General features: G+C 38.0%; 1 long non-coding RNA gene across 1 annotated transcript; it reads right to left on the bottom strand.

Moving 5' to 3' along the window:
• Positions 1–35,875: 35,875 nt before the first annotated feature.
• LOC111774951 (uncharacterized) lies at positions 35,876–46,503 on the bottom strand. Its single transcript, XR_002810309.2, has 3 exons — positions 46,341–46,503; positions 38,155–38,344; positions 35,876–36,072 (listed from the first exon to the last, which is right to left on the bottom strand). It is a non-coding gene; the product is annotated as an uncharacterized lncRNA (long non-coding RNA).
• Positions 46,504–72,089: the final 25,586 nt, after the last annotated feature.

Genomic DNA, 72,089 nt, shown 5'->3' with positions numbered 1-72,089 from the left:
CAGAGCAAGCTAATGGAAAACCCGGACCATGATCAGCGCGTTCAGAGTGCAGCCAGGGTTCCAGAAGGCCCGGGGTGGAAGGGGATGTTAACCACAGTATCAAAAGGAGGGAGAGCATATTTGCTGGACTCCTATTTTTCTTCTAGGTTTTTAGCCATGTCATAGAGATTAAGAATTATTCATTTAAGAAAACAGTAATTGTCCTTTTTTTTCCTGATACAAGACTGAAAAAGCTATATATTTTTCTCCTTCTACACTTGTCATTCTTACTCTGCTTATTTGTGTCTGCAGAGTATGCATAATTTTTGTATGTGCAAAGATGCTGTGAGTATAATAGGCTATTGACTCGGTCATAAATTTGATTTAAACTGAAAGAATAATAAGCAATGTTGATATATGCTCAGAATTATAATAAACATGTAACCACGGTGCTCACTAGGTGAAAAGAGCATTTTGCTCCTGCTTTGGGGGAATCTGCCTAATGTGTTTGACATTTGAAATAGGAATAACTCAAGAGATTTTAGAGATAATACAGCAAAATAAGTTATTGAATTTTATCAATTTTTTTAAATGTCAGCATTGCTTTGTAGTAAATTATTTGACATTGCAGCATTTTAAAAAATATTGAATATGCTTTCACTTGTGCAATTTTTTTTCTTGATCTTCTTTATTTTTCCATACTTTATTGGGAAAGAAGTATAAGAAAAAATATTAGAGACATTTAGTTCTAAAGATGACCTAACAGATAAATATAAATATTGGGAAGTGGGTGCTGTGTTGAATATCTCCACTACCTGTAACACTGTATATAAAATATACACAACTGAGTGTGTGTGTATGTGTGCATGTCACTCATAAACTGCCTCTCTCTCCCGCTGCCCCCACCTCTTTCTTTCTTTCGTTTAAAGCCTACCACCACATTTGCTTTAGCCTGATTAATGTATCATTCATTTCCCAGGAAAGGGGACCATTTTTTCGCATTCTTCTAGTTTCCAGAGGAGGGATTTTCCTAAACTCTGCGTGTTTCTTGCCTCACCACCCATTATTCTTTCTCCACATAGGGGCAGGGGAGGACCCGGGCATGCGCAGCTCAGCCCCTTCACCTTCCCTTCTCTTGTTGGGCCAGCCTGTCTGTTGAGGGCGCGATCCTTGTTCTGCTTTAGATTTGCCAGGGCTGTTTTCGCCTGGGTGGGGAGGTCAGCCTAATTCAGAGGTATCGTATTTGAAAGCTGACTCTGCTAACACACTGAAGCCGCCTTCTCCAGCTACAGCTCTATTCGGAACGAGGCTGGCATTTTGCTGTTGTCTCCCTGAGTCCAATACAATATCTCAGTTGGTTTAGAAATCTGCAGGAAGTAAAAGGAATAATATTTGCTGGGCCCCTTATTATGCAGACACAGAAGAGTTGCCCTGGGCTGTCCAATGAGTCAGTTATAATGTTTGAGGACTCTTGGATAGCACCAGTATAGGAGTCCTGCCTCCTCTCTGACTCTCTCTCTCTTTCTCTCTCTCTCTCTCTCCCTCCCTCTCTCACACACACACAGAGGAAAGCAAGAGGTCCAGTCTTCTCATGAGCAGAGTTCTTGGTTCTTTCTAAAGGTAGAAGTTACCTATTTTCCTTCCCAAGTGACGTGAGAAGTAGAATTGAACCCATTCTGTTGTTGCCCAGGCTGGACTTGTCAGCATCCTTGCGAAGTGCTGTGCACACCATTGAGCTTCCCGGGCCGTGGAGGGCAGTGGATAATGCATGCTCATTCACGTTTTGCTGTGGAGCATAGTTGCAGATTCGCTTAGACCCTGACATGTGCTAAGGCTGTTCAGGTGGCTCTGGGCGAAACCCACTGGTCAGTCCTTCAAATAGCATGACTACTTTTAATGAATCAAGTACTTAATGCTTGCCTCATACTCATTGAAAGTATAATAACAGTGAGGTTGTATTTCAGAAGTAAGTGAAAACAAAGGAGTAAATTAATTTACAAGATTTACCCAGTGAAGACACATTAAGTTCTTAACATGAGGCCGTGGTCTTCCATGGTTGATCTGTCAAGCCAAGGGTAAGCCTCTACCTAAATATTAAGTAATGTTTAGGAAAAGCAGAGGTAATCGATCAGCTAAGACTGCTTAAGTAGTCACTATTAGCAGAACATCTGGATTCAATTAGATCTTCTATATTCAGTCTTAAATTGAGGCCCAGAATATTGTTTTGAGAAAGAAGAAAATTACTGGGTATTCTGGCTTCTAGACTAATTCTTCTTGCTATTACAGCTCAGTTTTAAAGTCATTCAGGCCTGACAACTCAGAGTAACCTTTGACTCCTGCTAGGTAAGTCTGCCCCAGTCCATTTATATTATGGACATGCCTGCTTTTACTTCCTCTGGATAGATTTGATTTTTTTTTTCTTAAGTCACTCATTTATTAGTTCTTGTTTGCTCTCTCTTTTCTTGAACAGACCCACATGGGGCACCTCGTACATTCCCAGTAATGGACATGGTACTAAGGGAAATAACATGAGGAGCTTCTATTCTAGAAGTTTATATTCATAACAGAGAACACTAGATTTGCTGAATACTGCCGCTGTCATTCTTTTGTAGAACCATGAGGCAATTTCAGTGAAGTATGAGGAAGTAAATTGAATTTGCATAGTTAAGAGCCAGTGCGGGGGTCTGGCCCGTGGCGTAGCGGTTAAGTTCATATGTTCTGCTTTGATGGCCTGGGGTTTGCAGGTTCAGATGCCAGGTGTGGACCTTTGCACCCGCTTGTTAAGCCATGCTGTGGCAAGCACCCCCCACATATGAAGTATGGGAAGATGGACACAGATGTTAGCTCAGGGCCAGTCTCCTTCAGCAAAAAGAGGAGGATTGGTGGCAGATGTTAGCTCAGGGCTAATCTTCCTCAAAAAAAATTTAATAAATAAAAAATAAGAGCCAGTGCATTTCTTTATTTTACTGTGATAAAAATTACATAACATAAAATTTACTATCTTAACTATTTTTAAGCGTATGGCTGAGTAGTGTTACTTATATTCACAATGTTGTGCAACCAATCTCTAGAACTTTTTCATCGTACAGAACTGAAGCTTATTACCCATTGGACAACAGCTCCCTAGTTCCCACTTGCCCTAGCTTCTGAAGACCATCATTCTACTTCCTGTTTTTATGCGTTTGACTACCTTAGACACCCCATATAAGTGGAATAACATCGCATTTGTCTTTCTGTGACTGGATTATTTCAGCAAAATGTCCTCAGGGTTCATCCATATTGTAGCATGTGTCAGAATTTCCCCCCGTGTTAAGGCTGAATAATACTCCATTGCATGTATATATTACATTTTCTTTATCCATTCATCTGTTGATGAACATTGGATTGCTCCCACCTCTTGGCTATTGTGAATAGTGCTGCAATGAATGTTGGTGTGCAAATATCTCTTTGAGATCCTGCTTTTACTTTTCTTGGATAAATACCCAGGGGTGGGATTGCTAGGTCATATGGAAATTCTATTTTTAATTTTTTGAGGAACTTCCATACTGTTATCTAATGCACTATTTTACATTCCGATCAGCAGTGCACAAGGCTTCCAAGAGCTACTGCATTTCTTAAGATCTGTGACTTATGACTAGGAATACACATATATGACCACTTCCATGCTAAACTCCAACATGGCAGGTATGGAGCATGCTCTTGGAAGAGAAGAGAAATGGAATTGTGTACTGTTATCTAAAGGTCCTCTTGTAGCTGAGTTATGTTTTCTCTGGTCAGAGGACAGCCTGTTTATTCATTTTCAGGCCTTGACAGATTCAGTAGTGTCAGCTCAGGCAAAGAGAGTGGGTTCTGGCTGTGTGTTCTGTCCCAGAGGGGTGGCACAGGAATCACATTTTCCGCAGCTAACACTATGATCTTATGAGTTGCCTCCAGATGTCTTTGCAGGACATTTGGTCCCGTCTAAAATGTGCATCAGACATTTGTTTCATGCTGAAAGGTCCTTAGCATTTACTCCTGTCCAAAACATCCATGAGCGTATTTGGTACATGCCCAATGGTTTGGACAAGACCAAATAGCAAGAACCTTTTGGTGTGGACCCAATGTCTCCATGGACATTTTGGACAGGACCAAACATGGCCAGGTATCAAGAACGTTTTGGCATGGGCCAAATGTCTGATGGATGTTTTGGACAGAACCAAATGTCAAGGACCAAATGTCTTGTGAACCAAATGTCTTATGGCCATTTTAGACAGGACCAACTATCTCCAAATCCCAGATGTTCCCAGCTGGGTCACCCTCCAATCTGTGATAATCAGACAAATGTACTAACACTGAGACCAAGGCTTACATGGTTACAATAAGGTTCTTTACAATTTTAGGTCAGTAAGATTTCATTAATTTTGTCCTCTAACTAGAGTTGCATTTTATGGTTCATTGATTTAGGGAAATCCAAGTCCAAGGATATTCCTAGATTTTCTTCCAGCTATTACTCTTGCTGCCTCACTTCTCTCTTTTGTGCCTTGGAGACATTAATACCTACTTGTCTTAGACAGGATTTTTGTCTGCCATGATCTTCACTCCCTGGTATTAGGTCTGTGAATATATTATACTACACAGCAAAAGGGAATGGAGGTTGCAGATGGAATTAAGCATTGCCAATCAGCTGATCTTAAAATAGGAAGATTATCTGGATGATTCCAGTGCAATCACATGGACCTTTAAAGTTGGAAGAGGAAGGCAGAAGAGTCAGTCAGAGAGACGCAAGGATGGAAGAATAGACAGGAGAGATTTGAATGATGAGAGGGACTTGACCCGCTGTTGCGAGCTTTGAAGATAGAGGAACAGGACCACTAGCCAAGGATCGCTGGCTGCCTAGAGAAGTTGGGGATGGCCCTCAGCTGACAACCAGTATGGATATGGGAACTTGGTCCAACCACAGGAAAGAACTGAATTCTGTCAGCAACTTGAATGAGCAAGAAAACAGATTCTCCCAAGAGCTTCCAGAAAGGAATGCAGCCCTGCATACACCTTGATTTTATCCTAGTGAGAACCACCCAGGACTTCTGACCTACAGAAATATAAGACAATAATATGGTGTAGTAGTAAGCTGATAAAATTGTGGCAGTTTGTTATAGCAGCAATTGAAAACTAATACACTACTTCCTAATGTTGTTTTAGGAGCTAAATGAGGCAACGTTGGCAAGACTCAGATTTTGGTCCATAGTAAGTGCTCACTCATTTCTGTTATGACCAAACAGACCCAATACTACCCAATGCACTCTAGAGAAGCCATACCCAGAGCTCAAGAGTGATGGGCCGTCTGTCTGCACCCTGTACCCTGCTGTGTGGGGACAGTTCTGGTATCGCATTGTTGGTAGGACTCTGGCCAACTGGAGTGCAGCCTGAGGACAACACTTGGGTCACACATAGCTCTGGAAATGATGCTTAATCTTGAATGTGGGGAGGAAGTTTAGGTGCGTAGCTTAAAAATAAGAACACAGGACAGTTCAGGGGCATGAATTCCTTTTAAAATAAAGGAATAACTGCCTTATAGAAGGAGTGTTAAACTTGTATCACTTCAGAGAGTAACCTTGCATGAATCAGCAAAAACTACCAAAAGATGAATTCGCACTCAATATAAAGGGTAATTTCCTTACATTTTGATCATTTCACAAACCAAGTGGGCTATCTGGTGAGTCAGTGAGCCCCTAGTCCCTGGGAAGGTTCAAGCAGGGGCAGGTTGCAAGCACATGAGCAGGGCACTCTTCCCAGAGAGGCTGTGATTGAGTCCTCATGGCCCCTGCTCCTGCTGCCATAGTCCTGCACATCACAGGCAGGCTTGGGCAAAAACTGCACACAATTCACAGATCACATGGTGTAGCCAAGTGAGTGCTTGCAAGTTTCATTAACATCTTAATACAAATTTTTAAGAGCTTTACTCTGAGCTTGATTAGACTGACCACATACATTACCGTTCAGGTTATATTACTTTTTATAGAGAAACGTTTGACACAGACATCTTCATATGTGAAGGTGTGAGGATGTTGGTCAGGGGAAAGTGGGAGGATAGGTGAGCATAAGTGCACTGATTTTGCCGTTTAATACGAGCAAGAGAAATAAGCCCATTTGGAAATAGAAATGAAGTATACTCTTTTCTTCTCAACATTATATTTTAACTCTGAGTCAAAGTTCTCAAAACCTGATGTTTTATATTTTCTAATGAATTTTTTCTTTGTTCCTAGTTTTATTGAGATATAATTGACAAATAACATTGTATTCGTCCCAGGTGTACAACATAATGATTTTGTTATATGTATATATTGTGAAATGATTACCATAATAAGTTTAGTTAACATTGATCACCTCACATAGTTACAAATGTTTTTCTCTTGTGATGAGACATTTTAAGATCTACTCTCTTAGCAATTTTCAAGTATACAATACAGTATTGTTAACTGTAGTCATCATGCTGAATATTACACCCCCAGAACTTATTTATCCCATAACTGGAAGTTTTTATCTTTTGATCACATTTGTCTATTTCCCCCACCCCCATCCTCTGTCTCTGGCAACCACCAAGTTGTTCATTGTATCTGTGAGTTCAGTTTTTTTTAGATTTCACATATAAATAAGATCATATAGTATTTCTCTTTCTTATATGTGTCTCTCTTATTTCACTTAGTAATGCCCTCAAGATCTATCCACATTGTCTCAAATAGCAGGATTTTCTTCGTTTTTATGGCTGAGTGATATTCCATTTTGTGTGTGTGTGTGTGTGTGTGTATATATGTATACACCACATCTTCTTTATCCATTCATCTATCAGTGGACACTTAGGTTGTTTTCATGTCTTGGTTGTTGTAAATAATGCTGCAATGAACATGGTGTGCAGATATCTCTTTGAGATAGACTTCATTTCCTTTAGATATATACCCAGAAGTGGAATTTCTGGATCATATGGTAATTCTATTTTTAATTTTTCAAGGAACGTCCATACTGTTTTCCATAGTGGTTACACCAATTTACATTCCTATCAACAGTGCACAAGGGTTCCCTTTTCTCTACATTCTCTCCAGTTTTTGTTATCCTTTGTCTTTTTGATAACAGCCACTCTAACAGGTGCGAGGTTGGATTTTATTATTATATTTACTGTGCAACAGACCTCACATTTGTGTCACTAAAACTAATATGTACAATCCTTTTTCTAAGTACCTTGACATTTCAGTTGCTTTGAATAAATAAACTCTAATACTCTTCTACATTTGGTCAGGGTTTGTCCATCTCATTTGGATAGCTGTATTTCTTAGAATCTGAAATGTTTTGATGCTGACACTTTCTTCTTACTACCAGAAATTGTCAACAGAACATTTTCACAAAAGTGCATTACCTTTGCTACTTAGCTGATAGCAACTGTAATCAATTAAAAGATGTGTTCTAACTTTAGCAAAGCAAAAATATAAAGTAGTTCATACCTAGGTGATAAAGAAAAGCTCTTCTTAATAGAAGATTGTGACCCAATAAATGCAGAAAATTTTTATTCAGAAAGAATGAAATACTTAGACAATCACCATTTTGCAACCCCAGTAAAATAACTGATTCAGGAAAGGATCAAAAAAGGATGTTAAGACCATTAGTGATGGTTGTTGAAGGACAGGGTATTGGCAAGGTGCCCAGCAACGTCACACCATAGCTTATATGATAATTACAAAGGAGAAACATGCCTTTACAATAGATCCCTCTGGTGGTCACCACTTCAGGATAGTGATCCAATTTAACTTTAAGAATAATGGATCTATGTGAAGTTATATATCTAATGATGATTTAATATGGAGCATCCAACATCATTTATGACACATTCTTACTAGGATTGCTTTACCAATTTCAGATTACAGGAAATAAAGAGGATAGAGCAACAATTAGGATGGAGTTCAATCTTCCTGGTCCAGAAAAGAGAGGGGGCACCATGCAGTCAACCTTGGCCCAAGAGGAAGAAAAATTTCTGCATCTACCCTTGGCCACGTAAATCAGGAGGGGAAACCAACCTAGACCTGCAGGAGTCCTTCTCCCAAGAGATTATGGGAGATGTTCACCAGTTAAATCTTTTCATTTTTGACCCTACACCAAATACATGACTTTTAAAAAACTAGCTAATATTAAAAAGGCATTTCTTTCCATTAGAACAGGTATAAGTGTTAGGAATAAGATTGAAAGTGCTATGAATTACTGAAGTTGGTACACAGGAACCATTTTGCAGAAGAAACACCACCTAAATCTTCTTAGATGGATGGATGAGTATCAGCTTTCTAGGTGTTTTGTGGAGGTGGGAAAGAACATTGTAGGTAGGGGAACAGGATGTCTATGAAAGCAGAGTTGGATATTTCAGGGGTGTGGAGTGTATGAGGAGAGGCAATGTGGACAAACAAATCTGGCTTGGGCCAGATCGTTCAGGGATCTGCATGCATACTAAAGCAATAGTTTTTATATCTGGCTCTTTGAGTTCTCAATGCAACTTTCTATAACTGGTGTGTTCATGTTTATGATACTCTAAACAAACTAATATAAATATATTTGGGGGGATGACTATCTGTATTAGTTACTGAGGACTATTTGCTATACCAAATAAGCCCTGAAATCTATAATTTTTTGGACATCATTTGTCCATTTATGGAGCATAGATTGTAAATTCTACTAACTTGTGTTGAATACATTTAACATTTTCCTTTTCATCTCTTTCTCTTTCCCTGATCAAAGTTCATTTCAGCATTATTAGTGATATCTCACATTTCCCCAATGTATTTCTATCCTTATCAATACATTTTTTGGCCTGAAATATCTTATATGGCCATCAAAATCACTGAAGTCACAGAATAATTGCCAAATCAAAGTGATCTATCTCTGAATATTAAACCACTTTTGAACTTGTGTGGAACTATCAGGCTTGTCTCAGTCAAAAGATCTATTAACTGCATTTTCTCTGCTTAGTATGGACATGACTTGCATCCCATTCAGTGGTATCATGCATGAATTTCACTCTGCTGCATTTGTATCAACACATATCTGATGTGCAATTTATCCTATTTCTTGTATCTTGGTTTCCATTTGTTCTCTATTTGTGTGTCCTGAATACATGCATCCACCTCACTGTGCCTCCACTTAGATGCGCATGCCTGTGGAGCCAGGACTGGCAGTGTCTGTAATATCTCAGTCCAACATTTGACCGACTGAGCCTCGACAAGTCCCAAATTTCTCCTCCAACCCACATCTCTCATTATTTTTGTTGTCTCTTCTATTTTTTTCCTCGCAAAAGTGATCATAAGAAAATAATTGAAATTCATCCAGATGAAGGTGAAACTTCTGATAACCATTAGTAATACCCCTTCCAATTTGTTTGCATGGGAGCTAACACTTTCTAATAAAGGAATAAAGTGCTAAGGCAGAGCTTGCAGATGCCGGAGGATCAGGAAGGTTGGAGGGTGTCTGAGCGAGTAAAAGGACTCACACTGTTGGATTCTCCCCACTTCACGCTGACTGCGTTGTGGTCTTGGGCATGTTTCCCAACTGTCCTCAGCCTCAGCCTACTCCTGTGTCTATAGCAGACAATAATCTCTTTTCCATCTCCTCCAGGTTGATCTGAGAGCAAGTGAAAATGAGTGTCTAAGCGGTAGAACCTTAGAATTTTCTAAGAGCAATCACATGCCTGTCTTTGCCAACTCTTAGTAACAGAGGATAACAAGAGAGGAGGCCACTTGAAGTAGCTTTGCCAGGAATAATCACTTTCTGCTTGAGGTAGCGGCTGTAAATGGATCTTCAGTTTGTTCAGCTTGCCTTTAAATGTAAATATTCAGGACACTACTTTGAAGTTTTGATCAATCACTTCCTACTTAGTATAACATGAATCATAAAAGTTTTGGTAATCTAGCATCTTAACAATTGCATTACCCTCCGTTTGTTGTGGCGTGTTATAATTTATAAAATATCTTAAAAGCATTTATTGTCCAATCTGAATTTCAAAACAATCTTATAGGATTGGAATTTTTACTCAATTTGATAATGAGGAAAGTGAGTTTTTGACATTTTGTCAATCATTCATTCAGTAAATATCGAAGTAACTTTTTTATGACATTGCAGAAACAATAGCTGCTACAGTGTTTTCATGAGTATCATTTTGAAGAGACAAACGTCTTCCTATTGCCTCTGTGATCAGACCTTTGCCCAGCTCCCACATCTATCGTGTTCTAGCGGCTGTACGTTTTCTGGCTTGATTCTTTCTGCAGCATTGTACATAATTAAGCGGTTTGGAAATGCTTCAATGACAATTTGAAGGTGGTGTTTAAAAAGTCTGGAATTGCCTCTTTGGTCCTCTGCATTTGTTAGATATACACCGATCTTCCCCCAGTGTCCATCCTCGCTCAACACTTACAAATAATTCGTTTAGTGCTTTTGCTTTTAAAGATGACTGGGAATTTATTTTTATAGCTTTAACTCTGCTTGCAGATTTTTTGGTGCACTATTTGTTGCAGTAATATTTGTTGCAAAGGAACTTTGTGAAAGGAGCTTGTCTTTTCTACTTGTAAATAAATCAGATGAATTTATGTCTCTGTCAATGAGAGGTGATTGTGGACACTAAAGATATGTGACTGAAAATTGTGTTAGATGAAAAAAAGTGCAGCTACAGAAGAGTATGAAAAGACATTTACAAGCTTTTAGAAACAGCTGCATTTTGATCATTTATTCACGTCTTAGCAAAGGCAATTATATTTCAAAATGAAAATGTGATTTTTCATTTTGAAATATAATTACAGTTCATGGAGAAATCTGGAAGAATGTTTATTTTAAAGCTCATCCCTATAGGTATTAAGTGATAATGGTGGTTATTAGCTGTGAAAGAGAAATGGAAGGCTCAGCCACTCCCCAGTAGCTCTGAACCAGGTGGTGCTCATTTTGCATGATGGACGATTGCTTCTTGTGCGAAAGAGGCAAAAATATTCAGTAACAGCCACTGAGAAGAAAGGACTGTGCAAGGGGAACTGAAAACTGACGTCAAGAGCAGAACTTATTTAAGATTAATTTAAAGCATTTACTTTCCCAAATAACATGAGCATATTGTTTCCTGTCAATTGACTTACTTGTTTTAGCCTCATATTGGAAAGTAATTGAATCACATATCAGCGAAAGTCAAAGATGGCACAATTTCTTGCAATTTTACATTTCTCTGAACATGAAAACTGTAAACCATTTTGAGTTCAGCTTAAATAAATGATTTTCATCCTGCGAAAGAAAATTTCCAAGAATATTCTCAGAGATGCTTGCTCCATAGCTATTACTCATCATACTTTATTCATAGCAGAGATTCGCAGAACACAGAACAACCAAAGATACAACCTAGTACACTTCTATTGTTTTAGAGAAAAAGAGGGCGAAGGAGTAGAGGGAGGAGGAGGAGGAGGTAGGGAAAGAAGAGGAAGCAGAAGGAGGAAAGGAAAAGAGAGAGAGAGAGAGAGGAGGAGGAGAGAAAAGAGAGGAGGAAGGGGGACACAAAGAGATAAATCAAGTGATTTTTGCCCAAAGCAAATAGCAGATAGCAACACCTAGACTGGAATTTAGGGTTGGTCCCCGACTTCTCAGTCATGTCTTTTCTCCTGCCAGGTAGAACATCACAATAGTAACGATCCTTTCTTCTAAGCTTGTGCCACAATTTACTATTTACCAGGTGTATGACACGGGTAAATTCCTAAACCTATCTCTGCCTCAATTTCCCCATCTGTAAAATGGGACTACTCTAGTACCTACCTCATGGGATTGTTGAGAGGATTAAATGAAATAGCAGGTGTAAAGCATTTAACAGAAAGCATGTGTGTGTGTGTGTGTGTGTGTTTGCATAAGCGCCAATGCATGTGCTAGCATAAGCTTTGTGGTGAATTTAATCATTACCGATTTAGCTAGTGCACTGACTTGCTCAACGTCATAGCTCACGTTACAATTTGATGCTGAGGGTTCCTTCTTCTCTTTTGCACTCTCATCTTTGGTGGAAGGAGATGCCTGGAGTGAGCTTTCAGGTCAGAATCCTCAGAGTAACTATTGAGAATTTAAACTTCAAATTAGGCATCCCTGGGTGGGTTGACCTGAATGTTTGCAATCTGTTCGAACTCTTAAAAAAAAGGGAAATCGGAGTGATTATTTTTGAATGTGAGATTGCTTTGGAATAACAGACACAGTTAAAATACTTGTAAAATTCATCATCAGTGCCATCTCAGGAGGCTGAGCCCACTTCTCTCGTGAGATGAAATTCATTTTTCTCATACTTGTCACGCAGGGAGGCCCATTTCAGCTGATTACAAAAATGAACTTTCTAATAGAACTATTCAAAAAAATGAATGGACTGCCTCAGGAGGCGAGTCTCTGCTGGAGTCCATGAGCAGAGGCTGATGGCCCCAGCGCACGGCTGCAGCAGCTGGGATGGGAGTGTGGGGAGAGGGGGCTGGTAGGCAGATGTTGAAGTTCTTTCTAGAACTGAGAGTTTAGGTCTGGAATTCTTGAAATAAAACCACTGAAGTTAAGGAAACTTTTCTTCCGCATTTCCTTAATCCGTATGGGATTATGTTACTTTGCTACAATGAGCAGGAAGAAGCATAATTCTTCCTCTTTTTTAATGAGTGAAATGCACATAACATAAAATTAACCATTTTAAATGTTGTGCAAACACTGCTTCTATCTAGATCCAAACATTTTCATCACCCCAAAAGGGAACCCCATGCCCGTTAAGCAGTTACAACCCCTTTTCCCCCTCTCCCCAGTCCCTAAAAAACACTAATTTCCTTTACTGCCTCTATGAATTTGCTGATTTTGGATGTTTCATATAAATGGAGTCATACCATATGTGATCTTTTGTCTGGATTCTTCCACTTGGCATAATGTTTTTGAGGTTCATCCATGTTGTTGTCTACATCAGTAATCCATTCCTCTTTATAGCTGAATAATATTCCACTGCATGTATGTACCACAATTTGTCTATCTGCTCATCCACTGGTGGACATTTGGCTGTGGTAAACAGTGCTTCTATGAACGTGCATGTACATGGATTTGTTTGAGTACCTGTTTTCATTTCTTTGATATATACCTAAGAGTGAAATAGCCTTTTGAGGAATGGCCAAATTATGTTTCACAGCAGCTGAACAATTCTATATTCCCACCAGTGATGTACAAGTCTTCCAATTTCTTCACATCTAGGCTAACACCTGTTATTTTCTAACAGGAAAAAAATAGCCATCCTAGTAGGTACGAAGTGGGATCTCATTGCGGTTTTGATTTGCATTTACCTAATAACTGTGCTAGTTGTCCACTTGTATATGTTCCTTGGAGAAATGCCTATTCAAGTCCTTTGCCCGTTTTTAAATTGGGTTTGGTCTTTTTGTTCTTGAGTCATAAGAGTTCCTTATATGTTCTGGATGTTAGACCTTGTTGGATATACGATTTACAGACATTTTCTCCCATTCTGTAGGTTGTCTTTTCACTTTCTTATGTATTTTGATGCACAAAAGTTTTAATTTTGATGAAGTCCAACTTATCTACTTATTCTCTTCTTGCTCTTCTTTTTGGTGGTGTGTCTAACAATCCATTGCCAAATCTAAGATCATGAAGATTTACTCCTATGTTTTCTTCTAAAGGTTTTATGGTTTTAGCTGTTATATTTAAGTCATTGACCTCTTTTCAGTTAATTTTTGTATATGGTCCTAGGTAGATGTCCGGCTTCATTCTTTTGCATGTGAATATCCACTTGTGTTAACATCATTCATTTAAGAGACTATCCTTTCCCCCATTGAATGGTCTTGGCATCCTTACCAATATCAATTGACTATAGATATATGGACTTATTTCTGGACTCTCAATTTCATCCCATTGATCTATATGTCTGTCCTTACGTCAGTACCACACTTTTGTGACCACTGTCCCTTTGTAGCAAGTATTGAAATTTGGAAGTGTGAGTCCTCCAACTTTCTTGTTCTTTTTCAATATTCTTTCGAGTATTCAGAGGCTATTGCAATTCTCTATCAATCTGAGGATCAGCTTTTCCATATCTGCAGAAAAGGTCATTAGATTTTGGTAATGAATGCATTGAATCTTTAAATGACCTTGGGTATTACTGCCATGTTAACAATATTAAGTTTTCAAGTCCATGAACATGGGTTGTCTTTCCATTTGTTTGTCTTCTTTAATTTTTTTCAGCAATGTTTTATAGTTTTGAGTGTACAAGTCTTTCACTTTCTTGGTTAAACTCATACCTAGGTATTTTATTCTTTTGGATACTATTGTAAATGGAATTATTTTCTTAATATATTTTTGAGATTGTTTACTGCTGATATATAGAAGCACAGCAGATCTTTGTGTGTTGATCTTGTAGCCCACAACTTTGCTGAATTATTAGCTTGAGTAGTTTTTCTGTGACTTCTTTGGAATATATAGGATCATGTCATCAGTTAATAGAGATGGTTTTACTTCTTCCTTTCCAGTTTAAATGCCTTTTATTTATTTTTCTTACATAATTGCTCTGGATAGAACTTTCAATACAATGTGGAACAGCCATAGTAAAATTGGGCATCCTTGTTCTGTTCTTGATTTTATTTGTAATTTTATTTTTTTGTGAGGAAGATTGTTGCTGAGCTAACATCTGTGTCAATCTTCCTCTATTTTATGTGAAATAGTACCATGGCATGCCTTGATGAATGGTTCTAGGTCCGTGCCAGGGATCCAAACCTATGGACCCCAGGCCACTGAAACATAGTGAGTGAACTTGACCACTATGCCACTAGGCCAGCCCTATTCTTGATTTTAGAGGAAAAGCTTCCAGGCTTTCACTGTTGAGTAAAATTTTAGCTATGGATTTTTCATCAATATCTTTTATCATGTGTGGTAAGTTCCCTTCTATTCCCAGTTTTCTGAATGTTTTTATCATGAAACAGTGTTAGATTTTGTCAAATGCTTTTTCAATGTCAATTGATATGAGCATGTGGTTTATTTCTTTAGCCTACTAATGTGGTATATTACAGTGATTGATATTCTTGTCTTTGCATTCCTAGGATAAATCCCACTTGGTCATGGCATATAATTTTTTAAAATATGCTGTTGGGTTAGGTTTACTAGTAATCTGTTGAAGATTTTCACATCAATATTCATAAGGGAGATTGGTCTATAGTGTTCTTTTCCTGTGGTGTCTTTGTCTGGCTTTGGTATCAGGGTAATAGGGCCCTGTAGCATGAGTTTAGTTGTATTCTGTCTTATTCTATTTTTTGGAAGAGTTTGAGAAGGAATGGCGTGTTTTTTTAATGTTTGGTGGAATTTACCAATGAGACCATCTGGCCTGGACTTTAATTCATTGGGATAATTTCTTCCTTTTATCCTGGAAAATTGTTTGAAAATACTCCTGAAGTAATCTTGATATCTAGGAAAAAATAGTCTTTCATATTTTTCCAGGTTAAACTTTGATGGTTAGCCAGTTCTTTTGAACTACCAACTCAAATTTTGTGGATTGTTTTGTGCATTTCATCTTTGCTTTTGTGGGAGAGAGGGGTCACAGTTCAGATTCTTTTATTCACATTTGCAATTTCTTTATCTTCAGGATTAGCAATCATCGTTTTTATTTTATATTTGATTTAATTGAATTTAAGACTGTAATGCTTTGGAGTTTTGTTAATCATTGTTATTACCTTCACCACGTAGGTGCATCATATAGAACTATTGACCATAGAAGCAATGCACAAGTCCCCAGATATTGTTGACTCTTTTTTTTAAGTTAATTTTTATTGTTTATGATAGTTTACAACTTTGTGATATTTCACTTGTACATTATTCTTTGTCAGTCATATTGTAGGTGCACCCCTTCACCCTTTGTGCCCACCCCCCATCTCCCCTTTCCCTTGGTAGCCACTAATCTGTTCTCTTTGTCTACATGTTTAACTTCCACATATGAATGGAGTCATCCAGAGATTCTTTCTCTATCTGGCTTATTTCACTTAACATAATTCCCTCAAGGTCCATCCATGTTGTTGTGAATGGGACGGTTTTATCCTTTTTCACGGCTGAGTAGTATTCCATTGTATATATATACCATATCGTTATCCAATCATCAGTTGACGGGCACTTAGGTTGCTTCCAAATCTTGGCTATTGTAAACAAAGCTGCGATGAACATAGGGGTGCATGGGACTTTTGGAATTGCTAACTTCAAGTTCTTTGGATAGAAACTCAGTAGTGGGATGGCTGGGTCATATGCTATTTCTATTTTTATTTTTTTGAGAAATCTCCATACTGTTTTCCATAGTGGCTGCACCAGTTTGCATTCCCACCAGCAGTGTATGAGGGTTCCTTTTTCTGCACAACCTCTCCAACATTTGTTACTTTTTGTTTTGGTTATTTTTGCCATTCTGATGGATATAAGGTGACATCTTAGTGTAGTTCTGATTAGCATTTCCCTGATGATCAGTGATGATGAACATCTTTTCATGTGCCTATTTGCCATCCATATATCTTCTTTGGAGAAATGTCTGTTCATGTCTCCTGCCCATTTTTTGATCAGGTTGTTTGATTTTTTGTTGTTGAGTTGTGTGAGTTCTTTATATATTATGGAGATTAACCCTTTTTTGGATATATGACTTGCAAGTATTTTTTCCCAATTCGTGGGTTGTTTTTTTTTGTTTCAATCCTGTTTTCTCTTGCCTTGAAGAAGCTCTTTAATCTGATGAAGTCCCATTTGTTTATTCTTTCTATTGTTTCCCTTGCCTGAGAAGACATGGTGTCCAAAAAGATTCTTTTAAGACTGATGTCAAAGAGTGTCCTGCCTATATTTTCTTCTAGAAGCCTGATGGTTTCAGGTATTACCTTTAGGTCTTTGATCCATTTTGAGTTTATTTTTGTGAATGGTGAAAAACAATGGTCAATTTTCATTCTTTTACATGTGGCTTTCCAGTTTTCCCCACAACATTTTTTGAAAAGACTTTCTTTTCTCCATTGTATGCCCTCAGCTCCTTTGTCGAAGATTAGCTGTCCATAGATGTGTGGTTTTATTTCTTGGCTTTAAATTCTGTTCCATTGATCTGTGCACCTGTTTTTGTACCAGTACCATGCTGTTTTGATTACTGTAGCTTTGTAGTATGTTTTGAAGTCAGGGATTGTGATTCCTCCCATTTTGTTCCTTTTTCTCAGGATTGCTTTAGCAATTCATGGTCTTTTGCTGCCCCATACGAATTTTAGGATTCTTTGTTCTATTTCTGTAAAGAATGTCATTGGGATTCTGATTGGGATGGTGTTGAATCTGTAGATTGCTTTAGGTAGTGTGGACATTTTAGCTTTGTTTATTCTCCCAATCCACCTGCATGGAATGTCTTTCCATCTCTTTATGTTGTCATCAATTTCTTTCAGGAAAGCCTTGTAGTTTTCATTGTATAGGTCTTTCACTTCCTTAGTTAAATTCACCCCAAGGTATTTTATTCTTTTTGTTGCAATTGTGAATGGTATTGTGTTCTTGAGTTCTTTTTCTGTTAGTTAATTATTAGAGTATAGAAATGCTACTGATTTATGTAAATTGATTTTATACCCTGCAACTTTGCTGTAGTTGTTGATTATTTCTAAAAGTTTTTCAATGGATTCTTTGGGGTTTTCTGTATATAAGATCATGTCGTCTGCAAACAGCGAGAGTTTCACTTCTTCCCTCCCTATTTGGATTCCTTTTATTCCTTTCTCTTGACTAATTGCTCTGGCCAAAACCTCCAGTACTATGTTGAATAAGAGTGGTGATAGAGGGCATCCTTGTCTTGTTCCTGTTTTCAGCGGGATGGCACACAGTTTTTGCCCATTGAGTATGATGTTGGCTGTGGGTTTGTCATATATGGCCTTTATTATTTTGAGGTAATTTCCTTCTGTCCCCATTTTGTTCAGAGTTTTTGTCATAAATGGCTGTTGGATCTGTCAAATGCTTTCTCTGCATCTATTGAGATGATCATGTGGTTTTTATTCCTCAATTTGTTGATGTGGTGTATCACGTTGATTGATATGTGGATGTTGAACCATCCCGGTGTCCCTGGTATGAATCCTACTTGACCATGATGTATGATCCTTTTGATGTATTGCTGAATTTGGGTTGCCAAAATTTTGTTGAGAATTTTTACATCTATGTTCATCAGCGATATTGGCCTGTAGCTCTCCTTTTTTGTGCTGTCCTTGTCAGGCTTTGGTATCAGCATGATGTTGGCCTCGTAGAATGTGTTAGCAAGTGCTCCCTCCTCCCTAGTTTTTTGGAATAGCTTGAAAAGTATAGGTCTTAAATCCTCTCTGAAAGTTTGGTAGAATTCCCCAGGAAAGCCATCTGGTCCTGGGGTTTTATTCTTTGGGATGTTTTTGGTTGCTGTTTCAATCTCTTTCCTTGTGATTGGTTTGTTCAGATTGTCTACTTCTTCTTGACTTAGCTTTGGAAGGTTGTAAGAGTTTAAGAATTTATCCATTTTCTCTAGCTTATCCATTTTGTTGGCATATAGTTTTTCATAGTATTCTCTTATAATCCGTTGTATTTCTGTGGAGTCTGTTGTTATTTCTCCTCTTTCATTTCTGATTTTGTTTATTTGAGCTTTCTCTCTTTTTTTCTTTGTAAGTCTGGCTAGGGGTTTGTCAGTTTTATTTATCTTCTCAAAGAACCAGGTTTTTGTTTCATTGATCCTTTCTACTGCCTTTTTTGTTTCAATATCATTTATTTCTGCTCTGATTTTTATTATTTCTCTCCTTCTGCTGACTTTGGACTTTGTTTGTTCTTCTTTCTCTAATTAAGGTAGGTGTAATTTGAGATTGCTTATTTGGGATTTTTCTTGTTTGTTAAGGTGTTCCAGTATTGCAATGAATTTCCCTCCTAATACAGCTTTTGCTGTATCCCATATGAGTTGGTATGGCATGTTATCATTTTCATTTGTCTCCACATATTTTTTGATTTCTTCTTTAATTTATTCAATGATCCATTGCTTGTTCAATAGCATGTTGTTTAGTCTCCACATCTTTGTCCCTTTCTCAGCTTTTTTCTTTTAATTAATTTCTAGCTTTATAGCATTGTGATCAGAGAAGATGCTTGCTATTGTTTCAATTTTTTAAAAATTTATAGAGGCTTGCCTTGTTTCCCAACATAGGGTCTATCCTTCAGAATGTTCCCTGTGCACTTGAGAATAATGTGTATTTTGCTGTTTTTGGATGGAGTGTTCTATATATCTCTATTAAGTCCAACTGTTTTAGCTTTTCATTTAATTCCACTGTTTCCCTGTTGATTTTCTGTCTGGATGATCTGTCCAATGATGTGAGTGGGGTGTTGAGGTCCCTACTATTATTGTGTTATTTTTGATATCTTATTTTGGGTTTGTTAATAGTTGCTTTATGAACTTTGGTGCTCCTGTGTTGGGTATATAGATATTTATAAGCGTTGTTTCTTCTTGATGGAGTGTCCCTTTGATCATTGTATATTGCCCCTCTTTGTCTCTCTTTACCTGCCTTATCTTGAAGTCTACTTTCTCTGATATAAGTATTGCGACACCTGCTTTCTTTTGTTTGTCATTAGCTTGGAGTATTGTCTTCCACCCCTTCACTCTGAGCCTATATTTGTCAATGGAGCTGAGATGTGTTTCCTGGAGGCAACAAATTGTTGGCTCTTGTTCTTTAATCCGTCTTGCCACTCTGTGTCTTTTTATTGGAGAGTTCAATCTGTTTACACTGAGGGTGATTATTGATGTATGAAGGCTTAATGATGTCATTCTGTCACTCATTTTCCTGTTTTACTGCATTTTCTTTGTTTCTTGTTCTGTGTTTTGGTCTACCCATTGACTTCTGCAGTTCCTTATGCTGTGTTTCTTAGCTTTTTCCTTATTTATTTTTTGTGTCTGTGTTCTGTTTTTAAGGTTAGTGGCTACCCTGAAGTTTGTATTCAGAATCTCGTGCATAACATAGTCCATTTTCTGGTGGCCTCTTATTTCCTTAGCCTAAACTGATTCAGTCCCTTTTCTCCTCCCCTCCTAAGTTATTATTTTCATCTCTTATTCCAACTTGTATTGTGAGTTTGTGGTTAAAGTGACAAGATTGTGTTTGTTTTTGGTATTTTCCTTCCCTTTATCCTAATGGTATAGTTGAATATTTGCTATCCTATTCTGATTCTATCTATTTGTCTCCTTACGCTGTGTTTTCTGACCCCTTTCTCCCTTTTTTTCTTTTTTCAGTATGAAGGCCTTCTTGAGGATTTCTGTGTGTGTGTGGGGGGGGGGGGGGTTGTCTCATGGCTATGAAGTCCCTTAGCTTTTGTTTGTCTGGGAAAGATTTAATTTCTCCCTCATATCTGAAGGATATTTTTACTGGATAGAGTATTCTGAGCTGAAGAATTTTATCTTTTAATGTTTTGAATATGTCATTCCAATCTCCCCTAGCTTCTAAGGTTTCTGCAGAGAAGTCTGCTGAAAGTCGGATAGGGGATCCTTTGTAGGTTATTTTCTTCTGTCTTGCTGCCCTGAGTATTCTTTCTTTGTCATTCATTTTTGCCAGTTTTACTACTATATACCTTGCAGTAGGTCTTTTTACCTTGCCATGTCTAGGAGATCTGAAAGCTTCCTCTACACACATATCTCTCTCATTCACTAGAATTGGAAAATTCTCTGCTATTATTTCTTTGAGCACGTATTCTGCTCCATTCTCCTTTTCTTCACCTTGGATACCTATAATTCTTATGTTGCATTTCCTCATTGAGTTGGCTATTTCTTGGAGATTTTCTTCATTTGTTTTTAGTCTTAGTTCTATCTCTTCCTCTGTCTGGAGCCATTCAACCTGTCTATCTTTGATTATGCTGATTTGCTCCTCTATGGTGTCCACATGGGCATTCAGGGAATCTGTATTTTCTTTCATCTGATCCATTGTATTTTTCATCTCTAGTATTTCTGATTGATTCTTCTTTATAGTTTCAATCTCTTTTGTGAAGTAACTCCAGAACTCATTGAATTGTTTCTCTATATTTTCTTTTACCTCATTGAGTTTTTTGACAATAGCTATTCTGAATTCATTGTCATTTAGTTTACTTATTTCCAAGTCCTCAGGACATAATTCCATGTTCTTATTGTTTTCCTCCTGGTCTGGAGCTTTTATGAATTGTTTGACGCTAGAAAAATGATTTTCCCACAGTGATATTATTCGGTCGCAATTATAGACTACCACCGCTAGATGGGGGTGGAGAGCTGTGTTTTATGGGCCCTCCTTTTTCAGCCAAGATGGTGCGGCACAGTGCGGGTTGGTGAGGGGGCACTTTCTCTTGTGTGCAGACCTGGGTTTCCAGATCAGCTTTCGCTGTCTGGTCTCCTGGGGTCTTGGGTTGACATGGTCACACCATGCAAAAGCTTTCGCCCTGTTAAAGGGCTTCCCTCTAGGCTGCAAAGGCCATGGGAGTCCTGGTCATCCCCGGGATGTGTGATGCCCCCCTCTTCTCTCACGGAGCCTCCTGGAGCAGTGATCACAGTCTTTAGGGAAGGGAGCAAAGATCTCTTTTACCTTGCTCCAGCTCCTCTGAGGGGAGCTCCAGCCTCTCCACCCTCCGTCATTTAGCTGCTGTGGGTCTCTGAGGATTCCTGTGCTAATAGGATATTTTTTGTTGGAATATGGTTCCTCCTTTTTGTTGTAAGTTGGAGGGGAGAGTGTCCAGGGTAAGCTCACTCCACCATGACACTGACACCACTCCTGTTGGCTCTTTTTCATTTAATGATAAATAAATTATATATAAAATACTTCTTTGACCTATTCCTATTGAGAGATGTCTTAATTCACATAGATGAATCTCCAGATTAATTGATGCTTAGCACTTTAAATAATGAAAATCATTAAAAAAACCCATATTGATACATTAAATTTTTTCCCACACAGTTGTTTGCCTTTGTTAAACATTGTATATGTGTTATAATTTGACATTCTTCTTGACTACTCAGGCACACCATTATAAGCCTCATTTATTGGACAGTGCTACACTCTAGGCACTCAAGTATGTAGTTTTCTTTCTGTTTTATAACTCTTCTTTTATTCTCCAAATCGTAGCTATCACTTCCCTTTTCGCTATACTATCTATGCATCTGATCTAAAAGCTTTCTCCTTTTCTCAGTAATATATGACTGTTAGTTTTCCAGAAGAAAGGAAAGACATAAGTAGACTAAATATGTTTTTGTGTTCAAGAAGATACTAAGTCTATTCAATGGGCCTGTTCTCCTACCCTTAGAGAAGTGGACAAGATCAGAAGCTTACGGAAAAATGACTCAAGGCTGATTCTGCCAAAAAGAGGAGAAAAGCATATACCTTTTCAAATGCCTATCTTAAGTCTTACTTATATACAACATATCATTAATCTTCAGCCTGATTCTGTTAGCTATGTATTGCTATCCCTGTTATACTGGATGAAATAGAGATTGAGAGAAGATAAGAGACTTGGTCCAAGTCACCCACTATAGTTAGTGACAAAATCAAGATACTATTTGGGTCCCTGACTCCAATACCTGTGCTCTTTATGTTGTATCTTATCTATACTCATTACTTTCATCACATGCTGGCTGGTCTGCCACCTTGGAAGGCTCTGTTTATGCGGGATTATAGCATGGAGATCTCAAGAGATATGCTGGTGATGAAAAACTATATGCCAACAAATTGAACAACCTAGAAGAAATGGAAAAATTCCTGGACTCTTACAACCTCCCCAAACTGAACCAGGAAGAAATGGAGAATCTGAATAAGCCAATCACAAGTAAAGAAATAGAAACAGTAATCAAAAACCTCCCCAAAAATAAGAGTCCAGGACCAGACGGCTTCTCTGGGGAATTCTACTAAACATTCAAAGAAGATTTAATACCTATCCTTCTCAAACTATTCCAGAAAATTGAGGAAGATGGAGTACTCCCTAACACATTCTATGAAGCCAACATCACTCTGATCCCCAAACCTGACAAGGACAACACAAAGAAGGAGAACTACAGGCCAATATCACTGATGAACATAGATGCAAAAATCATCAACAAAATTCTGGCAAACCGAATACAGCAATACATCAAAAAGAGTATACACCATGATCAAGTGGGATTTATACCAGGGACACAGGGATGGTTCAACATCCGCAAGTCAATCAACGTGATACACTACATTAACAAAATGAGAAAGAGAAACCACATGTTCATCTCAATAGATGCAGAGAAAGCATTCGACAAGATCCAACATCCATTTATGATAAAAACCCTCAATTAAATGGGTATAGAAGGAAAGTACCTCAACATAATAAAGGCCATATGTGACAAACCCACAGCCAACATCATACTCAACGGACAAAACTGAAAGCCATCCCTCTGAGGACAGGAACAAGACAAGGGTGCCCACTTTCACCACTCCTATTCAACATAGTACTGGAGGTGTTGGCCAGAGCAATTCGGCAGGAAAAAGAAATAAAAGGAATCCAAATAGGCAATGAAGAAGTAAAACTCTCTCTGTTTGCAGATGGCATGATCTTATATATAGAAAACCCCAAAGAATCCATAGGAAAACTACTAGAAACAGTCAACAGCTACAGCAAAGTTGCAGGGTATAAAATCAACATACATAAATCAGTAGCATTTCTATATACTAACAACGAACCAACAGAAAAAGAACTCAAGAACTCAATCCCATTCACAATCACAAGGAAAAGAATAAAATACCTTGGGATAAATTAACCAAGGAAGTGAAAGATTTATACAATGGAAACTACAAGACTTTCTTGAAAGAAATTGACGATGACATAAAGAGATGGAAAGAGATTCCATGCATGTGGACTGGAAGAATAAACATAGTTAAAATGTCCATACTACCTAAAGCAATCTACAGATTCAACGCTATCCCAATCAGAATCCCAATGACATTCTTTACAGAAATTTAACAAAGGATCCTAAAATTCATATGGGGCAGCAAAAGACCGCGAATTGCTAAAGCAATCCTGAGTAAGAAAAGCAAAGACAGAGGCATCACAATCCCCGATTTCAAAACATACTACAAAGCTACAGTGATCAAAACAGCATGGTACTGGTACAAAAACAGGCCCACAGATCAATGGAACAGGATTGAAAGCCCAGAGATAAAACCACACATCTATGGACAGGTAATCTTTGACAAAGGAGCTGAGGGCCTACAATGGAGAAAAGAAAGTCTTTTCAACAAATGGTGCGGGGAAAACTGGACAGCCACATGTGAAAGAAGGAAAATTGACCACTGTTTTTCACCATTCACAAAAATAAACTCAAAATGGATCAAAGGCCTGAAGATTAGGCCTGAAACAATAAGTCTTCTAGAAGAGAATATCGGCAGTACACTCTTTGACATCAGTTTCAAAAGAATCTTTTCAGACACTATAACTCCTCAGATGAGGAAAACAATAGAAAGAATAAACAAATGGGACTTCATCAGACTAAAGAGTTTCTTCAAGGCAAGGGAAAACAGGATTGAAACAAAAAAACAGCCCACTAATTGGGAAAAAATATTTATATGCTACTTATCTGACAAAGGATTAATCTCCATAATATACAAAGAACTCACACAGCTTAACAACAAAAAAACAAACAACCTGATGAAAAAATGGGAAGAGGACATGAACAGACATTTCTCCAAAGAAGATATAAGTATGGCCAATAGACACATGAAAAGATGTTCATCATCACTAATCATCAGGGAAATGCAAATCAAAACTACACTAAGATATCACCTTACACCTGTTAGATTGGCAAAAATATCCAAAACCAAGAGTGACAAATGTTGGAGAGGTTGTGGAGAAAAAGGAACCCTGATACACTGTTGGTGGGAATGCAAACTAGTGCAGCCACTATGGAAAACAGTATGGAGATTTCTCAAAAAGTGAAAAATAGAAATACCCTATGACCCAGCCATCCCACTACTCGGTATCTATACTAAGAACCTGAAATCAGCTATCCCAAGAGTCTCATGCACCCCTATGTTCATTGCAGCATTATTTACAATAGCCAAGAGGTGGAACCAACCTAAATGCCCAGAAACTGATGACAGGATAAAGAAGATATGGTATATATACACAATGGAATACTACTCAGCCATAAAAAAGGACCAAATTGTTCCATTTGCATCAACATGGATGGACCTTGAGGGTATTATGTTAAGTGAAATAAGCCAGACAGAGAAAGACGAACTCTATATGACTCCACTTATAGGCAGAAGTTAACATATAGACAAGGAGAACCGATCAGTGGTTACCAGGGAAAATGGGGGGGGCACAAAGGGTGAAGTGGTGTACCCACAACATTGCTAACAATAATGTACAACTGAAATCTCACAAGGTTGTAATCTATCATAATCTTAATAAAAAAAAAAAAAGAGAGATGCTGGTGGTATTTTGGGGAAGGAACTTTTCTTCATTTTCCAAAAGTACCCACACCAACTAAATGCCAATAACATTCCCTGGTAATCAGGACAATCAGGAAATTCTCCCCCTCCCCAACAAACACGCATGCATATTTTTGCATGCCTCCCATTAAGAACCATTGGAAGATGTTAGTCTAATGCTTAACCACATAAAAGAGAATTTTCAGCTTTGGAGCATACCCAGAGATTGCTGCCCTTCCTAGGCCCACAATGTATCTGAGAAGAGATCAAGCATTAATCACATTTCTTCAAGCACTTGTACAGACTAGAAAAAGTCCTATGTTTTCAATGGAGGAGGTGCAAATATCATCTTATAGTATTGAGTTTCTAAAGGACACCTTAAGGTAACAAAACATAAATATTTGGAAGTTCTTAATTAAATCAATATGAGGAAGCCCCTCCCCCCTTGCCAATAGCTCAGTGCCAAGCAAGCAGGTGAAAAAAATCCCAGCTCCAAGCTTTTCCCTCTAGATGGAAGGACTTTAAGTAAAAACTGTCACAAGAAAGAAAAAAAGGCACGATATAATGATAAAGTGTCAATTCATGAGGAAGATATAACAATTATAAATATACATGCACCCGACATCAAAGCACCTAAACAGAGAAAGTAAACATTGACAGAAATGGCACCTGTTCTTTGTATCTAAATATTGATGACATGATAGAAGCAGAAGCAGAGATTGTGTGAAGATGGAGAATGGAACATGTAAGATTCGAGATGTTTCCTACATTCTGAATTCACCTTTGGAATGGAGAGACAGACAGCAATACAATAATAGTAGGAGATGCCAATACTCCACTTTCAATAATGGATAGAACATTCAGACTGGAAATCAGTAAGGAAACAGCAGACTTCAACAACATTAGAGATCAAGTGGACCTAATATATATATGCAGAACCATCCACCCAACAGCAGCAAAATATACATTCTTCTCAAGTGCACAGGAACTTCTCCAGGATAGATCACATAGTAGGTTGCAAAACAAGTCTTAACAAATTTAAGAATATTGAACTCATACCAAGTATCTTTTCCAACAAGAATGGAATAAAATTAGAAATCAATAGCTGAAGGAAAACTGGGAAATTCACAAATATGAAAAATCAAACCACATATGAACAACCAGTGGGTTGAAGAAGAAATCAAAATGGAAATTAGAGAATATCTTGGGCAAATGAAAATGAAAACATGACATACCAAAACATACTCGGTGCAGCAAAAGTAGTGCTAAGAGGGAAGTTGATAGCAATAAATGCCTACATTAAAAAAGAAGAAATCTTTCAAATAAACGACATAGCTTTCTATTTCAAAGAACTAGAAAAAGAAGAACAGACTAAGCCCAAAGTTAGCACAAGGAAATAAATAATAAAGATTAGAGTAGGAATGAAAAAAATAGAGAATAGAAAAAAATCAATGAAACTAAGAGTTGGATTTTTGAAAAGATAAATAAAATTGACAAACTATTTGCTAGACTAAGAAACAAAAGAAAACTCAAATAAATAAAATCAGAAATGAAAGCGGAGACATTACAACTGATGTCACAGAAATAAAAAAGAACATAAGAGACCATTATGAACAATTATATACCACAACAAATTAGACAAACTAAAAGAAATGGATAAATTCCTAGAAACATACACAACCTACCAAGTCTGAATCATAAAGAAATAGAAAATCTCAACAGATGTGTAATTAGTAAGTAGGTTGAATCAGTAATCAAAAATCTCTCAACAAAGAAAAGCCAAGGACCGGATGGGTTCACTGGTGAATTCTACCAAAGATTTTAAAAAGAATTAATGCCAATCCTTCTCAAAACCTTTCAAGAAGTTGAAGAGGATGGAATATCCAAACTCATTTTATGAGGTCAACATTACTCTGATACCAAAGTAATGCAAACACGCTACAAGAAAAGCAAACTGCAGAGTGATATTTCTGAAGAACATAGATGCAAAATTCTTTAACAAAATAGTAACAAATCAAATTCAACAACACACGAAAGGATCATGCATCATGACCAAGAGGGATTTATTCCTGGAATACAAGGATGTTTCAACATAGGCAAATCAACTAATGTGATACACCACATTAACATAATAAAGGATTAAGACCACATGATCATCTCAATAGATGCAGAAAAAGCATTTGACAAAATGCAACACTCTTTCATGATTAAAAAAACTCTCAGAAAACTAGAAACAGAAGAAAATTATGTTTTCTTCTAAAACATAGAAAGTATCACAATCAATAGGGGAAAACAGAAATGTTTTCCTTTAAAATCAGGAACAAGACAAGGACACCTAATCTTGCTACTGCTATTCAACATAATATTGGAAATCCTAGCAGACAAATTAGACAAGAAAAAGAAATAAAAGGCATCAAAATCAGAAAGGAAGAAATAGAATTACCTCTATTTGTAGATGACATAATTTTATATGTAGAAAACCATAAAGACTCCCCCCCCCCCCAAAAAAACCCGTTAGAACTAAAAATAAATTCAATAACGTTGTAGGGTACAAAGTCAACATACAAAAATCAGTTGCATTTCTATATACTGACAACAAACTATCCAAAAAGGAAGGTAAGAAAACAATCCCAATTCAGTAGCATCAAAAAGAATAAAATATTTAGGAATAAACTTAACTAAGGAGGTGAAACATTTGTGCACTGAAAACTACAAAACGTTGATGAAAGAAATTCAAAAAGATACAAATAAATGAAAAGTCATCTCATATTCATGGATTGGAAGCTTAATATTGTCAAAAATGTCCATATTGCCCAGAGCAATCTACAGACCCAATGCAATCTCTGTCAAAAATCTCAATGGCATTTTTTTGACAGAAATGCAAAAAACAATCTTAACATTCTTATGGAACCACAAGGGACCCCAAATAGCTAAAACAGTCTTGAAAAGCAGATTAAAAGTGGAGGCATCATGTTTCCTGGTTTCAAAATATATTACAAAGCTACAGAATTTAAAAAGTATGGTACTCGTGTAAAACAGACATATAGACCAATGGAATGGAATAGAGAGCCCAGAAATAAACCCATGCATATACGATCAACCGATCTTTGACAAGTGCCGAGAATATACAATGGGGAAAAGATAATCCCTTAAACATACAGTGCTTGGAAAACTGGACATCCACATGCAAATGAATGAAATTTGGCCCTTGTCTTACACCATATACAAATATCAACTCAAATGGATTAAAGTCATAAACATAAGACTTGAAACTATACAAATTCTAGGAGAAAACCTACCGTAAAATCTTCATTACATTGGTCTTGGTAATAAGTTCTCGGATATGGTATCAAAAGCAAAAATACACAAGTGGGACTACATCAAACTAAGAAACTTCTACCCAGCAAATAAAACAATTAACAGAGTGAAAAGGCAATCTACAGAATGGGAGAAAATACTTATAAATTATATATCTAATAAGAGACTAATATCCAAAATGTATAAGGAAACCCTTCAATCCAATAGCAAAAAAAGCCCAGATAACTCAATTAAGACATGGGCAAAAGATTGAATAGACATGTCTGCAAATAAATAAAAAAAATATCCAACACCTACTTGATGGGTAGTATCAAAACATCAAATGATAGCAAATGTTGGTGAGGATGTGGAGAAATTGGAACTCTTGTACACTGTCGGTTGGAATGTAAATTGGTGCAGCCACTACAGTAAACAGCATGGAGATCCTCAAAAAATTAAAAATAGAAATACCATATGACCCAGCTATCCCACTTCTGAATATTTATCCAAAACAATGGAAATCAGGATCTTGAAAGGATATTTGCACATCCAATGTTCGTTGCAGCATTATTTATGATAGCCAAGATGTGCAAACAGCCTAAATGTCCATCAGTGGATGAGTGGATAAAGAAAATGAGGTATAGACACACAGTGGAATATTATTCAGCCTCAAAAAAAAAAGAAGTCCTGCCATATGCAACAAAGCAAATGAACCTTGAGAACATCATGCTAAGTGAGACAGAGAAAGACAAATTCTGTATGATACGGCTTACGTGAGGTAAATAGAATAGTCATATACATACCAGCAGAGAGTAGAATGGTGGTTGCTAGGGGCTGTGGGGAGGGGGAAATGAGAAGCTGCTATTCAACAGGTATAAAGTTATAGCTTTGCAAGATAAGTGATAGAGATCTGCTGAACAACGTCGTGCCTGTCGTTACCAATACTGTACTGTACAGCTAATATTCATTATGAGGGTAGATCTCATGTTAAGTGATCTTACTACAATAAAAGAAAAGCAGTATGGGGAAAACAAGAAAAAGAGAGAGTTCAATCACATTTTTTTTAAGTAGCATAAGGTTTTCTCGCTTGCTTACAATGGAGAAATCACAATTTGATTTGATTGATTAAGTTCATTTGCTAGGTCTACTTTTCAAATGTGCATTGAGCATCTTTTACAAGCCAGACTCTGTGAATGATACTGAGTTTATGAAGATGAATAAGTTGCTAGCCTTACCCTTCATGAACTCAGTAACACCAACCAAAAAAGATTATATTTAAGATGATGTGTAATAAGAGCCATAACATTGGTGTACATCAAAGAGGAAAAAACAATAAGGAGAACAGCTATGTGGGATGGTGCTGGAAAAGGCTTTCAAGAAAAGGTGAGCTCTGTGCTGAATGTGCATGAACAGGAGCTGCTTAAGTGGACAACAGGGGATGGCAGGACAAAGCATTTTAGTGGAGTGGCTGTGTGGAAATTTGAGCAAACAGAGAGCACCTGTGGAACTTAGATGGGCAAAGGAGGCCCTGTCAGTGGTATGTCCAGATCCCCAGGCCTCTCTGACCATCTCACTCCTCACCTCTGTGTGCTTTCCCTGCTGACACAGCACCCACAGCTCTTCAGGACAAACAACGCAGGGAGATGCCTGAAAGTTTCATGCTGTCGGCAGCTGTTAGCTAAGGCCTAAATGGTGCCAGAACACGAAAGCCTTTGACTCAGGCAGCACAGACTTTGAAGCATCATTTACACCCAGAGCTCCTCTCTGGGATCAGGCTGAGTTTAGGACTTTGCCTAGAACCACATTCTTGTTCTGCTTCTTCACTTCTCTTGTCTTAATTGTCCATTCCCTAACCAGTTAGTCTTGGGAGCACTTCCTTAATAAATCACTTGAATATTAATCTTTGGCTCAGGGTACATCTCTGGCCTGCCCATCCTGAGACAACTGGGGACTAACATTTGCCTTCAGAAACTACTAAAGTCATTTTCAGAATCAACAGAAATAACGTACATGGGACTTTGCATTATAAAGCACCAAACAAATGTCAAATATGGTTTATTATTAACAACTGATGTTCTGGCATTTTTAACAATAGGAAAGTGAGGCAATAGTTGTACTCTACTCTTTAAATTATCAACATGAGTTGGTTTCTTAGTAAGAACAATTCTGAGCCCAGCTCTCAGGACTCTGACTGCTCAGAGTATGGCAATTCTGGTTATTTTAGTAGATTGGTTATGCCAAGGTTGAACTTCTAAAGGATATTGTGGAATATTTGGAAAAAAAAAAATTTAAATGCTAAAAATTATGCTTTTGAGGAATAATATAATTATTTTCTTTGAGATGTACCTGATGATTCATTATGGTTCCTTCCAATTCTTTGGTCATGAGGGGGCCTGGATGAGAATTGCTGTGTAGGCCAGAAGCAAAGCTAACCCACCAGTTATAGTTTTGGTAGTTTTTTGGTTTAGTTTTTTATGGCTAAAGAGTATATACAGGAGTAAAAAGACGGGTACCAAATTTGTATTACATATAGAAAGTTCATAAAATATCACTTAATTTGCTGCCTCTCAACGAAAAGCATAGATTGACATAATATTCCTTCCTTAGCTTTTAGTAAGTGATAATGCTGATTTTATTAAGCTTTTTTTTTTTTTTTCAAATACCTGTAAAGGGAGAGGACTTCACTCTAAGTGATTTGTGCAGCTTCTAACATCTTTATTCTGAATATATTGTCTCTTGGTGGGGTAAGTACTTTGTTTGGCTCGTCAATAGGTGTTTTGTGACTTGAGTATAATGCTCAAGTCCATTAAAGGATCAAGCTTCGAGGACTACATAACCATTAAAGCTTAATTGCTTTTGGCATGAAGCTCTTTACATTAGATAACAAGATTCTTACTATGGTCCAAATTCTTTTCCATAGTTAAACTAGTGTGTATGTAAGCGTGTGTGTGTGTGTGTGTGCATGCGCAAGTAACAGCTTGCACAGGGCTGTTTCTCCCCATAGGACCTTTGGGGAATAGGGTCCTATGCAAAGAAAAAAGTAAGGCATCAACACTCATTCTACAAATCTCAACCCTGCAAACATCCAACTGTGAAAAGATGACAGAGATGTCCAGCTGAGCCCAGGTGCCATTCGCTTTCTGTGTTTATTCCTGTCCATGTGCAGCCAGGATTTCTGGTGAACTGGTGAACTGGACCTGAGGGAGAAGCACTCCTCTGATTCTCAAGAGAGGAAATCACTGAGCCGTTGATCGTATTCAGTGTGCTGAGATTTATGCTGCTCATCATTTCAGTGTCAGTATAAGAGGAGTTGCCTTCAATGACTGCCTTTGCTATTTCGTCTCTGAAGAGCAGGTCCAAGATTACACTTGCCAAGGTACCTATCCACTCAAGAATACATTTGTGGAAAAGCCCTTCCTTTTCCCTACGACTTAATCCTACCAAAAACAAGCAAACCAACCATCATCAGAAGATAGATAAAGAAAGATGGGGAGTTGACAGGTGAAAGGTCATGAAACTGAAGAATGCTGGGAGATTGGAACCCACTCCTTGTTATTTTTTCCTCTATAAAGACTTGTAACATTAGCTCTAGCAGGTTATATGAGTGTTAGTGGGAAAAGGATACAGAAGAAAGGGTGTATTCGTTTGTTTGGGCTGCCATAGCCAAGTAACACAGATTGGGTGGCTTAAACAACAGAAATTTATTTTCTCACAGTTCTAGAGTCTAGAAATCTGAGGTGTTGGCAGGGTTGCTTTCTTCTGAGTCCTCTCCTCGGCTTGCAGATGGGCATCTTCTCCCTGTGTCTTCACATGATCTTCCCTCAATGCATGTCTGTGTCCTAATCTTATAGGGACACCAGTCATATTGAATTAGGGCCAACTTCACTGACCTAATTTTAACTCAATTACCCTCTAAAGACTGTCTCTCCAAATGCAGTCACATTCTGGGTACCAGGCCTTAGGACTTCAACATATGAGTTTTGAGTGGATACAATTCAGCCCATAACAGAAGGCAAGTATTCAGAGCAGATAATTATAGATTATCAACAATCACAAAGAAGTCCAGAAACAAAAGATCCGGGCAACTTGGGATCATTTTCATAAGACACTCATACTAGTTTTGTTTCAGCTGCATTCACCAGCAATTTCCCCAGGGATGACGTCACAGGATTTACAAGATAGTAAAGAAGATGGATGACATATCGAGGACTTTGTCCTAGAGCTTTGTTTCTGGAGATTCCCCTAATGCCTAACACTACTATTTTTAATAATGAAAACAATGGTGTTTTTCCAAAGAATTTTTAGTCATTGCTTCTTGTGCGAGCTTTTTTGGCTTCCCAATTCTCTTTACGTTTAGTAGTATTTTCTTTCCTGATCGTTACGTGTGGCCTCCATACAATAGTAGTACAAGCCTACTCCATCCTTGGTATTCATTCATGTTAAAAACAAAAACTGTAATTTCGAAACAATTGGTACTGAGAATTAGAGTCTAAGCAAAAAACTAGTGAAACGTGGAAAGTCTTTGCTGTAAACTAGCAGGAATTATGAAAATGAACCCTGGGATCAGACATTTGGGATAAAACTGGGTCAAGAAAGAGAGAACACAGGAAACTGTACTTACCAGAAGTTTTGGATGATAGAAGCATTTGTCTCAAATTTGGTTTTTGGGGTTTTTTTTTTTTTTGGCATTTGGTTTTCTTGGCTCAGCTATTCCAAGAAAGAGTGTGAAGGGATTTCCCTCCTGAGTGTGCCCTCCTGCCTGTGTCTCCACTTCCCCACAATCCCGACAGCCTCTAGGCAGTGGGAAACGGGGAGCTGCAGGGACTGGGGTGTCCTCCCTGTGATGGTCCTGAGCAGGGGTGGGAGGCAGCTTGGAGAAGGGGTGTTACTGCATCATCCAGCGCTCTGGAAAGAAGATGGGCAGCATTATGCTTTCTTTGTTGGCAGGATGTGTCCATTTCATCTTTGTTTCTACTCTTTTGACATAGACTTGATTTAATTTCCAGTTTTCAGAGATTGTATTTTTTCCCCCCGTCTAGTTACTTACCACATTAGTGTTATTTACTTGCCTCTGAACTGGAGAAAATCATACCAATCTCAAGGGCTACCGAATTAAATAAGAAAATCTGTGTAGAGTACTTGACAGTGGCTGGCACAAATTGGGTGCTCAAAAAAAGGTCTCTGCCCTCCTCTCCTGCACTGTGTCTTGCTTCTCAAAAGTGCTGGAAGGGAACACGGAACAAAGTACTGATTGTCGTGTGGGTCCATCCAGATCTGTTGTCTACCCTGTTTCCTTGGACTCAAGGACACAAATGTCATCTTAAGGCACTTTCAGTTCTTTTCTCATCTACTCTCAGTAATGGTATTCTCCTTGGATTTTAAAAGGGAAATGATTATTATTATTTTTTTTATGTGAAGATGAAACTGTGCTGGATTATAAGAGGCTCAACTTTTAAGACTCTTTTGTATTCAATTCCTGATGTTGGTTTCAGTGAAGTTCTACACCAAGCATGCCCATCCCACAAAAACTCATTCCTTATGCTTCCCCAGGGTCTCTCTCCTTCTTTTTAGATTGCACAAAAAGAGTTAAATTCCCTGGCCTGGCCATGAGTTCAAAGGCACTGCATCACTTGCATACAGAATCATGGTGAACTAAAACTGTCACCCTGCTCTACCCATCCTCTTTTACTACAGTTTTTCTCCACGGCACTTAGCCTACTTGACAGATCATGTGGTTTACTTGCTTCTCTATTTATGGTCAGACTTCCCACTGATAAGAAAGCAATCTCCATAGCGGCAGGGATTTTTTCCTGTTGTGTCTTCAGTACAGAGAACAGCACGTAGCCCAAAGTAAGCACAGTAAATCCTTGTTGTGAGAATGAGTGAATGAATTTTCCTCTCTTATCTTCATGGACTTTCAGCCCTAGTGAACATAGTCCCCACTTCATATGCCTTCCTTCAACATTCACCTCTGACTTTTCCCCAAAGCTGCCTAACAATCCAAGCAGCATGACCTGCTCCCTGCTACTCCAGTATATTTCCTTCTGTTTTATAAACTTTTTTCTTTTTTAATTTTAAAATACATGCTCATATTCAAATTTTGTTGGGCAAAATGTCATATGTGAAAAACAGTGGTTCTTGATTCACCCCTGCTGGATGCTTTTCACTTTTAGTCCTCTTCCCAGCAGCAACTTATTATAAATTTATTTCCTGGTATTTACTTTCATATTTCAATAATATCTTTGTACTGATGCCAGTGAGAGGACTGGGTGCTTCCTACCTGTAACAAAATGAGTACAGAAATTGAAAGTGAGTTTTAGAAACTTTTATAGTAATTTGACGTTGTCACAGTGTCCCAGGTCATGATCATTTTCTTGAAATTCATTTTTATTGTATTTCACAAAAGTATCAGTCTATGATAGGTTTGAAAAAAAAAAACAACTATTCCTTCTCCAAAGGCAGTTTGAGAAGCACCATTCTTGGCCATTGTGCAGCTGTTCTGGGATCTGCCTTAACTACCATATTGTCTTTTCTTTTTTTTCCCCAAGGTTGGGGGGGGGCATAATTCCCTGAAGCATCCTGAGAAGGAGAGTGGGAGGATGAGAAGTAAGTTCTTTTTACACATTGCTGGTCTGATATCTCAATTTAACTCACAGTTCAATGATAATTTAGCTGGTAAAGGATTCTAGTCAAACGTTATTTTCACTAAAATTTTAATGGTGTAACTCCATCATTTTCCAGCATTCAGTAACCTCCTAAGAAGTTCAATGCCTTTTTTTTTTTTTCTAAAACCTAGTTTGTGACATCTATTTCTTTTGTCCTTGTAAATCTTCGGAGAGTTTTTATCCTCAATACTCTGAAATTTAGTGATTTGATCAAGACTATATCTTTCAGTTCTAGGTAATTTTCTTTTATTATTTCTTTTGTGATTTTCTCCTCAATGTTTTATATTCTTTTTTTCTCCTAAAATTCCTTTTAGTCAAATATTGAAGGTATTGAATTGATGTTTACTTTTTATACATTTTTTTCTCCGGTTCATTTATCATTTTGTTCTCCTTTCAGACTGTGCAGGCTGAGGTGGGAACAGAACCATCTCTTACATAAGTTTTCAACCAATTCCTCTATTTTCAGCCCCTTGCCTCATCCCCACCTCCCATGACATTTTGTGATTCCAATTATCAAGACTGAACACATTTTATAGGTTTAATTGTTTATTTTACAATAGTGTTTCTCTCTGCAAAGACTTCTATTTCAGTTTTTTGCACTTTGCTAAATCAATTTTTACTCCTTTACTTGCTTTACATATTGTAGTTTGAGGTAACAGATGTCTCTGGTTTTATTGAAGTTGGAGATTCTGTTTTGTGCTCTCCTTGCTGTGCTGAGATAAATTCTAAGAGAGGAAGATGCAAAAATGTGTTTTTGTTTTATCTTAAAACCAGGCATCTCTTTCCTCTATTTTGTTTGAATTCAAATCAATATATATCTCCTCCAAGGAGCTTTCTTGAATAACATATTTTCTCAATACCTCTATATTCTATATGCCACTTATCTTTTTATATAAGTATGTGTGTGCATGCTAACATACTAAAATAATTTTATATTATTCTGGATTTGTCTATCTATGATTTAGCTTATTTTTAAGCTCCTTGATAGTAGAGACAAATCAACCAAACCAAACAAATAAACAAAAAAACATCCAAACTTATCTGCATATAGTGGCCTATATAGTGCAGTTATTCAAAAGTCAGTGATGTTAGTTCAATAATGGAGAAATGATTTATTAAAATCTTTCTACTCAGTAGTAGTAACCCAATTTCTTCCCATATATCTTAATTTTCCTTATTTGACAAATCTTGCTAAAATCCTTACACATAGTCATTCTTTAGAAGGACATAAGAATGAATATAGTAGAGGAAAAGAAAAAAATTTTGAGAAAATGCGCTTCTGAGAAAAAGTTGGTTACTGTGATTTGACAGAGCTAAGAAGAATGTGCAAATTGTCATAAAATGTTTTTAACTGGTTAGATGCCATCAGTTGAATAAGCTCCTCTTCTGCATAAAGACATTTAAGGAAGCACTTTGGAAGCTTGATAATAAAAGACTGATCTAATGATAAAATGTTTCTATCATTGTCTAAGTGGTTTTGATATTGTGATTTATAAGAAATATATATTTGGTTGTTCAGATGACCAAAATATATTTCTCATATATATTTGGTCTCCCTCCATGGTTCTTGGTTCATAGCTCTCCAAAACCTTTGGAATTTCCAAAGAGTTGAGAGTGATAAAGGTATCTTTTGTTATGTTAGTGAGATGACTTTTGGAAAGCACATAAGGATGTGAGCTGGTTATTTATGGGATCAACCATGTGATTAGAGGATTGAAAGTTTCAGTCCCACCCCTTGACCTCTGGGGAAAGGGGAAGAGCTGGTTGAATCAATTACCAATGGCCAATTATTTAATCAATCATGCCTATCTAATGAAGCCTCCATAAAAACCCAAGAGGATAGGGTTTGGAGAGCTTCTGTGTTGGTGAACACATGGAGATATAGGGAGAGTGGCACACTTGGAAAGGAAGAGAGGCTCCATGCCCTTTCCCCATACCTTGTGCTATGCATCTCTTCCAACTGTCTGTTCCTGATTTATATCCTTTTTTAACAAACTGGTCATCTAGTAAGTAATTTTTTTTCTCTGAGTTCCATGAACCCCTCTAGTAAATTACTTGAACCTGAGGAGGTGGTTGTGGGAACTTCTGATTTGTAGCTAGTTGGTCAGAAGTACAAGTAACAACATGGACTTACAATTGGCATCTGAAGTGGGAAGGGGGCAGTTTTGTGGTACTGAGCCCTTAACTTGTGAAATCTGATGCTATCTTCAGGTAGATAGTGTTGGAATTGAGTTGAATTCTAGGACCCCCAGCAGGTGTTCTGAGAATTTTTTTCTGAGGGAATTCTGAGAATTCCCCCTAGATTGGAATTGGTTCTAGAACCTATCTAATTGGTATCAGTGAAGTGGTATTTGCTAGTGTTACCAAGCAAGGGTTCACTGCCTGATGTGCATAGAAGCCAATAATATGGCACTGCCTTTAGAGAAAATAAAAAGCTTTATTTCAAGAGAGAAGAGGCAAGGCTCTCAAATCCGTCTCTCTGATTCAGGGTTCAGGGTGAAATTTAAGGAATTAGGGGAATTTCAAACTTGGCAGAAGCTGGCTAGTTTCAAATCAGTCCATATATGTTAATCAAGCTACTTGTGCTGCTGGAATATAGTCTCTTTTAATTGTGCTTTGCTGGAACTTTTCATAAGGAATCTCAGATTGAACTTTAAAGGCCTCTTGAGGCCAGAACACCAAGCCAAGGACTCGCCATCAGACACCTCCTGCAAAACCTCTAGATTTGGGTGAATTCCTTTCTTCTCAAGCTTTCCAAAATATCCTGAGGTTCTTGCACCTGCCAGGAAGTGACCTTCTTTACTCACCTGGTAAAGTTGCTGGGAACCATATGAGCAAGGTACCAGACCAATATTTTCAAGTGGCTTTATTTGTTCCATAAAGTTAACCTTTGTTTCTTAAAGCTATCTGGTAATATCACAGTCAGTGTAGTTCTCTCTCAAATATGATATTCCAGTCAAAGCCTTTGGTATTATAACCAATGTTTCCAATTGTGTTCTGTTAAAAGGAGAATAGATTCTTATTGAACTTATACAAATAACTATATTCCCATGACAATAAGAATATTCACTCACTAAGAGTTTCCAAATTCTGGAGGGATAAGGTAGGGAGAAAAAGATAAATGTTTCAATTCTTCTTACAAAAGTATAATTTACCAAATCGCTACAAGTCATAGTTAGCTTAAGAGAAAAGAGAAAAAGGTTCCTTTAAAACTAGAAAAATAAATAATTACAAAAATCAGCAATATTTCAAATAAAAAGTCATAATAATAATCATCATCATCAGTTCACTTAGTCCTGTGTAATCAATTTTTGGTCTTGATTTTATGTTAGCAGTTTTATGAAGCCATTAGTTTCTGTATTAGAGTTCTACAATTTCTTACCCAGTTTGGTTTCATGATCTGAAAGTTTGTCAGAAACCTGTATTCTAGAGTAAAGGTCAGAGTCCTTACCATGAATCTCTCTGAAGATGACATGTGTTTGCAAAAGCATCAGAGCAAAACAATAACTGCCTGTAAATGACAAAAGACTTAAAAATGGCAATTGACAAAGAAGTTTGGTTATTTCTGTGACATACAACATTTTAAGATAATAACTAGAATTATGGCTGATAAACAGGACAGATCAGGATTTTAGGAATGTTATGCAGTTTTTAAAATACTTATATTAATAATATTCACCCAGGAAATATAAACTAAGAGGTCATTTATTTGACAATGTTTCCCATGCAATTTAACATACCAAACAAATCTAATTAGTTTAGCATCTCCCTCTTTATCGGAAGAGAGAACAAATTCTTTGAGAAGTCCCAAGGGCCACTGGAAATTCTTAAGTTAATTTCAGGTCAAAAGAAAAACTTTATTTAGCATTTGGATTTTGAGGATGTTTGCCAAACATATCAAAAGGGTCATAGATTCCTGTGAAACAATGCTTAGTTATCCATTTAACCAAAGTGACAAAAGAAGATGTTAAAGACAAACATAGGGAGTTAAACCATTAAAAACAAATAAACAAAAGAACCCTTAGTTCTCTTAATAGAGAAAGTTCAGCCTTTTTGAACATAGGACTTACTCAAAAGTACAGAAAAACCTTTTACAATCTCTTTATCAAGAGCAGACTAAAAATTCAAGAAAATCATCCTTTGAAGAGAATGAAAACCAAATTCTAATTTTGCACCAACCTACTTTTGATAGTATAACCTATTTACTTAATTAAATTGATTTTAATCTTAGCCAACTTGACCAAGCACAAAACTCTTTCTTCAGGCTTCCTTTTCCACAACCTTCTATAGCTTTCTATTTACATTCAGACTTTGTCCTATGGTCTTCCCTACTATCTGGTAGTTTAGGACAAATTTATCTTTCTTAATAAAACAAACAAAAATATCTCCATTCCTTGTACCTTCTGTACTGAAAACATACATCTTACTTTCCTTCAAAACAAAGGTGTTTTCCTTATTAATTTTTAGTAACCTTAATCATCTGTATTATTAGAATTTTAAATTTTTAGTGAAAACTAAGAAGTAAGCAACTGTGAACTTCTTTTACATTAGCATTCTGTGGCTTGGCAAATTTATAAATACTTTTTTATAATTTCTAGAAACATGTTATTTCATAGTACAATCTTTTAATAAAATATAAGACATGTTTACTAATAGACCCAAACATCTTTTAGTTTCTCTGTAATAAGAAGCCAAAAGTAGATAAACCTATATTTAGTCATTAATGTATAATATTTTACCTTATTTGGAAATGATCTAGATAGTCAATGAACTTTCCATAATTTAATTTAACCTAGTAAAACTTCATAGTTTCAAGTTACCAAAGAGATTTTGGAAGTTATTTTAAATACACATGACATGAAATACAGTTATTGCTAAAACTTTATCCATAAACTCTAAATCATTTTCTCCCAACAATTATGTTTGGATTGCCCACAAAAACATCATGAGACATTAGACAAAATTAGCTACCATTCCAAGTTATTGTTTTTGCTGGAAAATTTTGTAGGTGACATGAGCTTATTTGACTAGTAAACCCAGGTAAAATAAAGGCTGTATGTCTGTATAACATCCAATGCTGATAACTCTGATGGCATGCCTATTCAATCAAACCAACAAACATAAATAAGCTTTTATTTACCAAAGATTATTTCATATCAAGTTAACTTGGAAAAAATTTGAATTAGTTTCTATTACACTTAGAAATAATTTGTATAAGCACATACTTTAACCCAATTAAATAGAGCTCTTAATATTGGCCATACCATCTGGAGGCAGAAAAATATCTCACATTTACAACATATATATATAGACATGCGTGAACACACAGACAGACAGAGACCTTATAGTGTTCGTTAAATTTTTGCTCTGAACCAAGTACAATACAAAACTCACTATTTTATAAAAGAATAGTTGGATCCAAATTTTTAGCAATTAGAAAGAGTTAAGTTCACCTGCTAAATCTTTTTACTAGTATTTGTGGAGAGGACATTTAAGATTTTTTGGGGTCAAATTTCCAAATATTTCCTTTCCTTTTTTGCAAGACAATGATAGTTGCTTTAAATTTCTCAAATACTTGGGTTGTAGCCTGAATGATATCAAAAGGCTGATCCACTCATCTAACTACATTTTGTTTAATTTCCTTCTACATATAACATGAACCAGATTCCTAAAATTACAGTTCAGGGCTGGATTACCAGGAGCACCTCACAAGTAAACCTTTTATCCTATCTCGAGTTTTCTTGGGTCTAGGCCCAAGATTTGAGGCTCAGTCTGCCAGGATTTCCCAGAATACAAGTCAAACTTATATCTTCAGGGGATCAAACCAGAGAGATGAGGTAAGATACAACTGCTTTCTAAAGGTTACTCACTCAGAGACATCTAATCCAGAAGCAGTTTCTTTTTGCAAAAGTGAAAGAAGTGCTAAGGAGCCTAGAGCACCATGGTGGGAAACAGGAAACCAACCAGCCCAGCCTCTAGACAAAGTAGTCTAGGTGACTGCTTGGGGTCGGTGATGACAGGCTGCACCATGCTGAGGACTGCAGAGCCTTGGGCAGGTGGTCACAAGACCACGATCCCTTCGTGGTTGCCAGAAATTGTTACCAAGCAAAGGCTCATTGCCCAATGCACATGGAAGTCAATGCTATGGCACTGGCTTTTCAGAAGAGAAAAGGCTTTATTGCAAGGTCAACTGGCAAGGAGACAGGAGGCTAGGCTCTCAAATCTGTCTCTCCAATCCAGGGTTCGGGGTGAAATTTCAGGAGTTAGCAGAATTTCAAACTTGGCAGAAACTGATTAACTAGTTTCAGACCAATCCATATATAGTAATCAAGCTACTTGGGCTGCTGGAAGATGGATTTTCCTTATTGAAGGATTTCTTGCTTTGTAAAGGTCTCTAGTGACAACATTTCTGAAGATTCTTGGTTCTGGGGTCATCCTGGGGCTGTGGGTTCCCGCCTGCCACACACACAGTGCTGTCTCTGTTGTTGCAATGTTTTACGTGCTGTTTCACTAGAATGGCCCTGGCTCACAAAAACACGTGGTTTGGGAAGGGAAAGGATGAAAAGGTGGGGGATGGAGACCCTTTGATTCCAGAGTGGCCATGTGGTCTTCCACGGTATGGAACAGCAGCTGTGCCGCAATCAGTTACTAAAGGTAAAAATTACCAACAGAATTTAGAGATGGAGCCAACTCCTGGGGCGTTGGTCCACTGGATGCATAAGGAAATGCAGCCTAATAAGAAAAAGGCAAAATTTTCCAATTCCTTGGTTATTGTCTGTAATAGCTAAAATGAAAGTAAAAGAAAGGTTGATATTGGGCCTTGATACTAAATCAAGGTCAGATTTGGGTCAATCTGAGCCTTAGTCACTAGTCTTAAGTCGCCTGGAAAGGGAAAAGTTGTACAGGAACAACAGAAAGTACCCCTAAGACCTCTGATCACCAAGAAAGTAGTCAACGTGGAGAGGGAGCAAAACTAAGAAACTATTGAATCAGAGACTATAGGGTGAAAGAATTGTTTCATTCTGCAGATCGATATCATGAGTTTCCTGAAGATCTTTTACCAAAGTGGATCATGAGAGTAGCCAATTCGGGGCTATGTCTTTGGTTTTGAATGCTGCAGAGTAAAGTGCATGTTCGGGTTGATACAAGACCCATAGCTCAGTATTGAACAATAACAGATGGCTGTACGTGGTCTAGACACACAGGCAGCTATTCCCAAGGGTATAGCCAGCCTGGTGGACTGGATAAAAGCCACTGTAATGTCTGTTTATCCTGAGAAGGAGGACTATCTGTCTTCCGCTATAAACACCAAGTGGAATACATCAGATGAAGCATCTGATATCCTTTATATGCAAGCCATGTGGGACTGACTTTATGATGATCGAGACATTCACCCACAGAATATGCCCGTTACCCAGGTCCTGGTAAATGCTGTAGTTAAGAGGGCCCTTTCACATGGGCCATCCTATTATATATATTATATATATTATAATTATAATATTATGTATTGCAAAACCAAAGAATAGTTTGGAAAACTTTATTTAATTTGCTGTCTCAGCTTCCCCTCTTATAGATGGAGGGTCTTACAGATGCTAATGAGAACATTAAGCTAATGAACAAGAGAAGGGGAAAAGGCCAGGGGAGAAATAAGGGACTCTTTCCAACAAGGCAGAAATTTTTTAAAGATTATTAAGAAATAGGATGAATAAAACCAAAAAGGGACCGACCTCGTGGCCAAGTGGGTAAGTTCATGCACTTTGCTTTGGTGGCCCAGGGTTTCGTTGGTTTGGATCCTGGGCGTGGACGTGGCATTGCCCTTTAGGCCATGCTGAAGTGGAGTCCCACATGCCACAACTAGAGGGACCTACAACTAGAATATACAATTATGTACTGGGGGGATTTGGGGAGAAAAAGCAGGAGAAAGAAAAAGAAATAGCGTGAATAAAGCCAATATTTATAGAAGTGAACCAAAAGGAAATAGAGAGGAGAAAGTCACAGGACTCATCCCTGCAGGGTGGAAATCTTTAAATGTTTATTAAAAAATGGGATGAATAAAATGCACATTGATGGGGTTAAAACACAAGTTTTAATACAGCCTTACCTAAGGTAGGATGCACCAAAGGGACTCCTTGCTGGTACTCCAACATTAAAAGGCCCCAAACAAATCTGCTCTATTTACCGTAGTTTGGAGAAATTTTCTCTTAGGACTGATTCTGGAACTGCATGAGGAGAGGCTGGACTCTGTTGTCACTTGGACAGTGCCCCGTATACAGATTTCGACTGATGACAAAGACCTATTTGTGGATGGCAGTTCCGTGGTGAATAGACAACATCCTGTTTGGAAGGCCACCACTCTCATCGAAGGAGGTAAAAACAAATCAGCTCGGTGGGCTGAATTGCATGCTGTTTTCCCAGCAGTGATGGAAGAACTGAACAGTGGTAAAAGCCTTCATATTTGGCTTTTTACTGACTCATAGGCGGTGGCCAACGGCCTGGCCATATGGTTAGGCAGGAGAGCAATTGAAATCTGGCCTATTAAAAGGATGCCCTTAAGGGGCATGGCCCTATGGAAATCACTAGGATATTTGAGTAGTGCATTCAAGTAGGACCTGTTGATACCCATCTGAAGAACTCCCTTCCAGGTATGGAAAGCGATTGGAATCGACAAGCAGATATTCCCCTGTTCTATCTGAAGATGACCACCTGGGTTCTGAAATGAGTGGATTTGGGGGCACAACAGCAATGCAGAGATGCTAAATCTAGATTTATTCCTATTACACCCTTTAAGGCACAAAATGTCATTCAGAACTGTTTTGTCTGCCAGTAAGAGACTGAGACTGCAGATGGCCATGTGACAGAGTCCCTGTTGGGAAGGCCCTGAACAGAGCTGGCGTGTGAGACTGATGCTGGTAGCCTTGGGGGCTTCAAGTGGGGCTTGTCAGAAGATATTGCACAAATTTGGAGAGTTAACCATCATTTCTTCCAGCCCCTAATGTCCAACAGTGGGTAGAGAGATATACTCCTCAGACTGATAGTTTGATAGAGAATTGGAATGAGTAATTAAAACATTTGGTTGTCTAAAATGGCAGGAAATAAAAACATGAAGGGCTGGCTTACGTGTCTTCATGAGTATGTGTTCATGCCCAACGTGAACATGAGTGGGGCTAAAAGAGTGTTCCCACTGGATAGGTTTCTGTTCTTTCTCATGGATGTGAGGAAGCAGGGAAGGTGCTGATATATTTTCTTCCCCATATCACCTCAACTTTTTTTTCCCTACTTGATGCAGTGGTCATAAGATCAGGGCTGCAATTACAAGGGCTGGAAGCAGGAATAATTTCTAAGCAAGAAACTCTAGGTTTTTAACCTTTATGTCAGAATTCCTAAGGGCCTGATGGGGCAGGGTGTGCCTTCACCTCATCTGGCAAATTAGGCTGCCAGTGAATGCAGCTGTTTTGCCCAGTAGTGAAGGTCTCCCCTCAGATCTGTACCTGTGTGACCTCACCTTATCTGAACAGAAGTGCACTGAGGGGGAGGTATTTGCTAGACTAGTATTGCTGCCTGCAATGTAGCCCAGCACAGTAGCTGAACCTAATGTCCCTTCCAAAGGTGGAAAAGTTTGTGTACAAATGGAGATAAGAAAAAAATAGTAGCTGAGGGTAAAGGAATGAATAAATGAGTTATGTGACAAGGGAAACCAATATTACATTTACAACTACAAAGAGGCTCAGAGCAAGAGATGATATTGCCTTTTAGTTCAATTATACCAGATGCCTGAAAGAGTGAAGTTTATTATTGTTTTTCTTCTTATTATTTTATATTTACCCCCTGTTGAACTGATCACTTGTGCCCAGGTACCATTGTGTACCCTGTCTATGCTTTGTTAGGCTTATTCACTTATGAATCTCTCTCCCCTACTAGACTGTTAACTCATTGAGAGAAAGGATGATGTTTAATAATTCCTGTATTCATAGACCAAGAACAAAATGATTACTTAATAAATACTTATGTGCAAATGAGAGAGAAATTATCCAGACGAGTATACTAAATTTGTTTATAAGAATACTCCTTTTATCATAAGGGAAAGTTATACATGAAAGGGTAAGACTGACATGACCCTATGCACATTGGATCCTATTTTTGAATCATCATTTCCCTAAATTCCTTAAAGAAATTTAGAAGAAGAGTCTTTTGTTTCTCAAGTGCATAATAATCACTGTAGCTGATGATTTTTCTTTCTTTCCTCAAGTAGACTGATTGCTTTTGTTTCCCTTAGAGACAAAATCATCAGGTTCCTATTGGCTGGTAGCTGTGGCTTATGAAATGAAACTACAAACTTAACAGTAATGAAGACTGAAAAATGTGATATTTGCATTTCTGTGAACACTCAGAAATGATGAATGGAAGACTTGACCATACGCCGTAGGTTTGGGGTCACTTTCCCTCTTTTGGCTGTACTTTCTGTGAGGTACAGATGCAAAGGAAAACTCACAAAGTGATATTCCTTGTAATATTTTCTCTGCCCAAGAAACATTTTGCAAATACAGTTTGGCAGACATGTGACTTCTACCAAAACCAAATTCTGATCCTACTGCCAGAAAAGCTTGGCCAGTGCTTCTTCACACAGATGGACAATGTTTACCCATAGCATACCTGATTGCTCTATCATCTACCCACAAAATACACTGCTTCTTCCACATAGACTGTGGTTTCCAAGGCAACAGAGAGCTCCTCTAACAATGAAAGCACACACAAGTTGATTTCCATTTCTACACGCCAAGTCCTAACCACTTTCTCCAGCCATAGTGCTTATGTTTTCCAACAGGAAGGCAGAGCTGAGAATGAAATACTAATAGTCAAAAAGAAAATTTGAGTGTGTCAGCATAGTTAGGTGCTATAAAGAAGAAAATGTTGTTTAACAGACTTATAGAAAAGGGTTTATGGGGATCATTTGGGTAGAGGGTGAAATACAGAGAAGATGTAAGTTATGGCTAACCTTAAAGGACACCAGTAATGTTGGGGGAGAGAAGACTCATCTTTCCTCCACAACTGAAGTCTTTTGATAAACTAAGTCTCCAGTTCTTCCTTTGCAGGCAAGTTTGTTGAAAACTATTTCCGCCTTCTCATTTTTCCATTCATTCTAGAACTCATCACATTCTAGAACCCATTGTCTTAAAATTCCCTTGCAGGGCCACCCTAGTCCTTCTAGAAGCCAAATTCAGTGGTCACATGTCCATGCTTATACTCTTATTGATCATCCTTCCAGCCTGCCTCTCCCTTCTCCCTTTCCCAGGAAACTACTCTTTCCCAATTCTCCTCCACCTTAAAGCTCTCACATTCTCCTTTGCAGGCTCCTCTTCCTCTACCGATGCCTTTACCATCAGCCTTTTTCTCTTGTAATTCTACATTTCCCTCTAGGCAATCACTTCTAAACTTGCTTGCTCAGTAGAATCATTTGAGGATCTTGTAAAAATTTCAAAGCTCAGGCCACAGTGCAGCCCAGTCTCTGGGGGTGCGATGCACCAGTGTATTTTGAAATTCAGGATGTTCTAATGTGCAGACAAGTTTGGGAAACCACTGCCCTAGAATGGTCCCTCTCCTCTTAATTAACTCCAGATTAGCTGACACTCAATATGCTGCTAGGCTCGTGTCTTTTCCAGGACTAATCACATCTGTGACATATATTCAGTTAGCTTTTCTTGAAATTATTCAATATTGTCTTATTATTTCAGGATAAAATTTTTTAAAAATGTTACCAAGACATTGCCAGGCTCTGTTTCCCTTCAAAGACCCATCTCAAACCATTCTTCTGTCATGTTGGAAGCTTTCCAGCACATTCCTGCCCCTTTGGAACAGTCCCCTTCATCTGGTCAATTCCAACTTGTCCTTCAGCACTCAGCCCAGACATTTCCCTAACGCCTCCTCCTCCCACTGCATGGTGAGTTTTGTTGAACATAGCTCCTACTTCACTTGTATCTTTTTATTGGTTTATCTTGTGGCAGACTGGAATTTATTTGAGGACAGAATATTTGCTTTTCACTTTTCTACACAGACTGTGGAGTGCCTTGAGCACACTGAATATTCAGTGATCAATGAATAAATAAATAAAAAACATGAGGGTTGAAAATTTTTGTATTGAAGCCGTATTCAGAAAGAGTCTAATCAGATTTACTTCTTCAGGGAGAGAGGAAAGCCACGAAGCCATAAAGTTTCCACATAGCTTTTCTGCAGGTGCCTGAGTGTTCTTCCTTTCTCATGCTCCCTCCTTGCTCATCTGGCAAGTGGAGCATCTGGGAAACACAATCCAGGTGCAGAAATCAATTTTCATGTCTTTTGAGAATCACCCTGGACACTGCCTCAAGCAGCTAAAAGTCAGCAAAAGTTGTTGTGCCATCAAGGAGCTGTTCCAATAGCTAGATATTACTAGCAGCCACCTGCTAGCAAGAGGCTTGGGCAACTTTGGGGTCAGAAAGGGATCTGGTGGTGTATATTTGGCACAGAAGGCCAAGAGCCCCCATCACTTACCAGAGAGAGGGAATGTGTATTTTTAAAGGAAAAAACTGACAACCAAGAATACTCTATCCATCAAGGCTGTCATTCAGAATGGAAGGAGAGATAAAGAGCTTCCCAGACAAGCAAAAATTAAAGGAGTTTATCACCAAGAAACCAGTTCTACAAGAAATGCTGAAGGGACTTATTAAAGTGGGAAAGCAATGACCACAAATAGAGATAAAAGAAAAAAAATTATCAAAAAAACCCAAAACAACAACAAGAAAAAACAGGCAATAAAATCACTTGTAAGGTAAAAGTATAGTAAAGGCAGCAGATCAACTACCTGTGAAGGTAATATGAAGGTTAAAAGACAAATGTACTAAAATTACCTCTTTCAATGATAAGAGGGTAATGGACATACACACACTAAACAAAAGACTATATATGATGTGAAAAACATATAACATGGGAGGACAGGAGTGAAAAAGTAGAGCTTTTAGAAAGAGGTCAATAGACTGTTATATGCATAGTATATTAAATAGGATCCTCATGGTAACCACAAACCAGAAACCTATAACAAGCAGGAAAAAAAGTAAGACAAAAGAAATCAAACATATTACTAAAGATAGTCATCAAACCACAAGTGAAGAGAGCAAGAGAAACAGAAAGGAACTGAGAAGAACTACTAAAACACCCCAAAAAAAGAAAAAGTGACAAAATGGCAATAAATACATATTTATCAATAGCTAGTTTAAATGTCAATGGACTAAATGCTCCAATCAAATGCCATAGGGTGGCCAACTGGATAAAAAAACAAGATCCATGTATATGCTGCATACAAGAGACACACTTCAGACCTACAGACACTCACAAACAGAAAGTGAAAGGATGGAAAAAGATATTCCATGCAAATGGCAAAGAAAAGAAAGCGGGGGTAGCAATACTTATATCAGACAAAATAGACTTTAAATCAAAAACTGTAATAAGAGACAAAGACGGGCACTACATAATGATAAAGGGAACAATCCAACAAGAAAATATAACACGTGTAAATATCTACACACCCAACATAGGAGCACCTAAATACATAAAGCAATTATTAACAGACATAAGAGGAGAAATAGACAGTAACATAATAATAGTAGGGGACTTTAACACTCCACTTACACCAATGGATAGATCATCCAAACAGAAGATCAATAAAGAAACACTCGCCTTAAAGGACACATTAGACCAGATGGACTTAGATATATACAGAACATTCCACCCAAAAACCACAGAATACACATTCTTTTCAAATGCCCATGGAACATTCTCCAGGATTGATCACATACTGGGCCACAAAACAAGTCTCAATAAATTTAAGAAGATAGAAATAATACCATGCATCTTTTCTGACCACAAAGGTATGAAACTGGAAATCAACTACAGAAAGAAAACCAGAAAAGCCACAAAAATGTGGAGATTGAACAAAATGCTACTGAACAATGATTGGGTCAATGAAGAAATCAAAGAAGAAATAAAAAAATTCCTGGAGACAAATGAAAATGAAAACATGACATGCCAAAATCTGTGAGATACAGCAAAAGCAGTTCTACGAGGGAAGTTTATAGCAATTCAGGCCTACCTCAACAAAGAAGAAAAATCCCAAATAGGCAATCTAAAAGTGCACCTAAAGGTACTGGAAAAAGAACAACAAACAAAGCCCAAAATCAGCAGAAGGAAGGAAATGATAAAAATCAGAGCAGAAATAAACAAAATAGAGACTAAAAAAAAAAAAAAAAATAGAAAAGATTAATGAAACCAAGAGCTGGTTCTTCAAAAAGATAAACAAAATTGACAAACCCTTAGCTAGACTTATTTATTTGAGAAGGCTCAAATAAATAAAATCAGAAATGAAAGAGGAGAGATTACAACAGACACCTCAGAAATACAAAGGATAATAAGAGAATACTATGAAAAGCTACACACCAACAAATTGGATAATCTAGAGGAAATGGATAAATTCTTAGAAACATACAACCTTCCAAAACTGGACCAAGAAGATGTAGAAAATTTGAATAGACCGATCACCAGTAAGGAGATCGAAACAGCAATTAAAAACCTCTCAAAAAATAAAAGTCCAGGACCAGATGGCTTCCCTGGTGAATTCTACCAAACATTCAAAGAAGACCTAATACCTATCCTTCTCAAACTCTTCCAAAAAATTGAAGAGGAGGGGAGGCTTCCTAACTCCTTCTACGAAGCAAACATTATCCTGATACCAAAACCAGACAAGGAGAACACAAAAAAAGAAAATTACAGGCCAATATCACTGATGAATATCGATGCAAAAATCCTCAACAAAATACTAGCAAATCGAATACAACAATACATTAAAAAGATCATACATCATGATCCAGTGGGTTTCATTCCGGGGATGCAGGGATGGTTTAACATCCGCAAATCTATCAACATGATACACCACATTAACAAAATGAAGAATAAAAATCACATGATCATCTCAATAGATGCAGAGAAAGCATTTGACAAGATACAGCATCCATTTATGATAAAAACTCTAAATAAAATGGGTATAGAAGGAAAATACCTCAACATAATAAAGGCCATATATTACAAACCCACAGCAAATATCATTCTCAATGGAGAAAAACTGAAAGCTATCCCTCTAAGAACAGAAACCAGACAAGGATGCCCACTGTCACCACTCTTATTTAACATAGTATTGGAAGTCCTAGCCAGAGCAATCATGCAAGAAAAAGAAATAAAAGGGATCCACATTGGAAAAGAAGAAGTGAAACTATCACTCTTTGCAGACGACATGATTTTATATCTAGAAAACCCTAAAGAGTCCACTAAAAAACTTTTAGAAATAATAAAGGATTACTGTCAAGTTGCGGGATACAAAATCAATGTACAAAAATTGGTTGCGTTTCTATACACTAACAACGAAGCAGCAGAAAGAGAAATTAAGAATACAATCCCATTTACAATTACAACAAAAAGAATAAAATACCTAGGAATAAACTTAACCAAAGAGGTGAAAGACCTGTACACTGAAAACTATAAGACATTGTTGAAAGAAATTGAAGAAGACACAAAGAAATGGAAAGTTATTCCATGCTCTTGGATTGGAAGAATTAACATTGTTAAAATGTCCATACTTCCTAAAGCAATCTATAGATTCAACGCAATCCCTATCAAAGTTCCAACAACATTTTTTACAGAAATAGAACAAAGAATCCTAAAATTTCTATGGAACAACAAAAGACCCCGAATAGCCAAAGGATTCCTGAGAAAAAAGAACAAAGCTGGAGGTATCACACTCCCTGATTTCAAATTATACTACAAAGCCATAGTAACCAAAACAGCATGGTACTGGCACAAAAACAGACACACAGATCAATGGAACAAAACTGAGAGCCCAGATGTAAACCCACACGTTTATGGACAGCTAATATTTGACAAGGGAGCCAAGAGCATACGATGGAGAAAGGAGAGTCTCTTCAATAAATGGTGTTGGGAAAACTGGACAGCCACATGCAAAAGAATGAAAGTAGAGCATTCCCTTACACCATGCACAAAAATAAACTCAAAATGGATTAAAGACTTGAATGTAAGACCCGAAACCATGAGACTTCTAGAAGAAAACATAGGCAGTACGCTCTATGACATTGGTCTGAGCAGCATATTTTCAAGTCCCATGTCTGACAGGGCAAGGGAAACAAAAGAAAAAATTAACAAATGATACCACATCAAACTAAAAATCTTCTGCACAGCAAAGGAAACCATCAACGAAATGAAAAGACAACCTAACAATTGGGAGAAGATATTTGCAAACCACATATCAGATAAGGGGTTAATATCCAAAATATACAAAGAACTAATACAGCTCAACAACAAAAAAACCAACAATCCAATTAGAAAATGGGCAAAAGATCTGAACAGAGATTTCTCCAAAGAAGATATACAGATGGCCAACAGGCATATGAAAAGATGCTCAACATCATTAGCTATCAGGGAAATGCAAATCAAAACTACCATGAGGTATCACCTCACTCCGGTCAGAATGGCTATAATTAACAAGACAGAAAACAACAAATGTTGGAGAGGGTGTGGAGAGTAGGGAACACTTGTTCACTGCTGGCGGCAGTGCAAACTGGTGCAGCCACTATGGAAAGCAGTTTGGAGTATCCTCAGAAAATTAAGGATAGATCTACCATATGATCCAGCTATTCCACTGCTGGGTATTTATCCAAAGAACTTGAAAACACAAAGGCATAAAGATACTTGCACCCCTATGTTCATTGTGGCATTATACACAATAGCCAAGACTTGGAAGCAACCTAGGTGCCCATCAAGGGACCAATGGATAAAGAAGATGTGGTATTTATACACAATGGACTACTACTCAGCCATAAGAAATGACAAAATCCGGCCATTTGTGACAGCATGGATGGACCTTGAGGGTATTATGCTGAGCGAAATAAGTCAGAGGGAGAAAGTCAAACACCATATGATCTCACTCATAAGAAGAAGATAAAAAGGCCAAAAAAAAAAAAAAAACACATAGCATTGGAGATTGGACTGGTGGTTACCATTGGGGAATGGGGGAGGGAGGGCAAAAGGGGTGATTAGGGTCACGTGTGAGGGGAATGCACTATTATTAGTGTTCGGGTGGTGAACATGATGTAATGTATACAGAATTTGAAATATGATGTACATCCTAAAAAAATAAAAATCTAAAAAAATTAAAAAAACATTTCTATTCTGAGTAAGATCAAAAATTTGAGCTATTTCTACAGCTATGCAGTTCTATAAAATTAATCTTGAGAGTGTTTTTTGAAAACTAGCATGAAAGCTACAACTTAAAAAATAATAATTTGTGGGTAAATATTTCCCCCTTTTGCATATTTTAGTTTGGAACCATGAAAAAAGGAATTCTAATAGACATATCCATAATTAAAATATGCACTTAATGGCACAAATGGCAGGACACCATAATTAGGAGAAATGGGTGTAATGAGCATCTCTCCCATTTGTGCTTTGTAAGCTTCTTTTGCTTTTTTACATATCTATTATTTTCTGGCAAGTTATAACCATTACAAAGCAGAATGTTAGGTTTCATAAAGTTGAAATCTGTCACTTTCCACAATTATATAGTAAAAACAAACAAATATAAACAAGGAATGGTAGAGAACAACATGATTTCCTGAATGACCAGCTATTCTGTGATCCAAACACTACCATCCAGGTTAGATTTTTGAGGTTTTCCATGATGATATGCACTCCTCCAGGCCCTCCTTATCAGTTAACCAGCTGTCATCCGGGCTGAAAGATGTAGTCTGTGATGTCTCTTCCGGTTGTCAGTGGTAGATAGAAAGTGATACTACGTAACAACCGCAGTCCTTTAAACTAGTTTCATGTGGTTATGCTCAAAGACATCCAAAAAGATGGGCCTATTGTCACAACAAAATGATTCATCAGAAGCACTGTGTTCCAGTACCACGCACTGTGACCAGGATGAGTGACCTGGGCAGGCACACAGAGCCCTGCACTTGCTTTAATGCTCTACTGCCGCCATCTTGAAATTCTTAACGTTTGAACAAGGCTCCCCACATTTTCATTTTACATTGGGCCCTGCGAATTATGTTGCCGGTTCTACCTGTGAGTCCTCACTAAGCATTTTACAGTGGGTGAAAAGTGCCTAAAATCAATAAAAAGTCACCAGTAAGAGGGAAAAGAAGTTATGGATGGGCAGCCAATTGTCATAGGGATATCAGTTGACTAGGGGACAGCAGCCCATCTACCTTACCTCAGATAATGGAGTTCGTCACAAGTTTTTGTAGCTGCATACGAGTTTCTGGTGTTTTGACATCACCTCACAGTATCCTTTCTTCCTCTCTTCATGCTGCTTTCTTGCTTGACAGAAGCACAGAATCCCTAGATAGGATCCCCAGGGATCACCCTGTTTGCACAGGAATGGTTACTTCTTAGGGAAAGTCTTCTAACTCGAGACACTACAAACATCATCAGAAGCTTCAGTCTGGTGACTGCGTGCTTGAGGCTCACATTTAGAGTATATGCAGAAGTAAATCCTCCACTGCAGAGTCGGGTCAGGACTGTGATGGTGTGCTTCAGGGGACTAAGTAATTTGCTGGTGTCAAGGCTGGCTGACAAACTGAGAGAGTTGATGGATGCGTTCAACAAATATTTATGTAAGTTTTATCATTTCCTTCTCAAAAAAGAGATGCAGTTGGAATATGGATCTTTAGATGGTATGGGAAAGAAGAGATAAGAACTTTTTGTAGTTGAGACATTTACTGAATTTTCATTGAGACTGAGACAGGAGGCGTTTGGATAATAGACACTGAACCATTGTTTTGGCTGAAGAGTCATTTTGATGCAAGAGTGGAAGGTAGGCTTTTTTATATCTTTCTTATATTTTATCATCTTTTTTCAAGCGATGTGTGAAACTATTCTAGGCTTCAGAATATATGTAACCGTAAGGGTGGATACTTTCAACATTTCCTTCAATTAGCAGGACTTAGAGTTGGCAAAACTCTAAGTCTTATAAGGTTTTTGTCCTAAGAGACGTGTGACTCAGCTGCCTGTGACCCACTTCTCACTCTGGAGACCCTGGAGAAAACTTTTTTTTCCTTTCTTCACACATAATGAAGAAAAAATTCAGAGAGTAGGATAATGGTATCAATATTATTTAGTCATAAAATAAACTGTAGAATTTTTTTAAAAAGTTTATTTTAAAAAAATATTTAACTTCGAGTAAACAGGTGATGTAGACATACGTAGTTCTCAAGAAAGGGAAGGTCCTTAAGAAGAGAAAGGGACAATGGCCCCAAATGAGCCTAATGGTAATAATCACCCAAAACTCTTAAGAAAAATGCACATTCCTGTGTCCTGCCCAGGATAATAAGTCAGGAGATCCTGTCAAGGGACCTGGGCGTCTGTATTATAAAGAGGCCACCCTATGATTCTTATGGTCAGGATAGTGTGGGGAAACTTACCCCAGGCCAGTGACTCTCAAAGACCCATCAGAAATAGCTGGCAGGCTTGTTAAAACTGGGTCTAACCCCTAGTTTCTTATCCAGGTGTTTCTAGAGTGGCTCATGTATTTGCATTTCTAGTAAGTTCTCAGGTGACCACCAGGATGTTGGTGCAGGGACCACACATTGCGAACCACTGGTTTTAGGGCCTATTGTGGTGTCTGCTGTTACAACCTGCAAGATTCAGGTGGCCCCACACCTAGGAGGCATATGATTCCTCTCTGGTCTTGCCAATCTCTATCCCAAACCCTTAATACACTTAAATAAAAAGAGATTACAATGCTGTTCATAGGGTGGGCTGGTACCTATGATTACAATGTCCCATAGGGTAAAGATACCTTCAGGAAAAGTGCCAGCTCTTGCCTGGACCCTAGAAGACAACAAAATTAAGGTAGTCACTTATCATGTTTGGATGCCGACAGAGTGGGAGGAGAGAGACAACAGTTCCCAAGGACATGGACAGGCTTGTAAGCTCTTAAATCCAGAGAGTAGAGAAGCTGAGGTTGCTGGCAACATTACCTTCTCCTTATGTTTTCTTTCAGAATGAGGCTGAGAGGAATGTGCTTCCTGGTCAGAATAATTTTTTTCAGAGAAGAGGTAGAAAGGGAGATTAGAAATGGGTGTCTCTCTTTGAATGTATCTCCTTAAGGGATTTGGCAGTCCCCATGTTTACGTGTGCATATGCATGTGTGCCCCTGTGTGTATGTGTGCTGTGTGTATGTAGGCAGGTAAGGGGTGTGGTGTGTGTGTCCTCATGTGTGAAGATGGCAGGGGGATGCCATCCTTGCCAGCCAAGCCAGATCCCAGCAGCTTTTAGCTACATCTTTTCTTCTGAGCTTTCTCTCCCATCCAGGTTTAAATTCACTATGGTGCTTTATTCTCACTAGGTCACTTTCATCTGGTTGTTTGTCTATCAGTATCATTAACCACAGGTGTGGGAACCTTGCTCTCTCTCCAGGTAGCTACTATACCTTACCCTTGCTAAGCACAAGTTTTAATTCTTGAATAATCACGTGAGCAGTGTTAAAAATCAAAAAACCTGTGATGTATTTCAGAATCCTAAACATTCTTTATAGATTAATTTTTAGATAATGCTGTTTCTGATCTACCTACCAGAGATTTAATTTCAATAGCAGCAATGTACTTCTAAGGGGGAGAGTATAAAAAGCCAAGAAGCAGTCAAACAAATAATTTGTTTATGCATCATTTTGTCATGTGGTTGTTCTGGAAACTGTACACATATTTATTACATGCTAATATAATTATATATATATAATTTATATACATTTATTATAAATTTATTATAAATTACATACATTTATAAGTGTATTTACATACATTATATATACATTTACATATATACATGTAATATATACATTACATTTATGTACCTTTATAAATTATGTGCATTTATAATAAATGTGTATTTTATTATGGATTTATTTATTGTATGTTAATAAATAACAATAAATTACTATTAATAATGTATATTATATTACACATTATTATAATGTATAATACAATATACACAATATTTATGTATATATATGTATATACATATCATTTACATATGATATTTATCATTTACATATAATAATGTATACATAATAATCTTCCATAATAATGTATACATTTATTATACATTATTTATTAATGGACACGTTTATTATTCAAATATAGGATGACTTGAATGACTTCTTTGCAACTGTCCAACTTCTTAGTAATGTGATAATTCCAAAGAGAAGGCAAGAGCAAACCTAAAGGCTGATCATAAAAAGTAGAAAAAAGCAGAGGAAAACTCCATCTATACACTTTTGCTTGTAACAAATTCTCTTAGATTTTCCACATCTGAGAATGTTTTCATTTCTCCTTCAATCTTAAAGGATATTTTCTCTGGATATAATATTTGCAGCTAACGGTTCTTTTCTTTCAGTATTTGAAAAATGCTGTGCCACTTCCTTTGGCCTCCAGGGTTTCTGATGAGAAATTCACTGTCTTTTGACTTAGTGTTCTATGAGTCATGTGTCATTTCTCCCTGGCTGCTCTCAAGATTTTTTAACTGTCTTTAGTTTTCAGAATTTAATTATGCTATTATGATGTTTCTTAGTGTGGATTTCTTTCGGTTTATCCTGTTAGAAGTTTTAAAAGTGATTTGAATGGGTAGGTATATATCTTTCACCAAATTTGGGAAGTTTTCAGAAGGGCCATTTCAGTCATTCTGTATTTATATATATTTCTTATTTAAATCTTGATTTCCTAGTCCTTATTAAATTGATACAATCTGGGGAAATAAATATTCCCTGCGTTTTTTGTTGCATATGTGTTAGTAGGGGTAGAAAGAACAGAGTATAAGAGAATAGGCAAGGGGTATAGGAAATGGCAAGATGAGGCTGAAGAGAAAGAGTTCATATGAATCTTTCTGTAAGCAGTATCAACCAACAAAGTACAAAGTTGACAACATGATGTTTTTTCTCCTCACACTGACTTCTGAAAGTATGAAACAACATGGGGCCACATTAACATATATTCATTATATGGCATCATATAATGTTTCCCATCAGTCGTAAGGTGTATATTCTCTTTTCTCACATTTTAAGCTTCATAGATGACATTATTCATGCAGCAATTTTTGTATATTTTTCAGCAAATATTAATTTGATCAGATTAACCAGTCTTGGTTAGCAGAAAGTACTGTTAGCTGCCATGTAAAGGGCCTCTTTTCAAGTAACACTTAATTCTACTCTTGGAGTTTCATAGCAGAGAAACTTCTTGAAGGGCGTACTTCTTTCAGTTGGTTTTATAACTCATCTGCAACACTAAATGCAGATAAAATAAAGATGTCACCTTGGTTAAAGGTTTGTATATAATAGCCCATGGCATTTTTTGGTCTCAATTTCTTCTTCTTCTCATTTTGGGACTCTGATAATACCAACATTAGCTTTCTTGTTATTGTTGCACAGTTCTCTGAATCTGTCCGTTTTTATTTAGTCTATTTTCTCTGTGTTGTTCAGATTGGGTAAAGTCTACTGATCTGTCTTCAAGTTCACTGATTCTATTCTCTGTCATCTCAACTGTGCTATTGAATTCATCCAGAAAGTTTTCATTTGGGTTATTATCTTTTTCAGTTCTATAATCTCCATCTGGTTCTTTGTTGTAACTCTAATTTCTTTGCTGAGAGTTTCCTTTTTAAAATTCGTTTCAGAAGAATTTGTGATTGTCTGTTGAAGCATATTTATGACAGCTGCTTTAAAAGCCTTGTGCAATTTCAACATCTGATCATCTTGGTGTTAGTGTCTGTTGATTGCCTTTCTCATTTTTCCTGTGATGTAACTGATTCTTGATGTGACTTGTGATTTTCCATTGTATCCTGGATACTCTGGATATTATATTATGATAGTCTGGGTCTTATTTAATCTTCTTTTTTAACAGGCAGTATCCCTGTTGAGGTGTACTCAAAGGCCAGATAGATGTGTATGTTCAGCTTCCTGCTGGGCCCCATTGATGTTTTCCCAGCAAAAGTCAGGCACAGACTCACATTGCCAAATTGCCAACAGGTGAGATGAGAGAGAGTTTAGCTCCCCATTTGCCCCACTGACACTTTCCAGATGAAAGTGGAGCACCAACTCACAGCACCTTGTTTTCCAAGTTGGGGTATCCGCCTGGGCTCTGCTGCTCCTAGGGATGGGGGTAAGTAGAGAGTTGACTATCATCATTCTAGTGCTTCAGGGTGGAGACGAAGCTCCTGTTTGGCTCCACAGACACCAGTGGAATGGAGTGGGGGAGGTATCAGAGTGCCAAGTAGCCCTATATCCCGCTACTTTCTTCTACTTTAATGAAAGGTGGAGGTGAGACTCAGCTCCCAATGAGGCCCTGATGAACAAGGATAGGGCAGATAGAGGAGGCGCCGCTGACTTACACCACCTTATTCAGTCTCCTTGAGTCTCAGCCTGCTGATGGATCCCACTGACACTAACCTGGTGGGGAAATCAGAGCACCGCCTGCTTCTTCCAGGAGAGGAATGGAAGATCTGCTGGCCACTAGGTCTTGCATACATGCTTTCCCAACAGGGGAATCAGATTGTTATTACCTGCTTTCACAGGGTGGGGAATGGAAGGTCAGCTCCCAGCTAAGCCTTCATGACACAACCAAGTAGGGGGAGTGGAAGGTCCCATCTGGTCCCATGGGAGTGGGGAGGTATGTGGAAGATCACCTTCTCACTAAGCCCTCCTGAAAAGAGAGCTGGGTTTCCACTGGTGTTCGACTGGGGTAGGGTGAGTATATCAGTCTTCTTGGGCTGCTATAAGGAATACAGTAGACTAATGTGGCTTAAACAATAGAATTTTTTTTTAACAGTTCTGGAGGCTAGAAAGTTCAAGATCAAGTTTCCAGCAGGGTTCACTTTCTGGGAAGATCTCTCTTCCTGGCTTTCTTCTGTGGGCACACAGAGAGAGAGGTCATGTGAGGACACAGCGACAAGGCAGCCATTGACAAGCCAGGAAGAGGGCTCTCCCCAGAAACTGAACCCTGCTGGAACCTTGATCTTGGACTTTCCAGCTTCCAGAACTGTGAGAAAATAAATTTCTGTTTAAGCCATACAGTCTGTGGTTTTTTGTTATGACAGACCTAGAAGCCTAATACAGATTTTGGTACTGTGAAGTTGGGTGCTGCTGTAACGAATGCCTAAAATGTGGAAGTGGCTTTGGAACTGGGTAATATGGAGGCTGGAAGCATTTTGAGGTACAAGCTAGAAAACCCTTAAATTTCTATAAAGGGACTGTTGTGTAGAAATATGCATGTTAAATGCGATTCTGGTGAAGGCTCAAAAAGAAAATAGGAGTGCTAGAGAGAAAGCTTCCATCTTCTTGGAGAATGTGTAAATAATCATGTACAGATTGTTGGCAGAACTATATAGGTTAAAAGGTGATTCTAGTGAAGTCTAAGATGAAAATGAGGAATAGATGAAATGAGGAAAATTAGAAGAAAGATGATCCTTGTTATAAAGTGGCGAAGAACTTGGTCGAATTATATTCTACTGTTTTGTGGAAGGTTGAATGAAATTGCAAGTGGTGGAACTGGATATTTAGCAGAGAAGATTTCCAAGGTGGAGGTGAAGCTTTGATTCTCCTGACCACTTATAGTAAAATGCAAGAAGAGAGAGATGAATTGAAGAAGGCATTGTTTAGCAAAAAGAAACTAGAACTTTAAGATTTGAAAAATTGTCAACCTGTCCACATTGCAAAAAATGAGACAGTATGTTCTGAAGAGATAACCAAGGGTGTGGCTAGACTGTAACTTGATAAATAAAGAGATTATGGGATTATGCAAGAAGAAACACTGCCAATTTGAACTGAAAGGGACTGACACAAGAACAAATGAAAGAAGGTTGGTGGACTTCTTGGATTCGACAGAATGGGACCACAGAGCTATTCAGCTGTGAATGTACACTATTGCTCAAAAAAAGGGAAGAATGAATTTAAACCAATTCAGAGATCATCAGGGCTGCCAGCTCCACTACAGCATTTTCAAAGGTTGAGGCCGCCGCTACTTATGGTTTCAACAGGCCAGGCTGCCATCACCCAGAGCCTTGTGGATGAGCCCGCACAGAGAGTGTTGCCAAAATGTTTTCGGGTTGTTAGGCCACCATTTCCCATTCCTTTAGCCAGGGGCAGGGGCTTTCCTTGGAGTTTTCTTGTCTGTACTGTTGGTGGTTCTGAATTGGAGGTTCTGCAGAGCCCTGTTGAGATGTACGGGAGGAAACCAGGAAACCAGGAGACTCAATGTTATGCCATTCCTCAAGTCCCAGTGTCACCAGGCAGCCTATTTTCCTCTTTCTACCTTTCAGAGACTTCCTAAGCTTGTTGCTGTGTTATGTCTAGGGTCTTTTCGTTGTATAATGAAGCACCCGGGAGGAATCGGACTACTCCAGCTTGGCTGGACAGGAAGTTTCTGTAGTCTTTGGAAGGTCACAAAATATACTAATCTGGTAGGTTGTAGGAAATTGATGACAGATATAAAGGAATTTCCAGTATGCATGTGTGCCTTTTTGAGTGTGTCTTTCATTTCTCTTCTAATTGGTTTATTTGCTGTCATTCCAAAGTGATTCTGTTTGATCATTACCTCTTTAGTGGTGGTTGTCTTTGCTGCAAGATAGAATTTTCGTCTGTAAGTCTTACCTCAATGTCTCCTTCAGTTTGTTTTATTTCAAATAGCTAGAAGATAGAATAAAAAAGAAGGCAGGACTGAAGCTGCAAACACGACTTACTACTTTTTATTCCATTGCTCTCAATAACATTTTCATCAAACTAATAATCAAAGGGGAAGATGAAAGATTATATTTCTGTGAGGATAATATTTTTGGACAACCCATGCCTGGCTAAATAAAAGCTGGTAAATAAACCTCAATGAATAAATATCTGTATGTTTTAAGTTCAAAATGTCTTGACAGCTGAAACAGGATTTCACCATTCAGACCATAACCACAGCTAAGTTAAATGTGGGGGGTGCCTCCTTGGGTTTGTGAAGAGCTTCTCTCTGTTCTAGGCTGAAATGTTGGCTGAAAAGTTGCATGCAAATCAGATCTCAGAAGAACATAGACAGGGCAGGACATTGACATTTCATCTGTACTCGTTCTTGGGGCTAACTAAACTGAATATTTGGAAGAAAAATTATTTTTTTAACTCTGAAAATTACTTTGTTACTACTTAATGAGTGAGTTATCTCATTTTGAAATTAAAACCTTACATTCTTAGGTTTTGATATTTTAAAAGTTTCACTTGGAGTCAAATTTTATCTGGATGAGATCTCTCTATGCTTTTGTGATAGAGAATTGTCTATTTTAGCACACCATGAAATGAAAATGGGCTAATATAAGCCACACATATTAAATTCTCTTAGGGGATTTAGGAAAAAAACATGTTATTTGGTATTTGTTTGTTGGTGGCGCTGGGATGGAAATGCTCTGAGGCGGCTGATGTTGAAGGCCTCCATGCTGTGCACAACGGCTTTACACAGTTGGATCAACTTAATTGTCCTTACTGGTCGTCATGAGGATTTGTCTATAAATCTATTTACAAGAAAATTGTTTTTTAGTGTGATTAGCTGGTAAAATAATCTGCAGTTTTCTGTAAAATGATTAAGGCAAAACAGGATGTTGCTGAAAAAAGCATTCCCTGGGAACTATCCTGTACTCCCAACCCTCCGCCATCCTTGGGTCTCCTTCCCTCGTTTCACACAGAGAGGGCTAACAGCCTATGTGCCTTCGATAGGAACATTTCCTTATTTTTTTGGGAGTTGAGGGGAGATGGTGCATTGTTATAGCCCTGATTGTGTTATAATCTCAACTGGTTTTGTTACCCAAATGTAAAAATACAGGAAATTAACCCCAGTCAAAAATGATGATATGACATATCATTGCAGATTATTTTCTGATTTAAAATCCAATGGTCCAGTATTACAGAGAAGAAAAAGAGAGCATTAGTGAATGGTTATGAAAATGGGCTCAGCAGTTCAATTGTCCGTGTTTAAATCTCAAGCTTACCACTTCCTAGCGCTGTGACCTTAGGCAATTCATTGACCTTCTAGAAGTTTCAGCTTTCTTGCTCACGAAGTGGAGAAGTTCCTACTTGAGAAGCACTGCTTCCCACTCCTGGCTGCACATGCAAATCTTGTAGGCACTTTAAGGAATACAGAGCCCCAGGCTGCCTTTCCCACAATTCGGATTTCTTTGTTTTGGGGGAGACCCAGGCATCAGCTTGTCTGACTCTCCCCACCCCCAGGGAAGTCTAAGGTGCAGCTAAATTTGAAAACCACTATCCAAACATCGCTACTTTAACAGTGGTTCAAGGATGAGTGCGTCAGTGTTACTTGAGAGCTTGTTAGAAAAATCGACTCTCACGTTCCACCCCAGAACTACTGAATCAGAACCTGCATTTTAACAAGGTCCCCAGGTGATTTTCATGCATGTTGAAGTTTGAAAAGCATTGGTCTAAATCACTGTGAGGATTAAATGAGAGAATCCACTTAAGCTGCTTAGAGCAGTGCCTGGCACATGGAAAACTCTGATAAAAGTGAGCTATTTTATGGTTGGTACCTTCTCAATTGTTTGAGTGTGTGGGGGTGTGTGTGTGTGTGCGTGTGTGTGTGTGTATGTATTGTCTCTTTCCAGCATGTCTTCCCCACTAACTATCAAACCCTTTAGGGCATTGCCTGTAGCTTGTCCATTTTTCTATCCGCAGTGCAGAGAGTGTTGTCTGGAATATGATATAGGTGGACAGTAAGTATCTGTTGAAAGGATAAGGCCACACAATATTAGGGACATTGTACTGGGACTTGGGAATTGTTTTCTATCGCTGAGTCTGTCGTTCTTTCACTGTGGAATCTGAGGCAATGTATTCCATCTCTGAACCTCACTTTCTTACCCTTACACTGAAGGAGTGGGCATCTAGCCTCCAAATCCCCCTTCGCTTCTAATCCTAAGTAATTTTATTATATATGTATACAGGGCTGAACTCTTTTTTAGGCAGCGTTTTTGCTTGTTTGTTTTGCTGTTGCTTATAAAACTAACTGAATTGTCTGACATTTCTAATTGAGTGGAAGGATGTGAGAAAGGCACTGTCTGGTTATTGCTGTCCAAATTAAATGCACTTGAGAATGAAGAGCAGCTTTCAACCACCAGTGCATAATAGAATCACCTGGAACCTTGAAAATACTGATGTCCAGGCTGACCTTAAAAAAATTCTGATTTATGTTCTGTTAGAAAAAAGACCAAAAATGAATCCTGGGACAGGCAGTTTTCTTAGATGCTCCCTGCTTGATTCTAAAGGGCAGCCAGTATTGAGATCTCTGCTAGAGATGAGGCAAAATCCTGCACAGTTGTAACACAATTTTACCTACCTTTTTCTATTCACATGAATGCGGGGAGACAAGTACTGAGATATGGTAAAATTAAGGCCGGTGATAGAAGAGCATTTTGCTGTTCGGTTATGACATCTGTTGTTGGGGCTCCTCCCTTTCAGTATATCTGCCAGTTATGATGTTCTCATGTTTGTGAGATAAGCATGTGGTCCTGGGAGAATCCCAGTGCCATATTATTAATCATGCTTGAAAGTCTAGCAGATTAAATATGTATATATGAACATATATGTACACATGTGTGGTATGTATATGGAATACATGTCTACACATGTTAGAAATTATAGCTCAGTTTCTCTTTCAAACAGTAGGTGTCCTATGTCTATGACACCCAAGCTGATTCTGTTTCACAGGTGTTTTATATCCATAGCTAGAGCAAACATAGTTCATTTATTTCCAGTATTACATGATGTTGCTTTTTTTAAAAAAAGAAATCAAAGATTGCTCTATGTCCTTATATTAGGCCATTAAAATAGCATTCTTATTTTATTTCCATCTTTGGAATCTCACATCTATACCTACTTAACTGAACAGATGTGTTGATTCAAATATAACCATGTAAAGGCGGTATTTGAGTTGGTCAACTAAATGAATATTTTGAATGCTGTGTCTCTACTTTTTTTCTTTATTTCTATGTAAATAAATGTGAAGTTACACTTGGCTTCTATGTAGTAATGTGTGTTCATGCTAAAAGATCGCTGGACACCTACAGAGAGCCCCAGCATCCCAAAAGATGAAGTGTGTCATTTTCTGTCTTTTTTCTAACAGAACGCAAATCATACATGGACATTTAGCCTACTGGTTTTCAATCCAAAGAGTAAAGGACATATTTCTAGATAATAATTTGTGATATAATTCATTCCATACAGGAAAATAGAAAGGACTTGAAGTTGCAACTATTTTTTACTTGCCATGTATGATTATATTACATGATTTCCATTTTCTGGAGGCAGATGGATTTGAATAGACCGGTTCGCTGGAAAGGGCCAGAATAATGGGAGAGTATCTGACTCAGGAAAGATGGGTCTAGCAATATGTATGTGTGAAACTGGACATGGCATAAAATGCCTGGCCTGAACCACTGCAGGCGAGCACCTAAGCTAATCAGCCAGGGAATTAACCCGGACGCTGAGTACACAAGGTGGTCAGGGAATAGGCAGGAACCAACTTGGGGGCTTCAGGCTATAGCAGTCCAGCCATTAGTGGCTCCCTGGAGATATGGTGTGAAACTGGGTAGCCAAAGAGAGTCAGGAGATAAGGACCACATGGATTTCTTTGGGAGAAACACTGAATCTTGAAGAGTCAACAAAAAGTTTCCTCAGTCCATAGCGCAACATTTCTGACAGAGGCTGGGGCTGAAGCCATAAATGACCTCTTTTCAAAGACTAACAGTGTTTTTAAACCCAAGAGCCTTTTCCCAAAAGCCATCCATTGAGAGAAGCAAGGGCTTCATAAGATCCAGGTCTTCAGATTTTAAGAGAGATGAAGAAAACACTGATGGGCAATTGTGGGAGAGAGAGGAGAGGTCAGAGGTGATCCATCAGTGTCTGTTTCAGCTTTGTTCTCTGACCTCATGCCCCACTAGAAAATTGTGTCCTTTGCATTCAAAGGGTAGAATTTTGAATACGTGAAGTGAATAAATATCTTTATTTATTTATTTATTTTGCTGGGGAAGATTTCCACTGAGCTAATAACTGTTGCCAATCTTCTATTTTGTATGTGGGTTGCCATCACAGCATGGCCGCTGATGAGGGGTGTAGGTGTGCCGGGGAACTGAACCTGGACCACAGAAGTGGACCACGCTGAACTTAACCTCTAGGCCACAGGGCCAGCCTCGTTTTTTGATTGATTTTAATATTTCTGTTTAAACATTTATATTACAAAAAAGATTCCCAGAATGCTGATCCTCTTTCTTCTTGTAAAGCATCAGTTTTTAGAGATTTGTAGAAATCACTGTTTTCTTTCTTCCTGTCCTCTCAAATCATTGGTCTGATAATACATTCTAAAACTTTTCTGAAGAATGACAGACTTCAAGCTGTGGTCTGTGTTTTCTAGATCCAATAATCGATCATAGTCTTCTTCTTTCCCATAATCTTTCAAAAGTTTTAAGTTAATTTCCCATGAACCAACTTGTTTCCGAAGTTACGAATTGATTTTCCATGAACCAACGTGTTTACCTTTTAAATTTGGAAGATATTTTTGGTTAGGTGTTGGTGATTTGATCAAGGTAGTGACTTTTTACTATATCCTCCCCCATTTTGAAACTCATTTACCCCTTGACCATGTCTGTTTCTACTTTTATTATTAAGAAAATGAAACCAAAATGCAAGTTAATTATAAGGCAGTTTTGACATTCACAGGAGATAAATATGAAAATTTTTTGAACTTCTAGATAGAAATTATAAAAACATATATTTCTAGTTTTCTTCAGAATCACATTTATTTCATGAGTAATTCTGATGCCAGCTGGAACCTTCTGAACTCTCAGAGATCTATAATAGTTTAGTCAGAATCCTGTCAATTTCATTATGTATGGAAATACAAAATTCTCCATTTCAGTTTTTTGTAAATAATAAAAGCTTACTTCTCATGGCCTGTCTGACCATCTGGCTTTTTGTTCTGTGTAGACAGTCTCTAGGCTGAATTAATTGGATCCAAATAATGAAACTCAAACTTTGACTGAAAAAATTCACTTACATAAACCATGTGTGAGCAGTGTAGACTTTCCTGGAGATTTCAAATGGGAAATCAGGAAAGATTTATACAAAATAATAGAAACAGCATTCGTCAACATTGTAGGCATTAGAATAAAAACGTGGTGAGATTCACACACCTCCCAGTTCATCTGTGCCTCCTCCTGGCCTGTTATCTCAGCTCTTCTTTTTTCTCTCCGTCTTCATGCTCAGGAGAAAAAACACAAAATGCCTCCCCTGGTCACGTGAAGAGTGTGCCCTCCTCTGAAGTCTTGGCCTTAGAACCCAAATGGGTCCATCTCAACCATTCCACCAGGATGTACCCAGACCTTCTTCTAGTCAGACACAGAGTTTTTCCTAAGAGGAAGTCTGGCGAAAGAAATTTCCCCACTGGGTACACATTTACTGCAGGCCACGACTCAGCAGTTGAGTAATTTCATACTGGTAGAAATATTTATTGAAACTGATTTACATACCTATATAAAATGTGCTTTATTAGTATCATAGATATGAAAAATATTTACCTGAAAATTCTTTTCTCAAATTATCTAAAAATTTAAATTTCTGTCTTAGCACCATAACACTCTTTAGAACTTTTCACTTTTTTTATATCATCAATTCATAAGCACAAATAGTTGGTCTTGTTTTCAGGGCCAATTTTTTGTTTTTAATGAAGAAATAAGTTTTTATATTTCATCAACATACTGTGTTTGATATAACAAGTAGAGAATGGCAAAACTGCACTGAGCAGGCACCCTACAAACAATTACTGAATGAATGAATGAATGAATGAATGAATGGCTAAGCATGTTCACTGACAAAATCATTCACTCCCGAGCACCAGTCTCAGAGTAGCCAGAATTTCACAAACGCCAGGTGTCACTGCACAACTTTGCGGGACGCCACAGCAATACAGCCCACGATGTGAGAGGCCCCCTGACTCTGTGCGGGGCAAGAGGCTTTTCTAGCACAGTGTTGTTCTGTCTCTATCCAAGCTCATGGGCCTAGATCTTCCTCACACATTTTGCTCCAAATAGGGAGGTGGAGGCAGAGGTGTTGAGAACCTGTTTTCCTCCTTATCTTTTTCACCACCCCTACCCGATTTGAGGCTTTACTATTCTGATACTAAAATTTAGTATTGACTTTGTTTTACAGCTCTCATGCCACATCTACTAAATCGCGAGCAAATCAGGGAGCTCTATCCTCTAACTAAAGCAAAATACAAGTGTATATTGAATGAAATATTTTGTTGATCAGCATCTTTCGAATGTCAGTAATATGACTGGCATTTGAGTCATCTGTCCCTCTCATCGGGGCTCACACTCGGACCATGTCCTGATTTTCCACAGCGCATCTGTTCTTCTTTCCCTTCCATTCCTCAAAAAAGGGGGAAATCTTGAAAAAGATGCCTCTGACCTTAGAAATATGGCAATGATTAAAAACATAAAAGCTGTTTTATCAGTGAAAGATAGTTTCAAAAGTGATATTACATTTATTATTTATAGTCTTGTAAATATTCACCCCATAAATGTTTGCATCTGTTTTCTGACTTCTACTTCTGGCCCAGATGGAGTAATACAGGCTAGATTTATTCTTCCTCCTGAAACAACCAAAATAACCAGAGAAAGTGTACATGAAACTATAGTTTTCAAGGCACTTGCCATCAGGCAATGAAGGTCAGCGGTCCCTGAGAGATGGGAAGCAAAGAGGTGAGCCCTACAATTGGCCTAGCTGACTGCCTTGAGGAAGTTTCTGGTCCACTGTGCAAGAAAGAGATCCAGATTCCAGATCCAGACAGATCCAGATTCCCTGAGTTAAGAGGATGGACCTGTAAGTAAGGAAGGCCAAGAAGGCTAGAATTCCCAGGACTAGCCTCGTTTAAAAGAAATCTTGTAGATGATTCTGGAAATTTTGGTTTTCCTTACTCTTCTTTAGCAAAAATTTCTTTTCAGGTTTATATGATTATATTCCACCTTCTGTATAGACTACGTTGTGTTCCCTACCAAGGTTCTAGTTACCATGTGTCACTGCACACATGTGCCCCTTTACCTTTTTCAACACCCCCTCCCTCCTTCCCCTCTGGTAAGCACCAATCCGTTTTCTGTATCTATGTGTTTGTATGTTTGTTTGTTTATCTTTCACATATGAATGAATTCATATGGTAATTGTCTTTCTGTGTCTGATTATTTTGCTTAGCATAATACCCTCAAGGTCCATCCATGTTGTTGCAAATGGGACGATTTCATCTTTTTTATGGCTAAGTAGTATTCCAGTGTGTGTGTGTGTGTCTGTGTGTGTGTACACACCACATCTTCTTTATCCATTCATCCATTGATGGACACTTAGGTTGTTTCAAAGTCTTCTCTTGTGCAATGAACATAGGGTGCATATATCTTTCTGAATTAGTGTTTTTACGTTCTTTGAATAAATGCCAAGAAGTAGAATAGCTGGATGATATGGTAGTTCTATTTTTAAATTTTTGAGGAACCTCTATACTGTTTTCCATAGTGACTTCACCAATTTACATTCCCACCAGCAGTGTATGAGGGTTACATTTTTTTCCACATTCTCTTTAACACTTTTTTTGGAGGCCGGCCCGATAGCACAGTGGTTAAGTTTGCTTGTTCTGCTTTGGTGGCCTGGGCTTCACCAGTTTGGATCCCGGGGGCAGACCTACACACCACTTGTCAAGCCATGCTATGGCAGGCATCCCACATATAAAGTAGAGGAAGATGGGCACAGATCTAAGCTTAGGGGCAGTCTTCCTCAGCCAAAAGAGGAGGATTGGCGGCAGATGTTAGCTCAGGGCTAATCTTCCTCAAAAAATTAAAAAAAAAATAAAATTTTAAAACTTTAAAAAATAAATAGCACTTTTTATTTCTTGTCTTTTTAATAATAGCCATTCTGATGGACATGAGGTGATATGTCATCATGGTTTTGATTTGCATTTCCCTAATAACTGGTGATGTTGAATTTTTCATATGCCTGTTGGCCATCTGTATATCTTCCTTGGAAAAATGTCTGTTCAGATCCTCTGTCCTTTTTTTTCCCTCCCCAGTGCCCCAGAGCATAGTTTTATATCCTAGCTGTAAGTCCTTCTAGTTCTTTTATGTGAGCTGTCACCACAGCATGGCAACTGACAGATGGGTGGTGTGTTTCCATGACCAGAAAGCAAACCTGGGCTCCCGAACTTTAACAACTATGCCATCAGGGCTGGCCCTCCTCTGCCCATTTTTTAATCAAGTTGGTTTTTTTTCTTGTTGTTGTATTGTATGAGTTCTTTATATATTTGGGATATTAATCCCTTATCAGATATATGATTTGCAAATATCTTCTCTCATTCGGTAGGTTGTCTTTTAGTTTTGTTGATGGCTTCCTTTGCTGTTCAGAAGCTTTTTAGTTTGATGTAGTCCCATTTGTTTATTTTTTCTTTTGTGTCCCTTGCATAAATTCTTACTTAGAAGTTATGGATAGAGGGTATGAAAATACTATGTATTATGGTACGTTGGAGAAGCATTTTGTTTGTTTTCTATTTATACACTTGTTTGTAATTCTGACTTATGTTCTCCTTCACTCTACATATTTCCCTTAAATGTATATCCCAGTTCTAGAGTTCTTCACCTCCATTATTATAACACTGACTATTCCCAGAAGAGTTGGCTAGTTGGCGAAATCTAGTTGAAATATTATAGGATTAGAATCAGTGCTGCTTAGATAATTATTATAATCATAAATGTAGCAGTAATGGGATGCTGAATAATGTCAGAAAAATTAATAAGCTACATAGAGTTCACTTCCACAAACAGGCAATCTCCTCTATAATTTATGATATGGTCTTGGAAGGTTTTAATGTGAGCCACTTAGATATAAGTATCATCTAAACATCGCCCTTAGTAACTTTAACATACTTCCAAGGCATAATTATGTCCTCAAAGTTTGATGTTTGCCGTTCATAAACTACCTCAAATGTCACTCACGATAAACTGAACAGAACTGAAAAATGCCTACAGTCATCCATCTTTTTATTCATTCACACGTGAAATCAATTTAATTTTGTCTCTGGAGGAAAGTACGGTTGGGTATTCTCCTTCGCTTTGCACGTGGCTGGAAGGTGGCCTATGAAAGTCTGAGAAGCTCATGTCCAACTCTAGCTCAGACTGTCCTCACACCCAACGGCTGCCCTATGGCCTCCACTGGGGAGTGACGGCATCACAGGACCTAACTGAAGTCTTAGGGTTTGAAGGGCATCTAGCTTTGAGGATCTCCTTAAGAAAGGAGGAGCTCAGGCCTGCAGACACCGTCCTCCTGCTGAGCCCTCTCCTGCCCTCCTCCACCCCAATGAGCATGGACGCATGTCAGGGTTCTGCTCCCATCTCATATGGCTGCATGCAAGGCCACAGAATCATCTCTTATAGTTTACATATAGGACTTTACATATAAGGCTTTTATCTGCAAAGAGGGCAAGGAAACAATAAAATGAAAATAAGAGAAACTGAATAAGCACATTAAATGAAAGATGAAAAAGATCAACATAGTTTTAATGTTTTTCAAAGCAATAGATTCCCCTAATCTGTTGAAGTTTCAAGATGCATTGACCACCTGCGTAGGGCTTAAGTGACATTTTCTCCTGTATTTCTTCCTGTATTTACCTCACTTCTTCTTAGGTAATTCATCTCTGCTGAGGCTGTCGCTCTCTTCCTGACCCCTACCTTTTCCCTATCCTCCCTATTCATTTCCGCATTTCCTTTCCAATGAGGTGTTTTTCTATTCCCTAGCTTCCATTTATCTCTTAATTAAATCACTGGGGGACATATCAAAAGTCCTTAGGGCTCACTTTGAGCTGGGAAATGTAGAAAGCTCTCTCCTAACTACAAACAAATGTTAATTTACATGAAGTTTGAGACATATTTTCTCTGCAAGTCTTATTTTTGAACTGCTTGTAATATCGTTTTTGGCGTATGTATCCTAGAGAGATAAAATTATTTTGTGAAACATTTAATATATCTCCAACTCATTATTATTGGAACCTTAGCACCCATTTAGGTGGTATCTAGTTAAATAGTAAAATAGTGTCTTTGGTTATAAAATCAGATGTTATTATGTATGATCTTCATAATCTCAATAAATTCCAAGGCTGGAAGCATGAGTGATGTTCAGCTATACCTAAAATAAAGGTCCAGACAAAGGAGTCCATCTGGCCACTTTGGTTGTCTGTGTGATTCAATTGAATTGGAGCAGGCTTGGGGCCCATCAACTATGCTGAAATTTCTTATCCGAGCATCTCACTACCCAAGCAGATTCTGTGACCATGTATGCCGCACATACCCTGAAGCAACGCTTGCACCAAACACGATCACGTTGGGAGTGGGGAACCAAACTGTTACCAAGTGAATGACTAGGAAGTGTCCTCATCTTAGTCGGAATGGAGTAAATTTTGGATGAGGGTGGAGAACATCTCTTACTCATCTTTATATTCCTCATGGCATTCGGCAGAGTGTCATGCATGTAGCTTGCACTCAGCAGATGGTTGTCATGTCGTTGTCTGTCCCTGGTGCTCATTCGCCATGCACTGCCTCATGATGACAC

Source organism: Equus caballus, chromosome 9 (genome assembly GCF_041296265.1).
Source record: "Equus caballus isolate H_3958 breed thoroughbred chromosome 9, TB-T2T, whole genome shotgun sequence".
Taxonomy (NCBI): Eukaryota; Metazoa; Chordata; class Mammalia; order Perissodactyla; family Equidae; genus Equus; species Equus caballus.
Note: the sequence above shows the minus strand (reverse complement) of the source record. Positions and strands in the feature narration are given on the sequence as shown.